The sequence below is a fragment of the Rhododendron vialii genome, chromosome 2a (genome assembly GCF_030253575.1).
Source record: "Rhododendron vialii isolate Sample 1 chromosome 2a, ASM3025357v1".
Lineage (NCBI taxonomy): Eukaryota > Viridiplantae > Streptophyta > Magnoliopsida > Ericales > Ericaceae > Rhododendron > Rhododendron vialii.
Window position 1 is genome coordinate 8,196,996 of NC_080558.1, and position 60,948 is coordinate 8,257,943.

The 60,948-nt window shown below is 42.3% G+C and overlaps 5 protein-coding genes across 5 annotated transcripts; all 5 read right to left on the reverse strand.

The window, feature by feature from the left end:
• Nucleotides 1–2,586: 2,586 nt before the first annotated feature.
• LOC131317061 (uncharacterized) lies at nucleotides 2,587–3,207 on the reverse strand. Its single transcript, XM_058346642.1, has one exon. The coding sequence runs from the start codon at nucleotides 3,205–3,207 to the stop codon at nucleotides 2,587–2,589; it is 621 nt and encodes a 206-aa protein (XP_058202625.1).
• A 12,011-nt stretch (nucleotides 3,208–15,218) lies between these two features.
• Nucleotides 15,219–18,587, reverse strand: LOC131318090 (MDIS1-interacting receptor like kinase 2-like). Its single transcript, XM_058347895.1, has 3 exons — nucleotides 16,489–18,587; nucleotides 15,957–16,404; nucleotides 15,219–15,832 (listed from the first exon to the last, which is right to left on the reverse strand). Exons 1-3 carry the CDS (start codon nucleotides 18,580–18,582, stop codon nucleotides 15,459–15,461), a joined length of 2,916 nt encoding a protein of 971 aa, XP_058203878.1. The 5' UTR covers nucleotides 18,583–18,587; the 3' UTR covers nucleotides 15,219–15,458.
• Nucleotides 18,588–32,819: 14,232 nt separating this feature from the next.
• LOC131317062 (uncharacterized) lies at nucleotides 32,820–36,631 on the reverse strand. The gene is made up of 7 exons (XM_058346643.1): nucleotides 36,324–36,631; nucleotides 35,753–36,029; nucleotides 34,955–35,662; nucleotides 34,467–34,799; nucleotides 34,302–34,316; nucleotides 33,764–34,220; nucleotides 32,820–33,586 (listed from the first exon to the last, which is right to left on the reverse strand). Exons 1-7 carry the CDS (start codon nucleotides 36,629–36,631, stop codon nucleotides 32,820–32,822), a joined length of 2,865 nt encoding a protein of 954 aa, XP_058202626.1.
• A 59-nt stretch (nucleotides 36,632–36,690) lies between these two features.
• LOC131317063 (uncharacterized) lies at nucleotides 36,691–38,321 on the reverse strand. The gene is made up of 2 exons (XM_058346644.1): nucleotides 38,253–38,321; nucleotides 36,691–37,797 (listed from the first exon to the last, which is right to left on the reverse strand). Exons 1-2 carry the CDS (start codon nucleotides 38,319–38,321, stop codon nucleotides 36,691–36,693), a joined length of 1,176 nt encoding a protein of 391 aa, XP_058202627.1.
• A 12,730-nt stretch (nucleotides 38,322–51,051) lies between these two features.
• On the reverse strand, nucleotides 51,052–52,692 carry LOC131317065 (uncharacterized). The gene is made up of 2 exons (XM_058346645.1): nucleotides 51,934–52,692; nucleotides 51,052–51,807 (listed from the first exon to the last, which is right to left on the reverse strand). Exons 1-2 carry the CDS (start codon nucleotides 52,690–52,692, stop codon nucleotides 51,052–51,054), a joined length of 1,515 nt encoding a protein of 504 aa, XP_058202628.1.
• Nucleotides 52,693–60,948: the final 8,256 nt, after the last annotated feature.

Consider the following 60,948-nt stretch of genomic DNA (forward strand, 5'->3'; position numbering starts at 1 on the left):
TGTTTGGTACAAAGATTCTTCCCCGGAAGCGGAGGCTCTTATCAGCGTGGATCTCCCACCCGGCTGCTGCTGTTCCAATTGAGAGTTGATGCCGGATGAAGTCGCATTCTTGTTCAAAGGTTTGGGCTAAAAGAATTTCTCGGTGCAAGGCTGGAGTTGCGACTATGGTGAAGAGACACACGTTAGTGCCTTCTGCGGTTGGTTGCAGTTTGAAGCTGTTAAGGTCTTCCATCATTTTCCACTCTTTTATGGCTAAACTAGCCACTTGTCCTCGGTTCTTGCGACTCAGCGCATTAGCGACTACGTTTGCCTTTCCAGGATGATAGGACATTGTGAAGTTGAAATCCTCCAAGTATTCCACCCATCTCCTTTGTCTTATGTTTAGCTCTTTCTGGGTAAACAAGTATTTCAAACTTTTGTGGTCCGTAAATACCTCGAATTGCTCTCCGTATAGATAGTTTCGCCAAGACTTTAGGGCAAATACCACTGCTGCCAGTTCCAAATCGTGAGTTGGATAGTTCCTTTTATGCGGCCTCAACTGTCGGGATCCGTAAGCAACTACTTTTCCATTTTGCATGAGTACAGCTCTCAATCCATCTCTGGATGTGTCGCAGTACACGGTATACCCTGCGTCTCATTCAGGTATGATCAATATAGGAGCGCTAGTCAGCCTCTTCTTAAGTTCTTGGAAAAATCTCTCACATGCTTCGTTCCATTCAAACTTAATCCCTTTTTGGGTCAATCGCGTCAATGGTTTTCCCAAGATGGAGAAATCCTGAATGAATCTTCTGTAGTAGCCGGCTAATCCCAAGAAACTTCTAATCTCGAATACCGTAGAAGGTCTTTTCTAGTCCATGACTGCTTTTACTTTGCTGTCGTCGACTGAGATTCCTCTCTCTGACACTACATGTCCCAGGAATTTGACTTCTTTCATCCAGAATTCGCACTTGCTCGCCTTCGCATACAAATGGTTGTCTCAAAGTACTTGGAGGACAATTCTCAAGTGGTCTTCGTGTTCTTTCTCCGTTGGAGAGTATACAAGGATGTCATCGATGAACACTACCACAAATTTGTCCAAGTACGGCATGAAAATTTGGTTCATCAGGCACATGAAAACAGCAGGAGCATTAGTTAGACCGAACGGCATGACTATGAACTCGTAGTGTCCGTAACGCGTGCGGAACGCCGTCTTGAGTATGTCGCAATCCCGAATTCACAATTGGTGATATCCAGATCTCAGATCAATCTTTGAGAAACAAGTCGACCCTCTCAGTTGGTCGAACAAGTTGTCTATTCTCGGTAGAGGATATCGGTTCTTGATGGTGACTTTGTTGAGTTGGCGGTAGTCGATACAAAGTCGGAGCGTTCCTTTTTTTTTTTTGACGAATAGCGCTGGAGCTCCCCATGGTGAGGTACAAGGTCGGATAAAACCCTTCTCTAAGAGTTCCGGCAGTTGTGTTTTCAACTCTCATAGTTCTGCTGGAGCCATTCGATGCGGGGCCATCGAGATTGGGGCCGTGCCGGGTTATAGCTCGATGGTGAAATCCAATTCTCTTGGCGGCAGTAATCCTGGTAATTCCATTGGAAATACGTCTTCGTACTCGCAGACAACGTGAGGGAGACTCAACTCAATTCGGTCTGTTTCCTCCAATGTGAGACTCGCTAACCATTCAGCAAGCTTTCTATGCCACTTCGTTTTGTATGCATGGGGTGCAAAAGGGTCTTGTCTATCCCCCTTAAACTTGAAACTCATCCCATCTGGTGAATAGGCTGTCACCATCTTTCGATGGCAGTCTATGACAGCTCGGTGCACAGTCAACCAATCCATCCCGAGTATGACGTCAAAGTCCGTCATTTCGATTACTCGTAAGTCGCATGTTAACCGCAAGTTCGATACTTCTAGTTCACACCCTTTACAAATTAGTACTACTAAAATCTTACCCCCTAATGGTGAGGTCACATACATAGTTGTCTTTAGAGGTTCAGTTTTTAATCCAAGTGTAGAAACACATGCGGCATATATGAATGAGTGCGAAGCTCTAGAATCAAATAGTGCTTGAACGCATGTAGTATAAAGAGTGAGGGTACCTTGGATTACTGCAGGGTCCATCTCCTCTTTTGTTCCTTGCAGTGCAAACACTCTTCCAGCATTGGGCTGGATTGGCCCGTTTGATCCTCTGTTCTGAAAGGGCGAGTTGGCGGTTGGTTCCACCCACCACGAGGCTGGTTCTGTCCTCCAGGTTGGTTACCATTCCAAACCGGCCTTGCTTGATTCTAATTCTGATTTCCAAGTCCTGTAGTCCTGACCTGATTTTGCGGCGGTCCTCCATAGTTTCCAGCGCCGTTCAACCTAGGACAATTCCTCTTGATATGTCCCTCCTCCAGGCAGTAATAACAGCAGTTGTCTAGATTTTGATTCTGGGGAAGGGGGTTGCGGATTGGTCCAAGACTAGGGTTTAGGCCTCGGTTCGGTGCTTGGATCTGGTTCGGATTAGGGTTAGGGTTTCGATTGAACCCTGGATTAGGGTTTCTCCAAGCTGGGTTGGGTTGTATCGGTTGCGGGCGAGGGTAGTTTTGGTGGTAGGGTTAAGAGGTTAGGGTACCCCGGTTGGTAGGGTTGGTGCGGATAGATCCTCCAACTGCAGGTATTGCCTTCTTTTGCTCACGCCTCGTCTTGAAATCCACGTTTTCTCTCTCCATCTTAAGTGCGCATTGCACCACTTGTGAGTAGGTGGGAAGTGTCTGTGCCATCACTGTTCGGCGTGTCTCATTGAGTCCCCACTCAAATTTTCTTGCCTTGTCGTCATCAGTAGGTATGATTGTTGTGCCATAGCGAGACAGTTCTTCAAATCGTGCTGCGTACTGGGTCACGGTCATTGTGCCCTGCTCAAGGTTCATGAATTCCAAGGCCAGTGTTTGTTTGACTGGTGTTGGAAAGTACTTGTCAAGGAAAATTTTCTCGAACCTTTCCCAAGTCATTGTTCCCACATCATGGGTGTTCTTCATCAGGTTCCACCAATGCTGAGCTTCACCTTGCATCTGATAGGTGGCTAGAACAATTCGATTGTTGGCTTTTTGAATATCTAGGGTTTCAAGAATTTTCTTGATTTCTTCCAACCAGGCTTCCGCAGCTGTGGGGTTAGGTTCTCCTTGAAAGTAGGGAGGGCGACGCTTGCATAATTCATTCAGTGCCTGACTTCTGGTCATTGGTCCTCGAGGTGTGTGCAGGGCTCCGTGCTGATTCTGGTTATTTGCAATCGCAACAGTAATGAATGCTTGCATGAGTTGGACTAGTTCGGTAGTCCCAATTTGGTTGTTGAGTTGAGGACTTGAGGGGCTCCATTTTGTCCATTGTTTTGCTCGTTATTCTAGTTGTCTCTCGTTTCCTCCATCTAGATATCGTTATGTTATAATTTAGTAAGGGGGGTTTATTATGAGAACATATATATTTGTATATATTTATTAAATACATGGAAACATAATATCATAAGAAACTTTTCTTTTATTAACAAAACGAATCAAACACATCAATCATGTCAAAATATACTACTTAGATGTGTAGCTACTAAAAGTCAAGATAATTCCCACTACCACAATTGTTCTCCTAGGAAGAAACAAAACATAGAATAAAATAAATAAATAAATAAAAATGCGTGCATAAATAACTAGTAGGTGCTAAAGAAATCGATTAATCGAAAAGCATTGGAAAATGCTCTCCTAGAAGACTCTCCTTTTCGATGGTGTCCTCTGTGAGCCCGTAGCAACGCCATGTTACTCGCCATAGTGGTTCCAGCTGGTTGGGGTTTGGGTAGTTATAAGGTTCTAGGCGGATGGGTATCTCTACATAAGTGATGTGATCGGTGAAGTCGGCATTCTCTATAATGATACGATGTTCCTGCTCAGGGTTGGACCTTGCGACTCGTGAATAATGGATGCGGTCGGTGTAGTGTTCCCGAAATCCTTGAGGTACAGCGATGAGATAGTATCCATTATAACATGGGGCTTGGATCTTCACTGGCCTTAGGTAAGCTGATTGTGCCCTGATCTTAAATGGGCAAAGGTATAGCGGTTCCAGCTGTATATAGACCCAAGTGTTTGGACCATAGTCAGAATAATGTCCTACCCATGGAATTCCTGCGGGTCGAGCCATCTTAGGACGAGGTGGAGGGTCGGCATCTATGACTTCACACTCACTGTCTGATTCTTCCATTGGTACGGGAACTGAAAAAGGTAGAGGTTCCTGCATTTCGAGTCGTTTGCTAATCAGCCACCACTGCAGCTCGGCATCCATATCTCTTGGTGCATCTATGGATAAGAGCTAGCCATAATCATCCATCTCCAGTTCTGCCAAAAATCCATTTTCATTGTCAGTGTTGTTTTCTGCATTTTCTTCTAATTCCGGCTCAGCATTGTCCATCTCTTCATCCTGGTTTTGTCCTTCTTTTGGTACTATTGGCTCCTCCTGCTATAGCTGCCAGGAGCCCAAACGGTAGTCGTGGTTTGATCCTGGAAATGGAGGCTCTTCTGGATCTTCTTCCTCCTCGGGGGGTTCTTCGGGATCCTCTTCTTGCTCAGGGGGTTCCTCGGGATCTCCCTCTTCCTCAGGGGGTTTTTCGGGATTCCCTCGCGGTCCCACTTGTACTCCGAGGATGTAGGTTAGTATGCCTCGTATCTCGTGGTCTTCAACGGTGGAGCAGGTGACAGCGTCGGCGAGAGCTGAAATCCTTCGGTGAGCCTGTCTCATCCGATAGAGGGTAGGGAACATTCCTGCTAAATAATCATCTCCCATCGGAAAATCTGGGGGTGACTGTCATGAATGCCCTTAGGTTTTCTACTTCTGCAGTTAGTTGGGCCATCTCATCCTCCTCCTGAATATTGGGAGGGTTATGGTTATGGTTCCGGTCTGGGGTGGGAATTGGAGGCTAGTTATCCATATCCCTATAATGTGAGTAATAGGGTTCGCTCCTAATATCGAAGCCTGGTATGCTTTCTAGATTGTCACAGATTTCCTTCTCGAGATTAGCCATTCTCCATAGGCTTGGATGCTGAGCCGTGTATACTTCCCTCTGGTTTGGCGGATTCGCGATCAGCTGCTGATACTGAGCATACATAATTGGGAACTCAGTAGGTACGTAAGGGTCTCGGAAAGAGAAGTCGGATCCTACGGTGTTTTTCAAGAAGTCCTGCAATCTGCTCCATTCATCGGCTAGTTGGTCTGCAAACGTGGGGTCCATCTATAAAAGCAAGAAAAATATATTTATCGTTAGGTTTCGGTATATTTCAAACAGTGCCATTTTAAACTTGTAGTGAAATATTCAATCTGATATGATCTACCCAAACTACCCAAGGCCGAGGGTTTGAACCTAAGGCTCTGATATCAAGTTGTAACGCCCCGATTTTTGGGAATAAAATCGGAGACATTAAATATTAATTTTTAAAAATTATTTAAATTAAATTCAAAATCCAAAACGGATAATTCATCCTAAAGATTCATCTATTACAAACCATTGTAGAAGTACTGAAATTAATCTTTGTAGTAATAAACTAAACAAGATAATCGAGCCGCCTTCTAGGTTTGGTATGGATCCCAAATATATTCTGGCTCGACTCCCACCACTGGATTCTCCTCTATATAGAACTGCTCACTTTCGGAATTCTGTGTCTCTTCCTGATTTTCTGCAAAATCTGGCACGGAAGCCAGGCAATCCGTACCTGAGTGATAGAGTTCGCCCCGTAGTATAATCCAACCCAACTACCCCCCTTACTTTACAGTTAACAAGCAACAAGATAATAATAATACAAAAAGCAGAATAAGGATTTACAAATACCAATTTATTATTATTCATTATTCTAATGTGAAATCTAAGATCCCTCCGCGAGATCTTTCCTCCCCCAACCGTTAGCCATGCTCGGTCACATGAGGTCACTTCTCTTTGCTGTCGCAGATACACCTAAGTTATATATCGAGTGTGCACCCTAATAACTACAACAAGGGGAAAGCTTATCATGCCTGAATCACAACTAGGGTTCGCCTATCTTATATACCACTTCACAAGTCACTTCACAATCATCACTGGACTCCCGCCAGTCTATCAATTCATCATTGGACACCCGCCAGTTTCAATCTCATCACAATCTCATCACATCTCAAAATCACGCATGCAGGCAATCTAAAAATAAAACTTTTCAATTCATCCATTATCTAGCATTGTCTAGGTGAATTCTACTCGCATATCACCCCATGTCTCTAGGGTCCAATCTAGCATTCAAATCAAGTAATAGTGCAATATACAATTAAAACGAATAATAATTAATACAACCTACAAGCAAAATAATCACACAACCTTTTATGAATGGGCCGTTGCCCTTAATCTCGTATGGCCAAGATGATAATAAGTAAGAGCTTTTTAAAAGAATAGTATCAAAATTTGGGTTCAGAGGGTCGCGAGATTATTTTAAATGAAGACGTTAAATTAAGTGGCCAAAAGTGAAGTAAATAGATAATAAATAATTTACTAATTAAAATATGTTGAGGTTAACAAAGTTTCATCTTCGAAATGTAGGGAGTCTAAATAAAATTACTCAGGCATTAATAATAAGGTTTATATGGTCGTAAAGTAATTTTAATTGGAAACACTATAAAAATAACAATAAATAGTAATTTAAATAAAAAAATAATAATTTAACAAGATATCATCTTTGAGATGCAAGGAGTCTAGGAAAAAATTAGTTTGGGTGTTAAAACATTGTTTGGAAGGTCGCAAAGATTTTTCGTTTAAAAACTTTGATTGATAACTAATAAATAATTTAATAAATAGATAATTAAATAAAAAAAATATGATCTTACCAAGTTATGATCTTTAAGGTGTGAAAAGTTTAGAAAAAATAGTCCGGGTGTCAAAAAAGGTGTTCGGGATGTCGAAAAGTCATTTCGAACAAAAACAGATCAAACCGCAAGGTCTGACCGTTTGACCTTGCGGTGGACCCTCCAGCCGAAACCTTGCGTCTGGTTCTCGTGGCCCGCACCTTGCGGCCGCAAACTCAAGGCCAGATTCGATTTTTTTGCTGTTTTGGCTCGGTTTCGATGCATGGGTCCATTTGGGCTATTGGGTTAAGCATAAAAACACTTAATATACTTAGAGGAGTGTTTGGAATGGATTATAATACCTTGAATCGGATTGAATTGATTTAAAACCGAAACTTGAATTTTTGGGAAGATGACTTCGGTTTCTTTGATCGGGGAACCTTGGGATCGAATTGGACGATGCTTGGTGATGCTAGGAGTTGTGGGAAGAGTTTGGAACGATCGAATTGGGTTTCGGTCGGGTCTTGGTACAAAACCCACTTTTCTCTCTCTTTCTTTCTCTCTCTAAAACTCCATGGATTGGAGTTCGATTTTCTCCGATTTTTCTCTCTCTTCTAGACTGGTGGGGCATGAGAAATATTGTGGTATGCCCTAGGGTCGGAGTGATGGGGTATTTATGGACGAATTTTATTGAAGACGGTGACGAAATTGAATTAAAACGTGCATTTTTTGCAAAAAAATCTATTATCACAATAATTTGAAAGACATGATTAAAACATAAACACAAAAACTTAGCTCCATTTTTCAACAAGAAATCGCCTTCTCTTCGTTTGTGCTTAGGTTCCGCAGGAACGTGGACGAGATTGCCCACTCCAATGGACAATGATCCAATTTTCCAGCTGCGTAGTACTCCAATACCCGACCTATATTAGATTCGACCAAATATTCTACGTACCCGAAAATACACCTCGCCAACCCACTTAGAACTTAGTAGATGGGTCGACAAAATTCAAATCTCAAAATTGTAGAAACTTTATATATATCGATGCGACAAACCTACTGTAACATGTTTCTAACTCTACTAGTTCACTTATAAAGTTCTTAGCCTCTTTAGTCCACTAATAATTCCAATGACAAAACTACCCTATGTAAAAGAAACAAGAGTCTTGCTTGGCTAACACAAAAAATATATATTTTTCATTTTTTTCGATCTTGTTGCAACCACGTAACCACACCACCACCACCCTCACCACCATCACCTCCGCCACCACCACCACTCCACCTCCAGCACCACCCCGCAAACATATAACGTTATATGTGTGACAAAAATTTTTAATTTCTTTTTTTTTATTCCTGTTTTGAGCTCTTCCATTCTTGAACCCACCACCACTTAAAATTTCTTTTTTTTTTTTTAAACCTGTTTTAAGCCTTTCCTTTCCCTTCCCTTAATATATAATGTTATCAGTCACAATTGGCGTTATTGTCTTATGTTTTGTACTACATCAACAAAAGTGCACATATAATCTTATATGTCCCAATCTGTCCTCTGCACGTTATCAAAAACGAAGATAAATCTGACACATATAAGGTTATCTATTGATATCTACAACGTATTTTTTGCCAATATAAGCACATATAATATTATGTGTGTATATTTGAACTTTGTACCATACCAAATATGTTCTCTACATGCTGAAAAAGTGCACATATAAAATTAAATGTCACAATCTGCGTTTTTACCTTATGTTTGCTAATACATTAACAAAAGTGCACATATAATCTTATATGTCCCAATTTGTTCTCTTACATCATAAAAAACAGAGATAAATCTGAGACATATAACCATGAAACCCTAGCCCCTTCTCTTCTTCCTTGCACTGACAGCCGTCGCCGAGCGGCCACCACTGGTAGCCGTCGCAGCATCTACCCCTGATCTCTCTCCATCCCCTCTCAATCGTGTGTGCCCGATCTCTAATACATATAGACACCCAAATCCTGATTCTAATCTCCACCGCTTTCTCACATACTATCAACAAAAAAATCAAAAGACAAGATCCCTTAAAGAAACCTTTTGTTTCAAAAAAGATCAATAGAGTATCGTCCGCTAGGCATAACGGTGGTCTCGGCCAAGAACCTGAAAGACGTGAACCTGATAGGCCAAGATGGACGTGTACGTCGTTGTTTCGATCACCGACACCCTTCAAAACGAGATAAAGTAAATTTAATGACTAGCAAGTCTCTAGCATAAACTTCCATGGAGAAGAAAACTCATCATTTCTCATGATGTAATAGTCAAATTGAATAATACAAATTGTGATAGAATTGTAAAGCAACACAACTCAAGCCAAACCAATGATAAGTGAAACCGAATCAGTTAAAAAGACCAGTCAAACAAAGGATATAAACTTTTTTTATTGTGGCCCAAGTCATCGCAGTTTTTCTTTTGTGCTATAAAGGGTCATGAACCCTAGATCCCCTTCCCTAATTATACTAAAGAAAAAATGGCTCTGAAAATGTTTTTTGTACTTTGGAAAGTTCTTTTGATCTTTACCCTTGTTTTTTGCTTTGGAGGCGGCTGCAAGGGAACTGCTCGAGACTTCGAATTCCAATGTCCCTTGTAAGTTTGCTTCTCCTTTAACTTCTCATTTGTTGGAGATACTCTTACCAAATATTCCCTCCGTCTTATTTTAAATGTTCCTTGCAAAAAATTGTGCATTTTTTAATCCCCAAAAAATATATTTTTGTGTATTGTTTTTTTTTTTTTGTATTTTTACACCCAATTAAAAATGTGACAGAGGGAGTACATAATAAGGTTTTTAAAAAAAAAAAACAGAATGCTAAATAAGTAGCAAAATACACTTTTAAATCTAATTTTTACAATATCTGCTCGAGATACTCTTATTTGTCATTCACTTGATCTGAAAACAATTCCCAGTTAAGGTTCAACATTGTTTATAAACAAATTCAGTTTATAAGCAACCCAAGGAAAATGCTACCACACACACACCCTGTATTTGAGTATGTGTGCAGTATAAACCTCTAAAAAAGTAAAAATTAAAGTTCACAATATCTGGACATAAGTTGACAACATCAATCTTGATCTTGTGGGAGGCTGGCCAAGGTTCGAGCCCCATCGTGAGCATTTGTGGTTTAGGGTTATGGACAGCCTTTGGACCATCTGTGGAATAACTTACTAACTACTCCTAATCCCTGCTGATGTATACCGCTTGACAAAAAAAAAAAAAAAAAACTCAATCTTATTACTTTTGAATAGAAATTCTTAACATGTACATAAATATAATTTCATAACATCAACCGAATTCATGACATTAATTTATGTGTTATGATCTTTAAAAGAAAAGGTCACTGAGTTTATCTAAAGCTTTAAGGCAATTTTTTTTATTTTTTTTGCCCCTAAAGATTGCCATTGTTAACATGTCATTTGTCCTGTTTCAACAGATAAGAAGCTCTGGAACAGACAGGATGATCCCTGGGGCCACCACATATAGGAATATCAGGGATTTCTTTTCAGAATATTAATCCTTGATTTTCGTGATGTCAAAATAAATCATTCAGAATAAAGAGACTGCTTACCGATCCGGACAAATTAATGTTTAGGTTCGAGTCTCGTATATTTGTAAGCTGCCTTTTTTCTTTGTCAATAATTTTTTTTTGTAGCAATAGACTGAAGTTGATTAAACAATCAATTGTAGGGAAGTTGAATGAAAAAAAATCAATAAATCAGTGATAAACTGAAGATATTCTATGCATCAAATTGTAGACCAACTCTATAAATAAAAAAAATTTCAATTTGATCAAATATCAGTAACTCGGTAATTTAATTCTTGTTAAGATGAATGATAAATTTAAATTTGAAAGTTTCCTTCATAATAAATTCGATTTAACCATGAGGTTTTCATTTTTTTGATCAACTTGAATTTTGGTATGGATGTAGTACTTGTCAAAATCTACAACATCAACGATTAAGATCTAATTTTTAGTACATGAGATGGATTGGTTAGATTGAGAAAGAAGAAGAAGAATCAAGGGAGAAGATGAGAGTATATCAAACTTTTGATGCACGTCCGGCCGCCACACACTTGACATTATTATGGATGGAATTGGGTGTTATATGCACACTTCACAAAAAACCAAATTGCACAGGGGTGTTATTGTACTCTTTCAAACCATACAGAGTGTATCCACACATGACCCAATCAAAATCAACTAACTGGGGAGTTGGCAGGTGATATAGAATTAATAATACAATTGGGTTTGTTTAAATGGAATTGGGGGACGGTGCTGTGCATATGTGTTTACATTTAATTAAATTGGGCCGAAAAATAAAGACGTTAGATTAAAATTAATGGGCTAAGATAATGTTAAATAGGCCCGATTAATTTTAATTTAACTCAATAACGGATTTGAATTTAATTGGGTTTTTGTTGTTTGAGTTTAATTTGCCAAGCCCATGACCCACGGTAATTGATGGGCAATTCTAGAAGATTCCCTAAAATGGAGGAAGTGGTTTGCTGGTGATTTTTAACAAAAAGCCATTTGACTTAGTCAAATAATATTGACCAATAGTAGTACATGGTTACATAACTTCTTCATAACAATATACCCTTATACTTGTCATCTCCTGCTGATTCGATTTCTGCGGTCACCACTGGAAGACTCTTAGGGGGTGTTCCAACTCAACAGTAAAAAGATATTTTAGAAAAAGAAGGTTTTTCAAGTTCAAAAATAATGTGTTACGTAAATATTTTTTCTACCAATATGAATTTCGTTTGATAAATTTCATCGAGATCTTTTAAACGGTGCAAAAAAAATTAAAAAAATATTTTTCATTTTCATTATATTTGAATTTAAAAAATCTTCTTTTTGTAAAAGTTCTTTTTACTGTAGAGTTAGAACGGCACCTTAATCGCCACCGCCCATGAATTCGGTCTCCCAATGGTCGTTATCGATGGCAGCGAACAACTCAGCTCCATGTACTGATGGAAATTAAGAAGGTGAGGAAGCCTTGCACTATTACCAAGTCCAGAGAGAGCTGGACCGATGAAGAACACGTCAAGTTCCTTGAAGCTCTTCAACTGTACTACTACTACTCTCTCTCTCTCTCAGGCCAACATTAGAGAAACAAGCCGACGTCATCAATTTCTCTATTCCAAACCCATCATTCTCTCTCTTCTTCCAAACCCACTTGTTTAACTGATTTAATTTAACAGTTGGGTTATACCACATAATTTACAAGCCAATTCACGAGCCTATTTAACCTTCAGAAATAGAAGAAAACCCAAAAGAGGGGTATGGATTGCATATGGAAATGGATATGAGGAGTTATTGTACAAGTATATGCAGTGATGAGGTCGGAATTTGTGGGTTTATGAAACTGTTTTTTGTTTTGTTTTGGGTTTGGTCTTGGATTCGATGCAAAACAGGGGGAAGACTTTTCTTTCTAATCCAAAGCCTGGCTTCATAATCCAAGCCCTAATTCAAGCAAACCCCCTACTACTAAACTAATCCAAATCCACGTCACCACTACTAATGTTTACGACTATTAATTCTATGGCAAATCATTAATTATAAAGAATTACGTCAAGTAAAAATAAGAACCAATCATTTTATTAATATGACCAAGTCATATTTTTTTTTTTCCAGAGAAAACCTTGTTTCATATGATTAACCATTGTCTGAGGTATTAAAAAGAAAGTCATTAATTATAAAAGACTATACCGCGGATTAGTAAAGACCAACCATTTTGTTAACATGGACCAAGTCATATTTTCTGAAAGAACATTGTTTCTATTGTCTAAGATTTAAAAAAGTAAGTCATTAATTATAAAAGAATACGTCGAATATTTGTAAAAATCAATCTTTTTATTAACACGGACCAAGTCATATTTTCTAAGAGAACTTTATTTCTATCGTCTGAGGTTTAAAAGAGCAAGCCATTAATTATAAAAGGCTACGTCATTGTCTGAGATTTAAAAGAGCAAGTTATTAATTATAAAAGACTACATCATTGTCTGATATTTAAAAGAACAAGTTATTAATTATAGAAGATTACGTCTGGTATTAGAAAAGACCAATCTTTCGGTTAACATGAAACAAATCATATTTTTTTAAGAATCTTTTCTCCTATGATTGACTATTACAACACTAATTTATAAAAAAAATTTAATTTTTCCGCGACGTGTGCATTGTTTCCATTCTAGGAATTTGAGATCGGAGAATTGGAGGCCTCAAACAATTAGCACATAGAATTAGTTTGTTGATCAATTGATTGGTGGGATCTATTTGCTCTTATTCGAATGAAATCGCAGCAGAGGTGTGGGTATCTAAGATAATACTCATATGGGAGTTTTTTCCTATGTGAGTCAAAGGGTGCTGACCAGATTCCTCCAGTCCGTCGTCCTTGTAGTTGTCGTCGACGGTGGCTTTATAGAGATACTCCGTATACGAAAGTAGGAACTCCCTCGCATAAGTGCGAACTCGCTCGAAAGTCGAAACTCTGTACAGACACAAAGCAGAGAGAGAGAGAGAGAGAGAGCGGCGGGGGGGGGGGGGGGGTTCCATTCCAGAGAGAGAGAAGAGAAAAGCTGAAATTTTGTGGCTAGGGCTTTTGAAGTGTTATATGAGGGTAAAATTGTAAACTAAAGTTTCCATACCATGTGTTGGTGAATACTTTTTGGAATGTCATGACAGTGGTGATTTGTGAATTACACCCCATGAATTGCTAAATTATTTGGGTAAACACCACTTTCCGGTCATTTTCCCAAAAAGTTAATATGAGAGAGAGAGAGAGTCTTACAAAATAGTTTTTGTAGAATAAGTTAGTGTACAGTCTCATGATGCTTGGGTCAGAAATGAAATAATACTTAATAACATGAAGGACCTTTCCAATTATTGTCATTTAATTTCGGAATAGATATAAAATTTTCTACATAGTATGATCTATTCGATCCCAAATTAAATTGAAATATCCCACACTCCATGACAATACACAAAAAGAAAGCTGCATCAAGATAGAACCAGAAAGTGGCTCTATGTGACAACTTGAGTGATGTTTTTCGAGAATAGTTCCATCAGTTAGTAGCACGAGACCTCTCTACTCTTTGCCAATTTGTTTTGGACAATCGATCCTCTTGATTTGTACTGAATCAATTGGACTGCAGCGTGTTAGTCTATCAAAAAAATGGGTGGTTCGAATTTGGGGCATTCGTTTAAGAAGAAGCGGATGCAAAATCACAATGCATGATGACTATTCAGAAAATTTTGCTAACAAATGCAACCATGAATGATGAATTTGTTACTAAGGTACGGAATTTCGGAAGGATTGAGGATCTCAAGTTGAAGTTCTCAAGATCACAATTCGGCTAAAAACAAGAATCAGGTAAAAACAGATACGATCTTTGAGTGAAATCACCTCCACAGGCTATCATGAATCAATTTCCAAATTGAAACCAATCTTCAAAGTAGAAGCTGAAATCAATCTTTAAAGTACACTAGAAAAATGAGAGACTGGAATTTGTATATCGCTCCTCTTTCCAACAATCATCGACAACGTCTACAGTTCTGCAAGTCACCGGGTCATTGGTTACGATACATGATGAAGTCCTAATGGATACACCAACGAGCCAAAGGATACATCAGCGAGCTTTGATAAGGCGAAACGATGTCGGAGATGCCTAAGGATTTCGGTTATATTATTACATATTGTATTTGACACCGCTAATAGTAGGAAAATAGCCCCTGAGACACCTAAAATAACAACATTTTCCTTTCATCGCGAAGTCCTCTGCACATTATCATGGCTTTTGGTACTCGACACCACTGCCTAAAAATCCTGACTCTAACCCTGATAACACGACCGAAAGAGATTGTTAGGACCGGAGGGACCACACGCACACATGCAAACCCACACAGTAATTTCAGAGAAAAACTCCCTTTTATACATGTGTGTGTGTATCGGGGCAGTTCAAGGGACACCTAAAAAAACATTCCAAATCTCAATCTCATAGTTTCAGATCAAATTTTTATGATCCAAGCCGTTGAATGTGTGTAGAGCGTGATTTTAAGGGTGCTCGCGTGAAATCGGCAAAAAAATTACCGGGAAGTGCTTGTTTTGGCCAGTTTTTAATTGAATCGTTCATCAAATCTGAGCTAAAAACTGCTCAGATCAAGCCCTGTCCGGTCTTTTTTTTGTTGATTTCTCGCGGGTACCCTTAAAATCAAATTCTATTCACATTGAGTGGCTCGGATTATCAAAATTTGATCGGAAACTATGAGGTATTTTTTTATGTATTTTTTTTGGGTGTCCCTTGAACCACCCCGGGAACCACACGCCTAGAACCACACAATATACATATATATTCACACAATATACATAAAGCTGAAAAACCTCTCCGGGAACCACACGCCGGTTCCTCTACGGGAGGCCACAGACCGGCCCCCCACGCTCACCTCACCCTCTCCTTCACATTATGTCACACACCGTTCCCTACGCTCTATACATGCATATATATAGACAAGAAAACCCAAATACACGTTAAGAAATAAGATAGAGAGTGATCATGTGCTTTGCGCACACCACCCCACTTGGGTGGAATCCTAACAAAGAGAACGAGAGAGAGAAATATCAAGCTTACTAACTGAGCATGGGCAGCTCATCAACACCCTTTCTAACAGATTTAACCAACTTTGGACTCACTCTGCCAGCTCTGGCATTCATCTCAAACAAATGAGATGCATCGTACATGGTAGGCCTAGAATGTGGATCGACGCGCAAGCACCAGACTGCTAGATTCAAAATGGAATCCAATTCATCTTGTAGCTTCTGACTAGTAGGAGGTGGAAGACGAGGATCCAAGACATCTGCCAATTGTATGCGTTCGTTGTCAACGGATGAGTATAGGTTTGAATTGAGTTCTCCCGGAAGCGATCCCATCAGAATCTCAAGTGTCAAAACACCAAAGCTGTACACGTCGCATTTCTCTGTCACTGCCATTGTGTACGATAATTCTGGCCATGCCAAGGGGGGAAAAAAAAAACACACCAACAATGTCACATGTTAGTTCTCACTCGCGAATCAAACTAGCTGGCCAAGCAAATAAAGGATGGCCTTTTGAACACTAATTAAAGTTACCTGGAGCAATGTATCCGAACGTGCCTGCAACCGCGGTCCAATTTGAAGAATCGGGCTTCAAAAACCTTGCCGTGCCAAAATCAGAGACATGAGCCTCCATTTCCGAGTCTAACAGAACATTCTTGCTCGATATGTCCCGATGAATTATGGGAGGCACGCGGTTGTGATGCAGGTAAGATAAAGCGTGAACCACCCCTTTAACTACGTTCACTCTCTTACTCCAGTCTAACTCCTTGGCATCTTTCTCTCTCCTCAAAACATCTGCCAAACTTCCTCTCTCCATGTACTCGCAAACCAAAAAAGTGTGCTTTTTGTGGTAACAAAAGCCGTAGAGTTTCACGATGTTCCGGTGCCTTATTTCTGTCAGCGTGGCTACCTCATTCGCAAAACTCTTGATCTCCCCAATCTCTGAGCCTTCATTCATGAATAGCTTTTTAACTGCTACTACCTGTTGAGGATTTACACAGAATGTAAGATAGTTATCAATCTAAAGGAAGGATAGAGAAAATTTATTAGAAACTTCCAAAAATACCTGCCCACTTGGTAAGTCAACTTTGTAGACTCTGGCCGATCCTCCCTGTCCAATGCAGTATGCATCGTCGAAATTGTCTGTAGCACGGACGATATCTTCAAATGCAATTCTTCCACAGAAATTCTTGATCAAAAAGATGTTTTCTCCCTTCACCGCATATTCTTTCTGGCTTTTGCGGTTACTTTTTTGGTGAAGCGCGATAGCCCCAACAAGCAGAAGCAAGAGAAACAACGAGCCTAACAAGGGAGAAACTGCGATAATGATCAACCGCGAGTTTCCTTCGTTTTCCTTACCGCCCCCAGACACTGAGTTGTTGCATGGTGTCAATCCTTGGTTTGGATCACCACAAAGATTCTTGTTATGAGAAAACGCTTCGGACGGAGACGAATTGAAAACCTTGGAGTCAGGCAGAGGACCCTCCAGTTCATTGTACGACAAATCGATGGTTGACAAGCTGAGCATTCGACTAAACGAATCCGGTATAGAACCGGAGAGAGAGTTGTGGGAGAGGTTTAAAGCTATTAGGATAATCAGCTTCCCGAGTTGAGGTGAAATCGCTCCGGTGAGTGAGTTGGAACTAAGATCAAGCAGTATTTGTAAAGTTCCAAGATTACCAATCTGATAGGGAATGCTCCCATTCAATTGATTTTTACTCAGGCTTAGAAACAGCAATCTCGAGATGTCTCCAATTTGACCCGGAATCGGTCCACTTAGCATGTTCATGGAGAGATCAAGAGAAGCCAAATTGGACAGTCCCCCGATTTCGAATGGTATTTGACCAGAAATTTGGTTGTCACTCAAGTTTAACGTCCATAGTTTCGACAATCGTCCAACTTGAGCCGGAATTCTCCCGGATATCTTATTGGAAGAAAGGTCAAGCACTTCTAGCTGGTTCAATTGGGAGATCTCCATTGGGATTTCACCTCCAATGGAATTCCCACCAAGATTCAGCCGTGTCAAGTTACTGCATTCTCCCCATGTGGGTGAGATTTTCCCTTGTAAATTGTTGTGGCTCAAGTCGATATACGTGAGGTTTGGGTACGCTCCAAAATCTTGATCAAGATTTCCTGTTAGTTGATTATGATCAAGCCGGACTTTGTACAAGGATGTGCAGTTTTTGAGGCTCACCGGGATCGGACCGGTGAAGTTATTGTACCCCGCGGTGAAATTCGCTAGCATTCCGCCTCGACACACTTGTGGAGGTAATTGACCACTCAAGTTGTTATAAATTAGATGAAAAACAACCAATGATGAAAGATTTCCGATTTCTTCCGGTACTGGACCAGATAAGTAGTTCGAAAACAAGCTCAAATCAGTTAACTTGGTCAAGGTGCCGAAATTCTTAGGAATCTGGCCAGAGAATTCGTTTAGGTTAAGATGTAGGAAAGTTATCTTACTCAAATTACTCAAAGACTGAGGAATTGGGCCAGAAAATCTGCTGTTATCTAAAGCCAAGATTGTCAAATCTTCCAAATTACCTATCTCCGCCGGGAGGGGACCACTGAGCAAGGTACCCTGGAAGAGTAGCCTTTGGAGGCTGAGCAGGCCGGTTTTAGCCTGACTTGACCCGCGGTCAGGAAATAACCGCGGGTCAAGCTGCCCTGTTATGGCGTTTCGCCCAAAATCCAGCTCGACAACCTTGGTGAGATTCGCGACAGAGAGAGGGATTGTGCCTGAGAAAGAGTTAGTGGAGAGATCAAGATACACGAGATTCGAGAGTAGGCCGATGTTGGTGGGTATGGTACCGGTGAGTTGATTGTATTTGAGGTCGAGACGGAGGAGGAGAGGGAAATATGAGAAGTTTAAATGGTCAAGAGTACCTTGGAGTCCCGTGTAGGCAAGGTTCAGCCCGGTTACATTTCCTGCAGCGTTGCATGAAATTCCACGCCAGTTGCATGGGCTTGAAGCTGAAGAGTTGCCATTTGTTTGGTTGAAAATCCACGAGCTGACGATTGTTTGGTTGCGTAGGCTTTGTTTCCACCGGAGAAGTGCTTCGGCTTCGCGATTTTGTGGTGGTTGAGCGGTGGAAGGAGGTGGGAAAACCACCAGAACGGCTGAGAGAGCCAGAGCAAGGTAGTTGAATATGTTCGGCATTGTGAAAAGGTATGATTCGGTTTCGGTGGTCTGATTTTTCTGGCGCACTTTATTTATTTCCTCTTTCAAGTGGAAAGAAAGGGGCAGACTTATTTGATTTTTTTTTGGCCCACCTCAGGTCTTACACAAACAATTCAAGGCAATCATTAATTGTAAAATATTTTTTCAAAAATCTCCGCTAAAAATCACCTCAATCTAATATCTATAGATGTTTGATCCAATCATCTAACTATATTCATTACCTAGAAATCAAAATAAAAAATTGGATGATTCAATCGAGCATTTAAAAGTATCAGATTGAGTTGATTTTTTGTGGAGGTTCTTGAAAAAATATTTTACATTTAATGAACGGCTTGGATTCTTTGTGTGGGACTCGATGTGGGCCCCACAAAAAATTTGTGTAAAATATGTATCTATTTATATGTGTGGATAGCATCGTTGATACAACTATGAGACAATTATGTTCGGAGTCTTTCCATTTATGTTATATTGTTATGTGTTTTAAAATCATGTTCTTAATATGTGTGGGTAGCATCGTTTTATAATCTCCGTTTCTTGCATGTGATTAACTTAAGGGTCTTTTTTTATATACTTTTCCTAACAAAGGTGTCTAGGATTTTATCTTGACTAATCTCCACATGTACATACATATCATCTTCGTTATACATTTATCTACTCTACTTATAAAAACGTGAAGCCTCAAAAGTGTTTCCCACACTTCTACTTCCAAAAATACCCGTCAAATAAACCCTAAATAACAGACCCATCCCAATTGAAAACAATACCACGCCTTTTCGCAGCGACGGAAAACACAACATTTCATTCCAAACTATTGTGTCTCTCCAAAACCACAATCCCCTATGAACCGTGTTATCTTCAAGCATAAGACAACTGTTGCATCCCTCACAACTCTCCTAGACCATTTGAAGAGCCTCTCGAATGTCCTTCTCCCTCTCAACTCTCCGACAGTCAAGAGTTTCCTTGAATTAGACTCTCTCGATTCTCCTCCATTCTAAATTCAAGACTGAATACCCTCCGACAGTCAAGAGTTCCATTGAATGAGCCTCTAGATTCTCCTCCGTTCTAAATTCAAGACTGAATTATGGGGAAAAATTTACCTAAGTCATCCATTTGAAATTAAATGTTCGCGTCGGTAGAATACACCGGTAAGTTTCTGAAAAAATGTGTATTGCTCTCTCTCTCATGGTGAATCTACATTGAAGCTTTTCTTGCTTTTATGTTAAATATCATGCACAAAAGTTTGATGAATACTCGTTGCGCATAAGGTGTTTGATGAATTGCTCCTGCTGTCCTTCCATTTATTCCACGTGCCGATATTTGTGAGAAAAGTTCAAGGAATATTCTAAGTGGATGTTTGAAACTGGGAACATACAAAGCGGATATCCAGCTTGGAAAAAAAGGGAACTAATATAGCACAAATGAATCATGCTCAAATTCCAAACGCCATTGTGATGAATAGCCACGTACAGTTTATAAATGCACAGGACATCTACATAATAAGGGAGAAGGGTTTTTGAATCTTATCTCTCTATAAATCATAACCATTAATTTGCTCCATAAATCCTACGGCTCTCTCTCTCAAACAATATTAATTACACAAGCGCCACTAATTAGATCTCACGTTGTATCGTATCTTTAGGCACAGACAAACTCTAGTATAATAATAATGATAGAAAACATATCATTATTAATAAGAAGAAAAGAACGCCAAATAATTTGCCGAAATATTCTATTTAGAGAGAATTAGGCTCCATTTGCCAAATAATGTTATACCTAACTGCCGTTGTTTGGTTGCTTGAAAGTGAAGTTAAATATTTTTCAAGTACAATATCTTACATCGGAAGGATGAAAATGTGTCCTCCTTTAAAATTGGTTTTGGGATCGGTGACTGACAGAATGTCAATGCCATAGATATATATATATAAAAAAAAAAAACTCAGACCTACCTGTAGCGAAGTCCACAAACTCATTGACTAAATGCTCAATGTTTAAAATTACAGAACACTTACAACAAATTATGTTGTAATTCAATAAGTAGACTCGAAGGTTGTGATAACTAGACATATATATAACTGGTGCATGCGTAAAGCTGTTGATTTACTTTTACAACAAATTATGTTGTAATTCAATGGTGGCCCCGTTATAAGGTTGTGAGTTTTGCATTGATGATATCTAACTTAGTTCTTTTTTTATTTTTTATCGGATATCTTAGTTAGTTAATGTCAAGATAAGTAACCAAATCTACAAACAGACTAATTCTTGATTTGATGAACTTCACGTGCAAAGCAGGTGGACCCTTACTAGTTAATCAAAAAACGAACTATAAGTAATTTACGGGTGTTTGGACCCTAGCCTAATAATCTTTCACTACTACAATAAATCATAAAGATCACAGATATTGACCATGATTGTAAGTTTTTTATCACGCTCCTGCTACCGTGATGGATCTGGGTGTGATTGTAAGTCACTCTCTTTTATCACGGTTATAAACCGTGATTGAAGGAGAGAAACAATCACGGCCAAAAGGCGTGATTGTTTCTCTTTTATCATGATTATAAGTTGTGATTGTTTCTCTTGGGCGTGATTGTTTCTCTTTTTTGAAAGTGATTGTATGTCACTTTAGATCACGGTCTGTAACCGTGATTGAAAGTTCAAAATAATCACACCATAAACTGAGATGAAAAATTATTGCGCGTGATCTTTTCTTTGAATCTATTAGACCGTCTTTTCTTGTCATTACCAAGTTTCAAACCCACGCACTCTTGGTTGATTTCTCAAGTCCTTACCACTAAGCTATCCAAGAACTTCTGTTTCATTAGGAAAACAAAAATATTTATATTTACTTCCTAAAGTGAAAAAACTTTTTTTTCTTTAAAATTTGCTGAATTTTTTAAAATGCAATTAACATGGTATTAAAATATATATAAAAATACATACGCTGAAACTTCCCATTTGGTTTAATCCAGAGGTTTACGTACGCCATCAATATAGTCATGTGCTTAGCACTGAATTGATTTCCAATTAGAGAAAGTGAGTGATTTTTGAAATGCCTCTGACATAACATTGCATGCCTATCTATTACGTACACATAAGGACGGAACCACAATTTTACCCTAGCAGTGGCGAAATGTATACTAAAAAAATATAAAAAAATACATTACAATATTAATAGTCATCGGCTTCGGAAAAAATTAAAGTAACATAACAAAAACTAAACTAAATGATATTTGTCATTTATACATGGAGTACAAACGAAGACTAATTTTAATTTTGGGCATCGATAATGGCAAAATAATTAAATTCCCTTAATTTTTTTAGGTTAAGTTGTTTTAGTGTTAGAGTGTGAAATATTTTTTTTCTTAATTACACATCATCATTTATATTATTTCACTTTGGCCCATTAAATTTAGTTTTGGAATACTTTTTTGGGTCTTCTTTCATGAAAAAAAATAGAAGATTTATGACTAGTATATAATAAAAAATAAGAAAAAAAAACCTAGCAGTAATGAGACTATATAAGTTTGGGATAAAAAAAAATTGTCACATATAATAATTGCATTTTCTAAAATTCTTGTCCTGGCAGTCGCCGCCATTAGACCCCCTTTGTTCCATCCTTGGTTAGCATGTCAGCTGGCGCAAGTCATTATAGGTCATACATTATAATGATGCAATATTATAATGTGGATCCAATGCTCATTCATTCTGCAATATTATATTGTATGACCATTTATTATAAATTCTCTCACCAAAAGTGCAATCAGAAACTCTTAACCAAAACTCTCACTTAAATCAAGTCTCGCAAAATACTAATTTCCACAACAATAAAAAAATAACATTTACTAGCTTCTCCAATCCAAATGGACGAATCTTCAATCAAACAAATAAACAAACAAACAAATTAATGAAGTGCGGAGTCTTCCAATATTGGATTTGAGCAAAAAAATTCCACACACAATCCTTCTCAAATACAAGAATGACCGTGTGTGGGGATAAGCTCATTCAATGTGCAATTGAGACATTTCGTTTGTTTATTTTAGCAAACTTTCAGTGAAGACTTTTGCAGTCAGCTTCAATAATAACATATGAGGCCCTTGTTTGCCACCAGCTGATAAAGTGGGGACCTATTAATTCAATGGGAAATGAATTTCATTCAGTCCTTTTGATTCCCTCGCTCGTTCAACAATAAGTTGATAATATTCTCTCATTAGACACCAAACCATCATTCTCAATTAAATGAAACCAAAAAGAAAGACCAAGACTATTTGAATAGTCCACATACGTACTTGTCAGCAATAAGTTGATAAGGTGGGGACCTATTAATTCAATGGAAAATGAATTTCATTCGGTCCTTTTGATTCCCTCGTTCAACAATAAGTTGATAATATTCTCTCATTAGACACCAAACCATCATTCTCAATTAAATGAAACCAAAAGAGAGACCAAGAATATTTGAATAGTATACATACGTACTTGTCAGTAGGATAATTCCCAGGTCAAGAAATCCTCCCATAGTAAATTCTGATCTGGTTCTTAATTCTCGATCTCGTGAATGTTATAGTTGGAATAATTTCGAAAGACAATTTAAGGAATCTATCTCTAACTAATTAATTAAAAGTAGCACGAGACACAGAGATATAAGTGATTATAAAAAGTAAAGAATGCAACTGTCTCCAAATAATATTTTCGAATGAACCTGGCTATATTTGAATCAGATTGGTCACTCTTAATCTTGGTTAGCTCATTAGTTTTGGTTGCATAGTCATAGTTGTAGATTTGATTGGGTTCAAGCAAAAGTAAAATAAATTAAGAATACAAGAATATCCACGTGGTTGTGTTCCCAAAGCACTGAAAAATCTCTGTATATATATATATATATATATATATATATATCCTCGTACTCATTAATTTCCTTATGCTGGCTTGAAGACTCAATGGGGTATCTTTCTGCATGACTCGATATCCAACCTAAAAGAACGACTAATTTGGAGATAGATCTCATCCACCGCTTATTAGCGGGGATTCAATTAAAGTCAAGATAAAGTTCGTAAAGACTGATCCTCAATACAAAAATGCATTACAATATTAATAGTCATCGGCTCCAGAAAAAATTAAAATAAATGATGTTTGTCATTTACACATGGAGTATGAAAAAGGACTAATTTTAATTTTGGGCATCGATAATGGCATAATAATTAAATTCCCTTAATTTTTTTAGGTTAAGTTGTTTTAGGGTTAGAGTGTGGAATTTTTTTTCTTAATTACACATCATCATTTATATTATTTTACTTTGGCCCATTAAATTTAGTTTTGGAATACTTTTTTGGGTCTTCTTTCTTGAAAAAAAATTTGGAGATTTATGATTAGAATATAATAAAAAAATAAGGAAAAAAACCTAGCAGTGGCGAGACTATATAAGTTGGAGATAAAAAAAATTGTCACATATAATAATTGCATTTTCTAAAATTCTTGACGTAGCGGCCGCCGCCACTAAACCTTCTGGTTCCATCCTTGCATACACAGTAACACAGATTGCGGAATTACTTGGCAAATAGTTTCAACTTAACCAATTCATCATTGCTTAATTAAGAGGCAAGAATCCAAGAATACTTCTTTCTCTCTCTGCTAATTAATCCTCTTGTGATCAGTAATGAAACAGAGTAAGACTGGTGGCACATCAAAATAGGCTCCAAAAAAAACTAAACACAAAATCAAGATTAATTTTTATCCAAATCCAACCGAAAACAGGGCCAACGAGCTCTTTAGCTGAAAAATAAGACAACCTCAGAAACCCATTGATGACGACGATCTCGAGCCAAATATGCCCCTCAAGAAACTTCGGACCCCAAAATCTCAAAACCCAACTCCATTCTCGACTCACCGTCGTCGAAGAAACAACTGGCACTGGTGAAACCCATTCGTGGAATTTGCCTTCTCTCTCTATATATCTTTTTGGGCGTGAAGATGAAGATGAAACATAAAGATTTTTTGGGATGAGTGTAATTAGGGCTTATTTTCTTACCTTTAAAAAAAAAAAAAACTTTTCAAAGTTCTTAAACGACATCGTTTTCCTCACATAACTTTTCAAAGCCCGCCTAAATGAGTATCAGTCCGCCCACGTGAAAATTCAAACCGCCCGCCTAAATGGGTAGGCTTTTTATCTAGCCGCAAGAGTGAGATTATTTATCTCACTTTTTTCCGCGCTAAGTTTTTTATCACGCTACAAGATTGAGATCTTTTCTTTTTTATCTCACCACAATAGCAAGATCTTTTATCTCATTCTGTTCCGCCCTAAAATCTTTTATCACGCAATAAGAGTGAGATCTTTTCTCTTTTTTATCACGCCACAAGGGTGAGGTATTTTGTCTTTTATCTCGCTACAAGAGCGAGATCTTTTATCTCATTCTTTTTTGCCCTAAAATCTTTTATCACGCCACAAGGGTGAGGTCTTTTCTCTTTTATCTCGCCACAAGAGTGAGATCTTTTATCTCATTTTTTCGCCCTTAAATCTTATATCACGCCGCAAAGGTGAGGTTGTTTTTCTTTTATCTCGCCTCAAGAGAGCGAGGTCTTTTATTCCGTGTTAAAACCCACTTTTTATCTCAGTTTTGGAGTTAAATTGCGATAAAAAAATTTAAGCATCACTTTTTATCACACTTTCACTGAAAATCGTGATCTTTGTGAATTTTCTTAGTGTGATACATATCTATTATTGTAGTAGTGTTTTTTTAGGGCTTTTTTGTTAAATAAGCTAATTGGCTTATTTTTTTGTCCTTCTTTGAAATTATTTTGCATTTGTAAGTTTTTCGTCAATTTTTTGAAAAATTATTGCTTCATCATGACAAGAGGAATCTAAAAAGTAAAAATTTACGATCGAAACCTAATTCTTTTGAATAAATACAAAAATAAGCTAAGAAGCCAATTTTTTTATCAGGTGTTTTGGACGATCCAGATCAAAGACAAATTGTTAATGGTATGAAATAATTATTACCGGTAATAGTTTAAAAACGTATCTCAATCATTGATTGCCGAAACGAACATGTGAGATTACGCGGATAAGTTTATCTCATTTTAATAACATTAACTGAAAATTTGAGTTGCTTCGTTGGTGTTATCAATAGTTAGATATGACGTACTAGCTCTGTCATATTTTAAGTAGTAGAGGCAAAGTCGTATTTTAAGTTGAAGTGAGTTGAACCCAGGTATATCGGGCTTTGGTTCATTTTTGTGCAGGGATGGGTTTGGGTCTTTTAATTCTAATCCAAATTGAACCCATTTTCAACCAACCTAAGCCCATGTAAATATGAGTTGATATAGGTTCAATCCATTATATAATATAAGCGGATTGGATTGGGTTGGATTATAAATGGGCGGATTTAGACAAGTTCAAAAATATGGGTTGAAATTGCCATTTCTAACCCGACCTAATGGATTCACAAGCAGGGATTCCAACTAAAACCGAGCAAAGGCCCGTGTGTAGAAAGTAACAAGAAGTAGAGAGAAGAACTCAAGAACTAGAGAGAGAAAGAAGGAAAGGGGAAATCTTTCTTTGCATTCTATTTTCCATGATCTCTCAATTACAGGGAACTGAGCATATATGGTGCCCTGGGATTGCACGATGATCCCATTCTGTTATAATGCGAGCTGGCAAAACTAATACAAGAGCAAACACTACGTAAACTGACATAACCAACTAACACTTTTTCTAACAAATCTAACGGAATGGGTGATCACTTAATAATATTTGAGACATCTCCACTCATTGCCAATTGGTATTGAGATGGATATAAAGTTTCTACATGTCACCAGAAAGGGGACCCCACATTTTAAAAATTCACAATCCACACCCCAGATGACAGATCAGCAAAAAGGCTGCACGATGATAGGACCCAAAAGTGGCCACACGTGACAGACCTCAAACACGGTTGCACATGAGGGGAGATGTTAAGGAAATAGAATTCCACATTGTTTGGGAGTGGAATAAGTGACCATTTAATAACATTTGAGACCTCTCTACTCATTGTCAATTGATTTTGAGATGGATATAAAGTTTCTACACCGTGTAGACCGAGCAAAGGCCTGTGTAGACTAACCACACACACGTATTGATAGCATGCGGCGAGAGACAAACCCTGAAATGAAAGGTTTTAAAGCCATTGGTTGTCAAGGTCAGCTCATCAATTAGCCCCGTATATATATACTCGTACGGTGGTTGAGGTATTGAGACACTGGACCACTCAATTTGGATGATCGAGTTGATTTGAAACCACAAGGAATTGAAACCCCCATACGTTTTATCCAGTGTCAAATTTCAATCACGCGTTTTTCTTTGGTTTGGTGTATCTTATGCATAGGGTGCCCAAAAAAGACAGGAAATGGTATGATAAAGTCGAACAAAATCCGTTTTTCTTTGGTTTGGTTTCGGTACAAATCATGATTTTTTCCTTTTTCAATTTGTCTTAACAAGATGAATTGATAATCCATAAAATTTAGATGCAAAAATAATAAATGCGGAAAAAAAATTAAATAAAGACAAAACATGAAAAACCCCAAAAACAGGGCCATACTTTGCATACTCAAGAGTCAAATCGATCCACATCCATTTTAAAACTGCCACTTGTTGCAGGTAATGACCCTCTGCTTGGACTTCTCTTTTAATTTTGTTTCCACTTCTCTTATTTTAAATCGGAGAATTGTATGAGACCAGTTAAAACGGAGTTTTATTCTAGTTTCAAACAGACTCTGCAAATAGGTAATTTAATTGTTCGTTCAATGATTAGTCGATCGAGAAGTGCATAATTATTTTGTCTAGACACAGAGATATACGAATAAAAAAAAAAAAACAATCCCGCAAACCCAATATAGTTGCACTTTAAAAACCTAATTAGATTGATCTAATAACATTCATCTTTACACACCTTAAGTTTCAATTCCTAGCATCAGATTTTCAAAATACGATCAGGATGAGCTCCACATGACACGTATGAACTACCCTTCATTCCAAATTAAGAACTTGAGAGAATCATTTTTAAATAATAATATTATATCCCTCAAGAGCCATGTCGCTAGTTAAACTCTGGCGTAGACCCAAAAGTCCAAGTCTTGTTGGGTCCAAAGACATTAAATTAGTAGTAGAAAATGAATGCCAATCCTTTCCCAATTTTTTGGCTATCTTTTGATCTCTATCATTCTCGTGACTTTTCAGGTGGCTGCTAGGGAACTGTTCAAGACTTTCAGCACTTTAAACTCTTGTAAGTTTATGTAGTTGAGGATTAGTTAAAGTGCGTGTAAACTAGTCCGAACATTTGGTTATTAAAAAAATTATAGAGAGTTTACATAGTTGAGAAACTGTCCATGTGGTAAAACTTAGAATTTTGCTCTCTTAGTTTGAAACCTCCACAGTGATATCAATTCTCGTGGGGTTAATTAGTCCACTCAAGAACTTGTCCTAGCTTTAGTCAGGCATATTCCGCTAGTGAACAGTAGGATTACTACCTCAGAAATTAATCAAGGTGTTCGCAAGCTAGTTTAGATGCCCGAAGTCATTATGTGGGGGCTCCGTTCCGGATGGTTCATACTTTCTGAATGTGGGCTCGAGGTCGGCTCCTTGTTCCCTTCTTTTCTCTGCAAAACGAAGCACGACTAAAGACCACACCGGAGGTTCTCCGGGATGGCCCTCCGGTGCAAGAGTCAGTTTTCTTGCAAGGAAGAATTAGGGATTAAGAGCTAGGGTTTTTTCTGTGCGTACCTCTTCCAAGTAGGCATAATAGGATATTTATAGGGAACCCTTAGCTTGGTCTCCAAGATTGCACCAACGCTCGACACGCGTCGGCTGATGTCACTCTTACATCACGTTTAGGATTTTGCAACCGTTTTCAAGATGAGCTGGCACCTTCATGTGCCCCCATCATTATCTTCATAACCGTTTGGATGACGTCATGACCATCATCATTGCCACGGCTACTGTTCTAACGCAGATGGGCTGGATCGTCGGCCACGCTTCATTCGGCACCGAGCGTGTTATGCGACCTCGAATGGTGTCCAATCCAAGCGAGATTCCCGTTCGCGTGGGTACTGGAAACCGAGGCGATTATAGAAGTTGTACTTAACGAAACCCTCGGCTGCAGAGGCCTTCGGAGTCCCGAACGTAGAAAGAGATGAATTGGAGTTTGAAAGGGATTCTGGACCACGTTCGGAAACAGCACGGGCCACTTTGCTCGGCCTGCTACAATAGCCCCTCAACCCACGCCGAAGCTCTTTACTTGGTATGGGTTGATTTTGGATTAGGCCGAGCTGTATCCGAGAACCTTCTTTTGAACCCGCTACGGATTCGTCCGAGCCCCACATAGGATGACAGCTGTCGACCATTTAAATGGGTGTGTCAGTTGAAAAGATGTCTTGGCAGATGAGGGGACGGCTGGCATGGGCAAGGCTTTCAGTCGCCACGTGTCACGTGGTGGTTGGTGAGGGGTTCGGCGGTGAAATGATGGGCGGGAAATTCGAAAAGCCCCGCTCCATCTATAAGTAACGATGTAGGAGGAGAGAGAAAGCTCTTCTGCACTTTCTCTCTCTAGCGTCTGGAGCTTCTCTTTCTACAATCCCGTTCTAGAACTTGACTAGAATCCAGATCTTCACTTTCAAGCCTCATTCCAATAGAAATCTTCAGGTATGTCATTGATTCTTATCGTTTTACTCTTTCCCTTGCTTTTTATGCACATTTTCTGGGTTTTTGGGGTATTTCTGTTTTGAGTCAATAGTGAAAAACCTGGGGGTGAACAGTGATGTTCATCCCAGGACTCAAACTGTTCTTCCGAGCCCAATAGGACGTTCGGTGCTATCCGAACGACTTCTCCCGATGGGGGGTGGGTAATCGAACATGATCACTATTTGATTGATAGACCGAGTGTAGAGAAATGTTTTAGATGTGCCGAACCCATTCTAGGATAGCTTATGACTCGTGAGCCGATAAGACAAACCGAACGTCCAAATTAATACCTCTTTACTTTTTTCCTAGGTCTGGCTCATGAGGTCATTGACGTGTCTTCAGACTCGGACTGCTCGGAAACCGAATCCGATCGTCAGTTCATCAGCGAACTTCTCGAGCTGCATAAGTTGAGGATCGGCCGAGCAGTCGAATCTGCTTCAACTAGAATGTCGGCGACTTCCCCTGTGTCTGATGACCCTAACGCCGAGCGTGATTATGAGTTTGCCGCGGATGACTTCCTTACGGAGCCCGAGATAAGTTTTTCTCCAGAAACCCAATCTGAGACCGAGCCACAGGCGGGGCAAGAAGCCAATTCAAGGCTTATGTCAGGCTTCGACGTCGGCTCCAAGCGATGCCGATCTTTTTGATAAAGGCTTGCTATGTCCCCACGCTCACTACTTCAGTGGCAGTCCCAGAGAATATGCAGCATTCCGCACGAAGTACAATATTCCTGACGATGTTCTGATTCATAGAGTCAAGAGTACTGATATAAAAGATCACAGGGATCATCGTCCCGAGCATATTACCGTGCCCCTAATGGCCATTTGTGAGGCTAGGCTTCGGTTCCCCATGCATCCTTTTCTTAGGGAGATACTCTGGAAGTTCAGCCTGGCCCCCCACCAGCTCGCAATAAACATTTACCGTATAATCATGTCAATGATTGCTCTGATCGAGAGCCAGGACCTCGATTTTACCCCAACCGACCTATTTTTTACATACACCATGTCCAGACATGGCAAATCCGGCCGTCGGTATTTGACGACGCGCCCCAAAAAGGAGCCCCTGATCGACGGACTTTCGGATACCAACAAATGGGCTGATTTTTACCTCGAAGTGCATGGAAACTTTGAGTTCGGCAACGGTCTCCGTCGATACACTGTTCCGAAAGTGACTGATACGAGAGGTGATAAGGCCGAACGTGCTCAATTCTTTTATTACGTTCTATTTTTGTCTTCTTTGCTGCTGAGGGTATTTCTCGATTGAAATTTTTTTTTTTTGCAGAGCTCGGCCCAATTTCCAAGGTACTTAACACCAACTCTCGGGGGAAGGCATGCGAGACGCTGCTTGCTCAGGTTTGCCGTCACGCTCCGACCCTTCTTGATTACTGACCCTCCTACAAAGGTGTGCTGAGGAGGAAGGAAAAAGGGAAAGAGGCCATTCCGAGCAAGAAAAAGACATCCAGTGTTTCGCCTACCGAAGCTATACAAAAGAAGAAAGTAACCTCCAACGCCGACGGAATTCGAAAGAAGAGGCAACAGGGGGGAGTGAAATTGCCGAGGATTGGATTTATGGCTGAGGAGTGGCTTACTCCGTTCGGATCTGCCGAACTTCTGGAGCCTTCTTCTGAAGATATGTCAAGGAGGAACATTCCAAGGCCGGTGATCCCAACAAAAATGGCTAATCCTGGCTGAAGCCGGGGCTCCTCGGAGCAACAGCATCAAAAGGAGAAGAGACAGAAACCGTCAGAGGACGTTGTTTTGCAAAATATTCCTCAATCCGTGCCTCTTGACGCAGCCCAAGCCCCTACATCAAAGGACCAGGGGAATCTTTCTGAACCTCATATTGATTTTACCGATCCTGTCACTGAAGCTGCCGTGCGTCACCAGTTCAGCCCCTCTTACACAATGCCTGATGGCAAGGTTCTGCTCCAGAACAACTCAGTCAAAGAGGAGCCGAACCTTGCTATCACTCTTTTGAGAGGGCTGGCTTTGCCGAGGGATTACGATCAAGTTCCAACTGAACTTCTTCCAGGTCTTGGTGAGATGTGTTCTTATATTGTTCAGGTTTGTTCCTCCCCCCTTTTTTTATTTTTTATTTCTTCTCTTCTTCACTCATCATCATCATTTTTTTTTACTTTGCTCTTTTGATTAGGCTGGGCAAGATGCGCTGAAGGCGTATGACAAGGCTTCCAAAGCTTCTGCCGAACGAGAGAGATATAGGTTTGACCGAGATTCCTGGCGAACCAAGTTTAGGATCTTGGGGCAGCAGGTCAAGGACGCGGAGGCCGAGATGGAAAAGTTGAAGAAGGAGCTTGCTGAAGCGAGAGTTGCCGCCGAGACTGCTGAGGCCGAAGTGAAAAAGTTGAAGGGGAAGGAGAAAGAGAAGATTAAAGCTGCCGATGCCTAGGGTTATAAGGCCGGGATCCAAAGGGCCGCCCTAGAGTATACCCAGGTTGCTCATAAAATGGTCAATGACGAGCTTGAAGCTTGGTTACCTGACTTCTTCAGGCTGGGATATGCTGCGGGTGCCGACGCAATAGCTGGTGTTATGGCGATTCAGCTTGAGTCAAGTTTTCTGAAGCAACTTCCCGAGCCAGTTGTGCCTAACCTTGACCTTCCATACACCGAGGAGGAGTGTCAGCCTCTGCCTCCTGAGGATGATGATGAAGAGATGATCGATGCGCCTGCCACCGATCAACAGGAGAAGGTTGGTGAAGGTGACAGTCATTCCAAGGCTCAGGAGGAAGTTGCTGAGGATGAACGAGTTCAGGTTGATTGAGGTGACCAGCTATTGTGGATGAAGATCTTTCAAGGAATCTCCTTAAGTTTTTTTTTATTTTGAGCCTTTGTCTTTTGGGCTGGATGGCCCCGAACATTAGGTTTTTGCCAAGCCAGGTGTAATAGTTTGAAGAAGGACGGCATCGAATTGTTTACCAAGCCGAGCCTTCTAATGTAGGAGTTTTCTAAATCTGAATCTCCAGCTTATTTCTCAAATTTGTTATTATGCTGAATATTTCTCTTATGCCTTAGAAATATTTTTCTGAGTTTTGGCCGAATGTCAAGCAACATTGGCTTGTTTCCAAGGTTTTGATAATTACTCATGATAGCCCCTACTTTGGTGTAAGGCTCGGCTCAAAATGCCGGTCTTATGCCAAGGTAATAGGTGGAGTAATTGTTTGATGTGGCAATTTAGTTCAAGTCAAATTATGAACGTAGCCGAGCTAAAAACAAACTTTTAAGTTCGTTGATTGTTTTGTGGCTGGACGTAAAGTTTGTCTGAACCACGGTATGTTTAGCTGAAGGTTGATCCGAATGTAATCGTGAAAAGCTAGAAGGCCGAACTTAACTTGTCGAATTTTTGAACATTCAAATCGAATATAGAGAACATAGATGCTTCAGAAATAGAAGGAACTTCTCATTAAATAAAAAGAGGACCAAAACAGGTACAACACTTTGGTAAGTGTTAAGTAACAAAGTTGGAAGAGGACGTGATAGATCGAGACCGAGGAAAAACTTCAAAGGTAAGCCTTTATGAGGTTTAGAGGGTTCCATGGGTTCTCAATTTTCCTTCCTTCTTTGTCTTCTAACTTGTATGAGCCATTGCCAACCTCCCTTATCACTCTGTAGGGTCCTTCCCAATTTGGTTTGAATTTAGTCTTCTGGTTGGCTCGGACAACCTTCTGCCAGACCCAGTCGTCGGTTCTAAACTTCTTAAGCCTTACGCTCCGATTGTAGCCCCGAGCAACTTCCTGTTGATAGTTAGCTAATTTGATCTGGGCATCATCCCGCTTTTCTTCGGCCAACATAAGCTCGGTAGCGACTGCATCATTGTTGGTTTCTGGATCAAAAGTTTTAATGCGCAGGGTTGGGAACTTGGATTCGAGTGGGATGACAGCTTCCATGACGAAAGCCATTGCAAAAGGAGTTTGGCCGGTGGAGCGTCTTGGAGTGGAGCGGTAGGCCCAGAGGACCCGAGGCAGTTCTTCGGCCCATTTTCCTTGTTTGGAATCTAGCCGACGCTTGATACCAGCGCAGATTGTTTTGTTTGTTGTTTCTGCCTGACCGTTGCCTTGGGGGTAGGATGGGGTTGAATTGAAGAATCTAATTCCGAATTCAGCACAGAGTCCAGTTAACTCTTTGCCGACGAATTGGGAGCCATTATCCGAAACAATTGCATAAGGCACGCCGAACCTCGTGACGATGTTCCTCCAAACGAATCGCCGAACGTCTGCTTCAGTGGTTGTGACTAATGGCTCGACTTTCACCCATTTTGAAAAGTAATCTGTGGCAGTTATCAAAAACTTGAAGCCCCCAGGGGCAGTTGGAAGTTTGCCAACTATATCCAAGCCCCACTGGGCAAAGGGCCAAGGGCTAGTGATAGGTTTGAGAGATTGAGCGGGTTGCCTTGGTATAGGAGAAAAAAGTTGGCAAGGTTTGCACTTTTTGACTAGTTCTTCACAATCCTTCTTCATTCCTTTCCAGAAGTATCCTTGACTGAGAGCTCTTTGACAGAGGGAACGCCCGCCGGAGTGACAATCACAGCTTCCAGAGTGAAGTTCGGTCAAAATAATTGGGACCTCGGTTGGGTGAACAACTCGAAGATATGGCCCTGTGAAGCTTTTCCTGTAGAGTTGGCCGTGCTCAGAGATCCAATAGTAGGCTGCTTTGCTGCGTACACGGTGGGCCTCCTTTTTGTCAGAGGGTAGCGTATCATCTTTGAGGAACGAGACAATTTCATCCATCCAACTAGGGCCGAGGGAAATGCTGAACACTTCTTCCGAGACTTCAAAGCTTGGCTGGTGGATCTCGCCGAGGCTGATGTGTCTATATTCGGATGCTTTGCTTACCGAGGCCAAACTTGCAAGAGCGTCGGCATGAGCGTTTTTCTCTCTGTTGATCTGTTCGATGTGGAATCCCTTGAACCCTCGGATTAGTTCAAGAGCCGTAGCTTAATACTTTATCATTCTTGGGTTCCGAGCTTCGTAATCACCTGTTACTTGATTGACGATCAGCTGAGAGTCATAGAAAACTTGTAGGTCTTCAACTTGTAAACTTGTCGCGGCTCGGAGACCAGCTAACAGAGCTTCATATTCGGCTTCGTTGTTTGTGGCTTGGAAGTTGATTATGATAGCACTTTCATGAAGGACGCCACAAGGGTTTACATGGACAACCCCTGCACCCGCGCCATTGCTGTTTGATGCCCCATTAACGTGTAACTTCCAGACGTCTCCACTGAATAAGTTCCACGTTGTCCGAGCCTCTTGTTGTTCTAGCATGCCATAATTAGGCTTAACCAATGCTTCTTCGTCCGGGCTTCCGGGGGTGAATTCAGCAATGAAGTTTGCCAATACTTGGGCCTTGATTGTTGTTCGAGGCTCAAAGTGGATATCAAAATTTGCTAATTCGACCGCCCACTGAGATACTCTACTTGATAGGTCGGCCTTCCTCAAGAGATTTTTAAGTGGAAACGCCGTGAGAACTATGATGGGGTGCTCCTGAAAATAAGGGAGCAACTTCCGAGCTGCTGTAATCAATGCTAAAAGAAGCTTCTCCAGTGGCAGATATCAGGTTTATGCTGGGAGCAAGGTTCGACTAGTAAAGTAGATTGGTTGGTCTTCAAGCCTTCCCGTCGGACAAATGCCCAGCTTACAGCATGTGGAGAGACAGCTAAGTAGAGATGGAGAGTTTCAAAAGCTTTTGGTTTGACGAGAAGAGGGGCCGAACAAAGATAAGACTTCAGCTCGGTTAGGGCTGCGTCGCAATCTTCCGTCCACTTGAAACTTCGTCGGCTTTGCTTTTTAAGAGTTTGGAAGAAGACGTGGCATTTATCTGATGAGCGGCTAATAAACCTATTGAGGGCCGCTGCCATCCCTGTTAGCTTCTGAATTTCCCGAGGAGTTGAAGGTGGTTTTAACTGCTGAATAGCTGAGATCTGGTTCGAATCTGCTTCTATTCCGCGCCGAGTGACCAGAAAACCGAGGAACTTCCCGGAACTAACTCCGAAGGCGCATTTGTCGGCATTTAGCCGTAGCTTGTACTTTTTGAGTATTGCAAAGACCTCGGCAAGATGAGAGAGGTGGTTCTCGGCTTTGATACTTTTGACGACCATATCGTCAATATAGGCTTCCATGATCTTGCCGATGAGCAGTCCGAACAATAGGTATACCATTCTTTGAAATGTGGCCCCCGCATTCTTAAGACCGAACGGCATAACAAGGTAGCAGAAGAGGCCCCTGGGGGTGATGAATGTCGTCTTCTCCATGTCGTTGGGGTCCATGGCTATCTGGTGGTAACCTCTATAGGCATCCAAGAAACTCAGCCGAGCGTGACCCGCTGTTGCATCTACCAATTGATCAATCTTTGGAAGGGGTAGGCAGTCCTTAGGGCAAGCATCATTCAGGTTGGTGTAGTCCACGCAGACTCTCCATTTTCCATTCTTCTTCTTTACCACCACAGGGTTTGCGAGCCAAGTGGGGTATTGCACTTCTTTAATGGCACCAGCCTCGAGGAGTTTGTCCACTTCTTCGTTTACTGCTTCGGCATGAATTGTGGCCGACCGCCGAGGCTTTTGAATCACAGGCCTTGCTGATTTTGAAACGTTGAGTGAGTGCTGGATGAGCTTCGGGTCGATGCCTGGCATATCGTACGGCGTCCAAGCAAAAACTTCAATGTTGCTCTTCAGGAACTGCAAGGTTTCTTCACTCTCGGCTTGGGGCAAACCTACGCTGAGCATGAAATATCGTGTTGCATCCTCGTTGAATGGGAATTTGATAAGATCTTCAATTGATTTCTCTTCAGGAAGAGATCCGACGTCCTCGAGGACTGGTTTGTCCGGGACTTCAACCCAATGTACTCGTTTGGAGCTTGATGCCTTTCCGATGGCCGAGACATAACATTGTCTGGCCTGTAACTGGTCTCCGACCACCTGGTGGTAGGTTGAGGCGACGGCTCTTATTGAATGGAGCCAATTTCAGCCAAGGATTGCGTTGTATGGGCTCGGGGCGTCCACAACGACGAACTCTAGATTAGAAGCAACCGAGCCCGTAACAACGGGGAGGGTAATCCTTCCGAGAGGCCAAATTGGAGTGCCGCTGAATCCAATCAAAGGTACTTCTGCTGGGAGAAGGCACGACTTTGGGATTTTGAGCTCCTTGAAGAGAGATAAGTACATTACTTCTGCCGAGCTTCCTTGATCAATAAGCACCCTTTTGACGGAGTGAGTTGAGATTTGCACAGTGATCACCAGAGCGTCACTATGGGGTGTTTGGACGCGTTGAAGATCTTGCTCGGTGAAAGTGATTGACCAAGGACGCTCAAGCATTTTCATTTTTTTAGGAGCACGATCGATGGAAAAAATTTGGGTAACCTTCTGAGCTTTGTCCAGCTCTAGATGAAGCTGTTTTGCTGCCTCCTTCGTTGTTGACTCATGAATAACGTTGATGGGCTCGGGGCGTCCACAACGACGAACTCTAGATTAGAAGCAACCGAGCCCGTAACAACGGGGAGGGTAATCCTTCCGAGAGGCCAAACTGGAGTGCCACTGAATCCAATCAAAGGTACTTCTGCTGGGAGAAGGCACGACTCTGGGATTTTGAGCTCCTTGAAGAGAGATAAGTACATTACTTCTGCCGAGCTTCCTTGATCAATAAGCACCCTTTTGACGAAGTGAGTTAAGATTTGCACTGTGACCACCAGAGCGTCACTATGGGGTGTTTGGACGCGTTGAAGATCTTGCTCGGTGAAAGTGATTGACCAGGGACGCTCAAGCATTTTCATTTTTTTAGGAGCACGATCGAGGGAAAAAATTTGGGTAACCTTATGAGCTTTGTCCAGCTCTAGACGAAGCTGTTTTGCTGCCTCCTTCGTTGTTGGCCCATGAATAACGTTGATCACTCCGACCGGACGCGGAATAGGATTTGGTCCACCAGCGTTCGGCTGTCTGCTCGGCGTTTTTGTCCAGTCAATATGATCATCAAGAAGTCCCTGTGCCGCTAGATTTTCCAAAAGTGCTTTATAGGGAGCGCAAGCTGTGGTGTAATGCCCGAGCTCATTGTGGTACGAGCATCTTTTCCGACTGTTGTTATTGCCTTCTTCTGTGTTCAACTTGGGAGGGTTCGGCCAGACAAAGAACGGTTCCCTCTCTAACGTAGGGAGGAAGAAATAAATTGGCTCCTTAAAAATGGTGATTTCGGCTATATAGTCATGAGCTTTCGGACCCTTTTTGTCGGCCATTTTGACTGTGTTGACCTGCTTCTTCGGCTGGACCGCGACCACAGGCTTTGGCGGTGCGATTTGGGGTGTGGGGATATGAAGGCTTTGAGGTGCGGTTGAGTTTTGTCCTCCTTGGAGTTCTCGTTCGGCGAGGAACTCCTCGTAGGAATAGAACTGTTCAACCGTCCTCATTAGCTCGTTCATTCCATGAGGCGCCCGTATTGCCAGCTCATCTAAGATCTTGCTTCCTGTTTCCAACCCATTTTTGAAGTTCCTTGCAGCCTAATATTGATCAACACCGGGTATTTCGTTAAACAATTACCAATAACGTTCGGCATACTTCCGAAGTGTTTCGCCGGGCCTCTTCCTCATCTGTGCCAGGGCATCTTCTTCCTTGGTTTGCTTGTTGCTAGTGATGAACCGATAGTTAAAAGCCCTTTCAAGCTCTTTGAAACTATGGATCGATCCTGTGTCCAATTGGTTGAACCAAAGCAGGCCGAGGCGCCCAAGACTCGAGGGGAATGCTTTGCACATGATGGCGTCATCATCGGTGACGCATGAGATGGTGCTTCTGTAGCTGATGAGATGGGTGTATGCTTCGGTTGTGCTGGGGTCGAACTTCTGGAACTTCGGGAGGTGAAGACTTGGCTTCGGCAACGTGGCTTGGATCTTTGCCGAGAAGGGCGATTCCGTCAGCTTTTTCAATTGATACTCGTGGGTTGGCCGAGGGGGGAGACCTTCCCGAGTGTTCCGAGACTTCTTCGATGCTCGGTATTCTTGTTCTCTTTGTTTTCCTTCTTCCTCATCTTGCTGATGTTGAGATCCCCTCTCTCTCTTCTCTATGGGGACCCTTCTGTAGTCCTTTTCTGGAAGATTTTCAGTATGATAGACCCTTCGTCGGCTAAGACGATCGTCTTGCCGAACGACCACGCTTACGCTTTTTTCATGGTGAAGTTTCCGAGCGCTTCCCGAATTTGTTGCTCGTCCTTCGTAGGCCTTTTCTCGAGGGACTTCATCATGTTCAATACGATGGCTCTGGGGACCTTTCCCGTTTCTTCGAGGCGTTCGGCTTCTTTGCCGTTCGGATTTATATGGGATAAGAGCCTGATCGTTGTCTTGAAATTCCACGGTATCGTAGCTTTGGGAGCCCTAGGAGTATTTGTCTCCAGCCGATGAACTTGAGAAAATAGTATGTGGGCTCCCTTCTCGTCGCCCTTCTCTTCCTTTAAGTCCCGCACCATTGCCAAGACGTTGATGAACTAGGGAGAGTTGCTGCCTAAAGCGAGTGCTATCCCCAACTCGGTGCTCTGTCAATGGTGGGTCCAAGCGGTTGTGGACTGAGATTCTATGTGGTCGTGCATCACCACCCAGAGGAGGAGGGGGTGGTAGATTTCCTCTGCGGCGCCGTCCCTGAGATCCAGAATGGGATGCCGTCGGAAATTCCTTGGCCTTAATCTTTGCGATCTCCATTTTTAGAATGGTGACATCAGCGTTGGTCTGTTATTGCTACTGTTCTAGCATTTGTACGTATGCCAGAGCGTCTTCACTTAAGCCCACTGGAAGTTGGATGGAGGAGCTCACGCCTGGTGGAGTAAATCCAGGAGGGTGGGATGGGGAGGCAGCGTTGATACCGATTTCAGAGGTGATGTGCAAAGAGGAACTGATGGGTTGAAAAAGAGGAGGTGGAGGTGCTCCGCCCATTTTTGGAGGAGAGTGGTGGAGATCTGGAGGAGTGAAGTTTTTAAGGACAGAAGAGGTGGTCGAGGTGGAGGAGCCGCCGTGGATCTGAGAAACAATTTCTTCACGTCGGGTTCACCAAATTGTGGGGGCTCCGTTCCGGATGGTTCGTACTTTCTGAATGGGGGCTCGAGGTCCGCTCCTAGTTCCCTTCTTTTCTCTGCAAAACGAAGCACGACTAAAGACCACACCGGAGGTTCTCCGGGATGGCCCTCCGGTGCAAGAGTCAGTTTTCTTGCAAGGAAGAATTAGGGATTAGGAGCTAGGGTTTTTTCTGTGCGTACCTCTTCCAAGTAGGCATAATAGGATATTTATAGGGAACCCTTAGCTTGGTCTCCAAGATTGCACCAACGCTCAACACGCGTCGGCTAATGTCACTCTTACATCACGTTTAGGGTTTTGCAACCGTTTTCAAGGTGAGCTGGCACCTTCACGTGCCCCCATGATCATTATCTTCATAACCGTTTGGATGACGTCACGACCATCATCATTGCCACGGCTACTGTTCTAACGCAGACTGGCTGGATCGTCGGCCACGCTTCGTTCGGCACCAAGTGTGTTATGCGACCTCGAATGGTGTCCAATCCGAGCGAGATTTCCGTTCGCATGGGTACTGGAAACCGAGGCGATTATAGAAGTTGTACTTAACGAAACCCTCGGCTGCAGAGGCCTTCGGAGTCCCGAACGTGGAAAGAGATGAATTGGAGTTTGAAAGGGATTCTGGACCACGTTCGGAAACAGCACGAGCCACTTTGCTCGGCCTGCTACACATTATTAAAAAAAAAAGAGAAGAAAAAGAAGCCTACACAGTTTAGGTGTCTAATGCTGTGTCTTGCATTTTCATGATCTTTCACAAAGGCATATTGCTGGGTCACATATATGATATATCTTGTGTTCTTTTACATTAATTCGTCTTGTTCTTATTTCATACTACCTAGCTCACTTATAGCTTATTAATTTTTTGTCTGTCAACAAAATAAAATTATGGTTCATTTTCATTTTTAATGGTTACATAGAGAGACTCAAACCTGAATTTTATTCGTCGAGATACAAATTGGAAAGAGAGTCACAACAGTCTTCCTTTTGACGTTCAAAACAAAAAAACAAAAAACACAAAAGTCATCCTTTTGCTGTATTTGAATCGTATATTTATAGATGCTTCCCCGTACAATATGAAATGTTCACCCTCTTTTAAGGTGGGTGAACAAAATTAAATTCGATTCCTATATTTCTTCATCTCCTTTGGAATTCAATGAAGGTTACCCTATTTCTTTATCGCATTTGTAATGATGATGTCTCCACAAAAAGTTAGATTTACGAAGTGGAACTCTTAAAAATGGATATGGAGATTGAGAGTATATTTTTTCTACAAAAAAAAAAAAAAAAATGTTCTTCTCTGCCAAAATTTCATGGCACGAGGCCAAGAGATACGTCATGATTAATCAGTCCATTAATTAAATTACAAAGCATATTACTCCTATTGTATGACTGACAAGCATTTGTGTTGTTCAAACAGATCATAAGATGGAGAGAGAACTTATTGAGTTGGATGATCCTTGGGGCCACCACCCTCGGCATGGATGATTTTGTCTCAAAATCATTAAAAGCTTAATTTGGGCCAAAGAGGTTGGCATGGTGGACAAGATTTTTCGATGTTCGCAGTCGAATCTTGCTACTGCAAGTCGCTATTGTACTGTACTGTTTTCTCTTTTATTGTAAAAAAAAGTAAAATAATGAAAATAAGTTGTTTGTAAATTTGTTGGGAGAATTTCGCTACTGCAAGCCGCTACTGTACGGTATTGTTTTCTCTCGCTACTGTACTGCACTGTTTTCTCTTTTATTGTAAAAAAAAAGTTAAATAATGAAAATAAGTTGTTTGTAAATCTGTTGGGAAAATATTGTTTAGTTCAAATGCATCACTGTGTTAGTCTATCAATTTAGAAGTAATTTTTGTTTGAACTGATATTTAGAAGTAATTTTTACTTCAAAAGCATCACTGTGTTAGTCTATCTATTTAGAAGTAATTTTTTTTTTGAATTGATATTTAGAAGTAATGTTGACTCGTATAAATAACGTATTGTGATTTTTACCCAAAAGGTGTGTAGGGGCGGTCAAAATCTTGACTGATCTCCTCGGGGTTCAAAATAGAGCCCAAAATTTTAATGAAAATAAAATGTACTGGAGAGGTAAAGAATGGTTAGTATTTAAAACGAAGGGATAGGGGAGACATAAAATGTGCGATCGTGCCTGAGTCATCAGCGCTGCCTACGTATCCCGGTGTACAGGGAATCAGGTCAAACGTAGTTCCATTTTTCCCTTGGGGAGATGGTCTCTCCCTCTCTCTAAAAGTTTGTGCTCTCTCTAGAGGAGATGACTCTCTCTCTCTAGAAATCTTTGTGTGTGTCTCTGTCTGTCTCTGCAAGAGAGGTCCTCTCCCCAAATCTGAATACCAGCACTGGTATTTATAGGCCAGGAACAAAACCTCCGCTGGACCCATATTGCCACAGAACTTGCCCATCCGCGGGACCCTGGCAGGCCTATTTGCCCTCGCTCACGATGGCTCTCGCGGGCCTCAATAGCCCCGCGAGCTTATTCAGTTGCACAGGGCCCATCTTACTGAGAACCCCGCCCATCCGCGGGACAACCGCAACCCTACCCGCGGGGCCCTAGTTGGCCTGACTGCCCTCACAATGACTCTCGCGGGCCTTTTTTACCTCACAAGTTTGTTCAGCTGCACGGGGCTCCTCTTGTACCACGTCAACGTGCGGGCTACTTCTTATGCCTCGTGGCACCAAATCTCTTTGTGGGGCAGTTGTTTGTCACGTGGGGCAGTTGTTTGTCACATGTCAATCTCACGATCTTTCCACGTGTCATAATGTGAATGGTATGTCAAACTTCGTCTGGGGTCAACGGTCATAATCTTGACCGCACCTACATATGCTCCCCGCGTGCGTGCGACACTCATGCTGTCATGCGCTTGCATAATGTCTTTGCATCTGAGCGAATCCGATAAGGATGCGTACTGCTGCTTCCTTCTGTATTGCCATTGAGGCGTCTGGACCTTTCTCTCTTTGACGGGTTTGACCTCGCGATTCTCGCGCTACTCACCCTTTAATAGGACTCACACTAACTCCAGCACTTGTTTGGTGCATCTTGCGCTACCGATCTTTTTTGGACTCGCACTAACTCTGGGCACCTGTTCAGCGCATTTTGTGCTACCGATCGTTTTCGAACTCGTGCTAACTCTTGGCACATGTCCGATGCATCTCGCGTTACCGATCCTTTTCGGACTCGAGCTAACTCTGGGCACCTGTTCGGTGCATCTCGCGCTACCGATCTTTTTCGGACTTGCACTAACCCTGGGCACCTGCTCGGCGCATCTCGCGCTACTGATCATTTTCAGACTCGCACTAATTCTTGGCACCTGTTCGATGCGTCACGCACCACTCGCCCTCTAATTGGACTCGCGCAATACTTATGGTTTTTGTTCACGACCCATAAATAATACTCCCTTTGTCCGGATTTAATAGTTCCTTTTTGGAGTTTGTACCATTTTTCTATCGATTATATCTTCCAATTGAGAATAAATTTTACACGGACCCTCAGTGTATAAGGGCGGGTCCGCCCAACCAATTCAAAGAAGACAGCTCAACTTTTACTCAGCTTTGCCAAGACAGTCGGCAATTTTTATTTTTTTTTCATTTAGGATCCTATGGAGCAGAAACTTGATTATAAAAGTCATAGAGATAAAATTTAAGTATCGCACTTTAGAATAATATGATTAGAATAACAAGATCTTTGCACCGGTCCCGACAGATTGAAATTAAAGCACTTAACTTTTCAACCATATTTTTTAATAGTTGAAAAAAATTAAGTACTCCAATTTTTAATCTATTTGAATCGGTGTAAAGATCTTATTATTCTGATCATGTTATTCTAAAGGAACATAATTAACTTTTATCTCTAGGACTCGCATAATTAAGTATCTGCTCTTTTGTTTGGGACTCTATAGAGCAAAAACTTGATACTAAGATTTTCGTATTGATTCAAACGGATTAAAAATTAGAGTACTTAATTTTTGTTGACTTTATATATATTAAAAAATATGGTTAAAAAGTTAAGTGCTCTAATTTTTATTATGTTGGAACCAGTGCAAGGATCTTGTTATTCTGATCATATTATTCTAAAGTGTCATAATTAAATTTTATCTCTATGGCTTTTTATAATCAAGTTTATGCTCCATAGGATCCTAAATAAAAAAAAAATTTGCCAAGCAAAGCTGAGTTGTCTTCTTTGAATTGGTTGGGCGGACCCTCCCTTATACACGGAGGGTCTGTGTAAAATTTATTCTCCTTATAATTTATAATATTTTACGTGATTTCCAAAAATATTGTATTATAGAACTAATCGAGATTTATCAAACAAGATTCCTATTCGATATGAAATTCATTACAGATTAAAAATATAACCCGTTTTTTAACCGGTTGGAATTGAACTATGAACAATTAAATCCAGACGGAAGAAGCATTAATAATGCTTGCATGCTCCGTGGTAGCTATACGTACCACAGTGCTTTCATTCCCGCTGATGTCTCAAAACGGCTACATGGTGGTAGTATATAGGAACGTATTCTTTTGAGGTGAAGAGGTATAGCTAAGAGATGAGGACAAAAAACATCTTTTGTCATGTCTTGAGAGCATGCCTTGCATGAAAAAATCAAACTCTAGCTCCAGCCACGTCGCGCGGCAAAGCAAATGCGGGCAATATGAATAGATGAATTTCCATATGTGGCACATTATCAGGGCATAGACAAGACAAATTGGTTCCCTTGATCACCACGAGAAGAGAACACGTGTGACTTTAAAGTTATCTCCATCATATATAATGGACAGATGAAGGTGTAAATCCAACCTTTGTTTATTTTTTTATTTTTATTTGAGTCCAAGATCCACATGTCTTTGCATCTGCCCCCTGTTAGTTAGCAATACTCGAAGTAGACCAAGATAATTTTACCCCATATCTCGCAACACTAATCTGTCTGGCTCAGTGGTTCCTGAAGCTAAGTGTGACTCTCGCGGCAAGTCCGCCTCCGCGATGGTTCTCGCGACACATTCACCTTCGCAATGGTCTTGCGGCACATTTATCTCCGCGATGATTCTCACGGTGTATTTGCCTTTGCGATGGTTCTCGCGGCGCTTGCTTCTTCTGTGGCTTGACTTTGATCTTGTGGTGTGCTCACCCCAATTATACTCTTTCGTTTTTTCCCTAAACATGGATTTTTTATGATAGTTTCTGTGGAAAAACTCGGCTTTGTGGCGGCTCCCGCGATAAACTCTCTCTCTCGGTGGTTGGTTTGCTTCCATGTCGGCTTCTGCTAGAAATATGCTTGACGGGGAAAAAAGAATGAATAATGGGCCTTTGGAGAGGTTACTTAGAGTCTCCTGAGTCATGATAATCTAATTGGGAAAGAGAAATTGGAGAATAATGTATATAGGCTTTTCCACATGCATCTCCTGTGTAGGTGGTTTCCTTCTTTCTGACTTGAACAATAGATAATCAGTTTGATGATCTCACGATGATTCTCTCGTTTCGGGCTGACTTTCGCGAGTGGGAATGACCATCTGTTTCTCCACAAAAAGTGTTAAAACCAAATTGGCTTGGAAGTGCGAGGGCGTGCCAGGACGAGTCTGTCCGAATTGCTTTTAAGGCCTTCGTGCCTCAAAGTCTGACTTCTATCAAGTGATCGTGCTCGGCCTAAAGGGTAAGGCCTCGAGATGATTCGTTGGTTGCCTTGTCGGGCTAAGGACTTGAAGTATTTCCCACTCGTTGTTAGAACAATGGAAAGAAAGACAATGCAGTAAAAAAGGATCAAACGAACTCCATTAATCGATTCAATGAAGCTTGGGTACAAGAAATGTGATAAAACTTTGACTACTTTGAAGTGAATACATGTAATATTTGAAAGAAATGGGAATGTAAGTGCTTAAGCTGTGAGCTTTTAGGTCGTGGACCCTTTTCAAGGCCTCCAAAACTGAGAATTATAGGGACTATAGGCCTTGAGATGCTTCAAAATGCTCCAATGCATGGCTGCCAAGTGGCCTTCTAGCAAAGGCTTGGGTTTGAGCAACTCCAAAAATGCTCCAATGAGGGGGCTTCTTCCTGAACAAAACGTGCCTTATACTCCAAGAATATGGCAAAGGCCTGAAAAGTCCTCCTTCTCTGTGCAAATCTCTGGAAAAGGGCATAAACAATCTCAGGCCCTGCAGCACCCAGACCATTTTGAGCTGCTTCAAAACTCAAGCTATTGCTTGCATGGCCATCTTCCGGGCCCACCATAGCTGCAGGCTAAAAATACCCCAGGCATTCCCAACATTTTATTGGGCCTTCAACTCCTTGTGGGTTCCAAAAACCCTTTGAGCTTGATTCTTTACGGAAGAAGGATCGAGAAAAAGATCAAGCAGGCCTGGGAGAGCTGCTTGTGAGCAGCTTGCTTAGGTCTGCAGAAGTCATTCACTAGAATCTCCATGGGCTGCATGCTCGCCACCTGTTGCTGGTCTCTGCATTATCCTGAAGAATGGGGTCCCGCCACTACAGACCTTGAGCTGCTTGTGAGCAGCTCACCCAGTCTTGTCCAGCAAGAATATTCTAGGTCTTTGAGCTGCTTGTGAACAGCTTCGAGGCCTTTTAAAGGTGTTTTCTTAAAGTAATGGGCCTATTTCTTGGTCAAGCCTGAACTTGTTGGTAAGTCATGGGCTTTTTGTCCATTGTAAGCCTTCTGAGCCCAAGTCTGGCGAGCATGAACCAAGGTTTCTATCAATTCGGGCTTAGTTCGTAGGCTTTGTTACTCTTAGGCACTTGGATTAGGCCTGGACGAAATATTTAAGCAAGTGGATTAATTTAATCCTTGGGCCTTTTAACTGATTTGGGCCATGATGGGAGGCCCATCATTTCTTAAGAGACAACCTTAATTCGTGAGTGGCCGGTCGTAAGGCCTTTCAAGGCTAGAGCTGCGACCTTCAAGGCCACCTTTTAACCAGTAAATCCGCTTCTTGATTTTTGGCCAAAAATGGGTGTAAACATTGCCCCCCCACGCCTCGATTCATTTTAAAAAATTTCAAGGCGTGTGCTTGTTCTATTTTGGCCCCTTAATAGCTGCTTGAAAAAACCTAGACACAACAGTGGCAATTCTGGTGTTCCCGTCGCACCTGATTAATTTCCAAGGAGTCTTGTAACTCTCAATTTTTAAATCAGCCGCCCCTTTTAACTCTTGTCTTTCCTAGGCACAACTTTCATCTTAGAATCAAAGAGCGAGAGAGAGAGATATACCCTAGAAAAGAGGGATGATGATTACCCACATGGGCCTTCTCTTTTCCCGAGGATGAAGGAGTAATGGGCGGTTATGAACTCCTTCCCACTAACTCCCTGTCTTTTATTTTCACAAAAAATCGACTCACCCTCTTCTCCCCCACGACCGAGAACAGTTGTTTTCCTTCCGTAGTCTCTCCTTCTCCTCCTTCTTCTTCGTTACACTGTGAGAAAATAAGAACCCTTTTTGCTAAGCTTTTCCATGGCTCCCAAGAAAAGCCCAAAAGCAGCGAGTCTTGCTACCCAAGTGGTGCAGATCCTCGAAGGATAAGAAACCCTCGTTCATACCGAGGTCATGATTCCGCAAGAGGAAGCAAAATCAGGAATGGCCCTCGGCCCTGCTCTTGACAGTGAGTTTCCTCCTTCTCTATTCGCTTACTATCCCTTTGCTAAGGACTCCTTGCCTTTTGACTCGGTGGAACCCCTCTAGGGCTGTTATCACAAACCAAATCCTAATCGGCTATGGCCTCGGCCTGATAAAGAATACATTGCTTGGTTGGACCGAGTTGCCGAGGCCAAGGGCGATCTGTGGGAAATAATAGGTATCCATGACGCCATTATGCTCAGTAGGTGTTCTATAAATATGGACAAAGCCCTTTTCTTTGCCGCGGCCCAATTTTGGTCCATAACTTCTAACAGTTTTCACTTTAGAGTTGGGATGATGGGTCCAACTCTACAAGATGTCTGTTTCCTTACTGGCCTCCGCGTTCACGGTGTCGAAGCTGATTGTTTCTTGAGCCAAGCGACTCCTGTCTTTGATTACCCTGCATCAAAACACATGGCCTACACTCGCTTCGTTTCTCTTTTCCACGGAAAAGGGGAAGTTACTGACGAGGAGCATATAGCCTTCTTGATTTATTGGCTCAATAAATTTATCTTCTGTGTCTCTTCGAGTCGAATCACTAAAGACTTTACAGATTTGGCTAAAGCCTTGGCCTCGGGCAAAGAAGTAGCCATGGCCCCCTTGGTGTTGGCCTATGTTTATAGAGGCATGCATGACCTTCTAGAAAATCAATATGTTTTTGCTGCCAGGCCTCTATGGGTCATGACCTTGTGGTTGTGGGCCTACTTTCCGTCCCTAGGCCTTATTTTGGACAAGATTCCTGACAACACCTGTTATGGCCTTCACTATCGTGACATGTCCCCCCGAGACCATACTTTTGAGGCTTGTTTTAAGTACTTTTATTCTGACTTTGTTTCGATGGGTAAGGGCTGGATGCCCTTTGAGAGGGACACGGTCCCTGCTTGGCTTAAGGCCTCCCCAGGAGAGGCCGAGGAGGGGGACAATGATCATAAAGAGATTTGGGCAAGCTTTTTAACTTCTAGAGACCTATTGTTTGGTTTGAGCGCCCAATCAAGGAATGATAAGGTTGGAGTTGAATTCTATAATGCCGCCCAATTTGCACGACAGTTCGGCCTACTTCAACTCATCCCCCTCCCTCCTTACAAATCACTCAACGCCAACTTCACACCGAGGCCTGTTATTGACCTGAAACTCCTGGAGAAGGTAAAAAACGATTCTGACAAGGTCAAAGCTGACTTTGACTTCAAGCCTTACTCCGAATTTCCTAAGAAATCAAATGAATTTGCTACCTGGTGGAAGGGCTATATCAAGCCTCTTCTGTCCAAGCCTGTGGGAAAAGTTTTGAAAGACCTTGCTCTCCCACCTCCTCCTGAATCGAAAAAGGGCATTTCCAAGACCAAGACAACCTCGGCTACCTCTTCTAAAAGGAAAGGTAAGATTATGTTTGCATCGCCTATGTCCGTCTCTCTTGCTGATTTGTTTACTGATCAATTTCCTTTTATGCAGATCTTGATGAAGATGAAGAGGTGGAACAAAAGCAAGCCTCCAAAGAGGCAAAGAAACCCCCCGTTCCAGCCCCGAAGGCCACCATTGGGAAACAACAACCTTCAAAGGTATCCTTCCTTCCCAGAGTTTTCATCTTTTTCGGCTTTCAGGCCTTGTACTTAAAGGGTCCATGGTGCTTTGCCTAGGTTATCAAGGCCACCATTGCTGATCAAACATGGGCTAGTGCGTCTAAGTTTCAAGAAGAAGAATCTCCATCCACGACGGTAACTTCTTACTCTTGTTGGCCTACAATTTGCCCCCCGGTTGCATAATCGTGCGTAATCATGCCTTACCCATCTATTTTCATTGGATCAGGCCTTAGGCAAGAGCAGCAGCAGCAAGGGCATGAAACCCGCCACTGCCAAGACAAAAAAGTTGCAGGTAACTTTGGCTCGAAAGGCACAAACCACTGCCTCTCTCGAGGGGACAGATTCTAGCACCCCTCTTGTTCATGTAAGGATTTATTTCACTTAGCCCCCTTACCGTGGCCTAGGCTAATATTGATCCTTCATTGGTCTTGGCAGGAACTCGATGGATTTGGTTCTTCAAGCGAGTCTGGGGGTTCTGAGCCTGATTCCGAAGCCTCTAGGGAAGTTAAGACTACCTCTCTTTCTTTGGGAACCCCAAAAACTCAGCCATCTGTTGAAAAGAAACCGATCCTTCTTGACCTTGACGATGAGTCTTTCGACAAGTTTTTCTAAACCGTGGAAGAGTTAGTGAATCCTACTGCCTCAGGGACCTCTGGTAGCGGAATTGGGTCATCAACCCCAATATCATTTCCAACCGAGGAGATTCAGCAAGCCAAGGAAAACCTGAAAGTAGCTCTAGGCCTGGGTATTGAGTCCGCCTTTCACCCAGACCATTATCCTGCAATCCGCAAATCGGTGAATACTTTGGTTAAATCCTAGGCCTTAAGGGGGAGCGCTGAACCTGTCTTACAAACATTCCTCAGGGATCTCCTGAATCTAAAGAAGTCCTTCGAGTCGGCCACCGAGAAGCGTACACTTGCTGCCTCCAAGCTCAGCAAGATCGATGCCCTACAGCAGGAACTGAAGCAAGGGCTTGAGGCACGGAACCAGCTCAAAACAGAGATTGGAGCAGCCAAAACAAGGCGCTAAGAGCTTCTTTCAACCATCCAGGCCTTAGAACAACAGTTGGTCGACTCCCGTCAGCAATTAGCAGACCATGGACAGCACGAAGCACTATTGGCCCAGCGGAGGCAGGAATTCATCGATGCTGCTCAAGGCCCTCCGGATGCCCTTCAGACTTTGATGGTCGAAAAGCCAACAATTGAGGCCTCGAGGGATCAAGTAGAGGTGGTGATTAATGATGCCATCATGGCCTGGTCAAGCCTCAAGACCAGTCTGGAAAATGAACTTTAAACATTACGGGGCATGTAATAATCATAGTCCTGCACCTTTTAAACCTTGCTTATGATAGCCTGGCCTAAAACTCTTTTATCAGGCCAGAGGCTAGTCTGTTTTGTTGTTGATGTGGCCTACTACTGCCTAGGCCTTTTTGACTGTGTTTTGGCCGGCGACTCCCTTTCTGCCGGGCCTTTTGATCGTTTAAACACGGCCGAAGAATTTCACCTTTGGCCTTTAGTTTTTCTGCTCATGTGCTTATGTCTGTGATGGCAGTTTCGCATTAAAATCCCCCATCTCCCATACGGTAGGATAATAATATTTTAAAAACTTGCCATTAAGAGTATGCTTATGGACCCTTCCATCCAAGTCCGTAAGGAGATACACGTTACCCCTAAAGACTTGACAGATTTGGTAGGGCCCTTCCCACGTCGGAGACCATTTCCCATATTTGGGGGTCTTCGTACCCAAAGGTAAAACGGTTTGCCAGACCAAATCTCTCTCTGAGAAGCTTTTCCTCCTGACCCTTTTGTCGTAGGCCTTGGCCACTCGTTGCTTTTGGACCACCATATGGTCGAAGGCTGCCAGCCTCACTTCGTCTAGGTTTTCTAATTCCATGAGCATGGCCTGGGAATACTCTGCTCGGGTAAGGCCATTCTGGTAAGCCCACCTTGTGGACCTAACGGTGACCTCCATCGGCAGTATTGCGTTATGGCCATACACTAACATATAAGGAGTAACGTTAGTGGCCTCCCTTTTGGACGTCCTATAGGCCCACAAGGCCTCGGACAGAAGCTCATGCCATACTCTCGGTTTCTCCTGAACCATTTTCTCTACTATCCCAATCAAGGTTTTGTTTGTAGACTCCGTTTGTCCGTTTCATTGAGCATAGTAGGGGGTGGAATAGGATAGGTTAATGTTGCACTGGCTACAAAAAGCCTGGACCTCCTTTCCGAAGAAAATCGATCCCCTATCGGCCACCAAGTGTTGGGGAATGCCGAATCGATGAATGATCCTCTCCCTTATGGCCTTGATGACATCCTGCTGGTTCACAGTCTTTAATTGGATGGCCTCGGCCCATTTAGTAAAGTAATCCATGGCCACTAAAATGAAAGTATGGTTTTTAGACGACGGCGGGTGTATCATCCCTATTAAATCCATTGCCCATCCTCTAAAAGGCCATGGCTTGATCACGGCCTGGAAGTTGGCTACTGGCACGTGTTAAACCTGGCCATGGGCCTGGCAGGCCTGGCATCCTTTAGCGTATCGGATGCAATCTTCATGGATCCTAGGCCAATAATATCCATACCTCCTAATCAACCACCTCATTTTGACACCTGATTGGTGAGCACCACAAACACCCTCGTGTACCTCACCCATCACCCTCAAAGTTTCCACCCGGTCAAGGCATTTAAGGAGTAAATCGTCCTCTAGACTCTTTTTGTACAGGTCATCTCCTATCAAAAGATAGCTAATGGCCCTCCTCCTAGTCTTCTTTGTTACCTTGGTACACGGATTTTTGAGGAACGAAATGATGGGATCACGCCAACCACTTTGTTGTAGCTCATCTTCTCGTTGCATATCCTCGATCGTTGGCCCGAGAGGCTCTACTATAAATGCTGGCAGACCTAACCCTCTCCTTCGGATAGAGGGCAACAATTTCTTCTGGACCGTCACGGCCCTAAACAAGGTGCCTGGAGAAAGCTTCAGGCCTGTTGAGGCCTGAGCTAAACTATTAGCCTCCTCGTTCATTCTCCTTGGCACGTGCCTCACCGTCACATCGTCAAAATCTTGTACAAGTTGCATTGCGGCCATATAGTACGGTGCCAACTCTTCGCTATAACATTTGAACGTGCCTGCTAAATGGTTTATTACAAGGCTTGAAACTCCTATTACTTCAATGGTTCCGGCCCCTAATTCTCTCAAAATTTCAAGGCCTATCACCACTGCTTCATACTCGGCCTGATTATTTGTGCACTAAAAATCGAATTGGAAGGAAAATCCAGTTTTCAAGCCTTCAGGAGAAATTATTATAATCCCACAGCCTGACACTTCTTGCGTTTTGGATCCGTCAAAAAGTAACTTCCAAGGTTTTACAGATACCTCTATCGCGTCCAGGCCAAGGCCGATTTCATTGTTGACCTCCAAACATGGGTGATCAACCAGGAAATCTGCCAAGGCCTGGCCTTTTACCGCTTTTTGGGGAACGTAACAAAAACTAAATTCCATTAAGGCCAAGGACCACTTGCCAATTCGGCCTCTTAATATAGGCCGAGTCAGCAAGTATTTGATTAAGTCCGTTTTACTCATGATGTAAACAGAAACGGGCAACATGTAGTGCCTCAATTTTATTGCTGAAAAGTACAAGGCAAGACATAATTTTTCGATAGGAGAATATCGTTTTTCACAGGGAGTCAACAATCTACTCAAATAGTAAACCGCTTGCTCCATGCCTTGCTCATTGTCTTGGGCTAGCAAACTTCCAACCGAATCTTCAGCCGCAGAAATATATAATTTCAATGGCCTATTCTTAATTGGAGGCATCAAAACCGGGGTCCGCGCTAGATACCCTTTAATTGCTTCAAAGGCCTCCTGATGACAGGCCTCCCAAACGAAATCCTCTCGGTCCTTTATCTTCAGTAATGGAGAAAAGGCCTTGACTCTCCCTGCTAAGTTCGAAATAAACCTCCTCAAATAGTTTAGGGATCCGAAGAGTTGCTGTAACTCCTTCTTTGTTGACGGAGGTTTCGCTTCCATCAAGGCCTTCGACTTGTTCTTGTCGACCTCGATTCCTCGCTGATGAACCAAAAATCCGAGAAAGTTTCCCGCGGATACCCCAAAGGCACATTTCAAAGGGTTCATCTTTTAACCGAACTCTTTCATTCTTTGAAAAGCCTTCCGGAGATGTTCTAGATGCTCCTCGTAGGATTGAGATTTCACTACCACGTCATCAATGTAGACCTCCATGAAACGGCCGATAAAGTCATGGAAAATGGCGTTCATGGCCCGTTGATACGTGGCTCCTGCATTTTTCAGGCCGAATGTCATCACAACCCACTCAAATGTCCCTAAAGCCCCTGGACATCTAAATGCTGTTATGGCGGTATCGGCCTCGTTGATGAAGATCTGGTTGTAACCCGAATGCCCGTCCATAAAGGACAAAACTTTATGCTTTGCCGCTCCATCCACCATTAAGTCGGCCAATGGCATCGGGTTTTCATCTTTTGGTGAAGCAAGGTTCAAATTTCTAAAATCTATGCAAACTCGAATCTTGCCGTTCTTTTTGACCACTGGGACAATATTAGAAAGCCAAGTCACGTACCTTGCCGTTCGAATAAAGCCAGCCTTAAGAAGCCTCTCGATCTCCTCCTTGACCTTAAGCTCCACCTCGCTTGACATCCTTCTTGGAGGTTGCTTGAACGGCATAAATCCTGGTTGTATTGGCAGCTTGTGGTCAACCAAATCTCTTGGGAGGCCTGGCATCTCATCATAATCCCATGCATGCAAAGCAAACTTTGAACTCCGTCACGAATCGAATGAGTTTTTCTTTTACCTCATCAAGCCAGAGCTGGTTGATGTATACAGGCCTGGGATTCTCGGAATCTCCCAAGTTGATTTCTTGTAAAGGATCCTGAACGTCGGCCTTCAAATCGTCCATCTTAGCTGGGGCTGCGTCTAAGTCCTTCATTTGTATCATGTCAGGGCCTTTTGTAAGGCCTTCGTCTTCATAGATGAATTCCGCTGCTCCTATTGGCGAGGGTCCTTCCTCTTCACACGACCTATACATTCTTTCCTCCATTAAGTAAGAACTGAATCGTGCAATCATGGCCTGAAGGGCCATGTCCTCCTCTTGTTCAATCGGTCGTACTGACATTGGAAATGGCTTGAGTCGTGGGAGCAATCGGCCTGTGATTATCCGGGCCGACTAGCTCTTGGAACAGCTTTCTTAACTCATCTACGGAGGCTTGTGGGGAGATGGAAACTGTTTTGTGGCGGCCATACTTGTCCAGGCCTGCTATCTTCATTGGGCCAACGTCTGGGTCATACAACATTGCTTCCGCATGGTTCGTGGAAGCAAGAAAAGGCCTACGATCTGCCCATACTACCTCGACGTCACCTCAGTTCCAGAACACTATGCATTGATGTAGGGTCGAAGGGATTGCCATACAGGTGTGGATCCAGTCTCTCCCCAACAGTACGTTATACGATGCCCGAGAATCAACCACAAAGAAAGGAGTGGTGAGCGTCTTGGACCCAACCGTCAACTTCATGATCAAGATACCTTGGCAAGCGGTGACGCCTCCGATGAAGTCAATCAAGCTTGCACTGGAAGCGATGAGGTCTTGATCGGTGTACATCATGGACTTAAGGATTAGGTTGGCAGCCGAACCATTATCTACAAGCAAACGATTAACCGGTATCCCATCCAAACATCCTGAGATGTACAAGGGTTTAATGTGGTTGGCCGCTTTTGAAGTTGGTTTTTCAAAAATGGCACAAGCGGCCTTTTCGGCCTGCTCCTTCTCAGCCTTCTCTTTCAATATAATCACCAATGAGACAGCTTCCACAGGTCTGGAAGACTGTCCCAAGATCTGTGCCGTCTCCCCCAACTCCTCTATGTCACCTTCCATGACAGAAATTTGGTGCTCCTTGGCCATCGCCTCTTCTGGCAGAATGAAAACCATGTTGCAAGGCTTCGAAAGGCCTTGAGAGGGCCTAAATTCTTTGGCTAATGGGTTCAAGGCTCGCTTGCCCCCCGGTGCCGATCGATCACCTAGCTTTGGAATAGGAGTACTGGCTACCGGTGCAGCCCTTTGAAGGATTCTTACTTGGCGTGGAGGCTCAGTAGGATCCTCCTTTACCATTCTTTCCTTAGGCTTGCGTTCTCTTCTAGGCCTAGACGTCTCGTCCTCCTCGGAACAAGAAAGACTCCTTTGAAACAGGACCTTCTCCTTGCCCTTTTTACTGCTCTCGAGGCCTTCTTCTCCGCTAAAATCCACCTCCATGTTACCTTGCTTCAAAGCTTCCAGGTCTTCTAAAGGATCTCCCTCAGGCCTATCTTCCAAATCCATTCCTTCTTCTGCCCTCCGGGCGGCCTGCCTAAACCTTTGGTAACGTCGCTTCTGCGACCTGGACAAAGGTGGCCTTCCTGCGGGAAACTTAGGATGTTCAACTTTGGACCAATCGTTTAGAGGAGTGTTTTTGGGTTTCACGGTCCTAGGCCTCCTCTCTGCTGGGGAAAAGGCCTCAAATTCATAGTCGTGCCTCACCTCACTTCCGTGGCCAGATCGAAGATGTGAGAAAACGGATGAACGCTTGGGCGTTTCTGGTCTGTGATCAGGCCTAAACTCTGGAGGCCTCACCACCATGCTCTTCAGCTGCGGTCTGGATGGCTCGACTGTCTGTCCGCACTCGTTACAGACCAGAGAGCACCTTGGCGTGAAGAACTTCTTGATTTCTGACGCCGGCCTGCTCCACCGGGATGGCCGCTGTTCAGTCTGTCTCACTCGACGAGGCCTTTTGGCATCCTCTTCAGAAGACGGGTCTTCATAAGTAGGCCTTCGTGCTTGCCTAGATGGTTCTCCCAGGCTGACCTTGGGCCTTGGAGAACTATTCGGCATTCCCCTCATGTTGAAGGACACCATGTTGGTACTTAGGCCCGTTGGGAATGGATTTGCATCCACACCCATGGCCTTCTTATCTTTCGACTCGAACTTGAACTCTCCACATTCGATCTTATCTTGAATATCATTTCGGAAGACCATACAGTTGTTGGTGGAGTGGCTCCACGAATTATGATATTTGCAATATTCTCTGCCCTTCAAATCCTCCGTTGGAGGAAGCTTATGGCCTGGATGAAGCTTCACAAGCTTGTCGGCCATGAGCTGATCGAAGATGGCCTCGGCCTTGGTAATGTCGAATGTGTAGACCCGGTTCGACTTGCCTGAAGGTGATGCAAAGTCTGCCTTTTCCAACCTGCCAGCTTTCAAGAAATAAGGCTTCTTGTTAATCAACTCCGCGACAGCCACCTCTGCTTCGTACTCGGCCTCCATCGCGGCCACCTCATAATTGGGGTCTCTATAATAGGTTCCCTTTGAGGTGGCCATGCGGTCTTGTTCCTGCCTCAAGATCCGCTCATATCTTGCTGCTTTGGCTGATAACTCAAAAAGATCCCTGAACTCCGTCTCGTAGAAGTTCTTTTTCAATTCAAAGCTTAGGCCATTTAACGCCAAGCTCACGTACTCCTTCTCGGGCAGGGAGACCTTGCACTTAAATCGAGCCTTCTTGAATCTGGCCAAATAAGTCTTGACTCCTTCATCTGGGAGCTGGCACAAGCTTGAAAGGTCAGCCATTGTGACCTCTAGCTCCACCCTATAAAACTGTTGGTGGAATGCATCCTTCATTTGCCGCCAGGTCTGGATGGAGTTGGGAGACAGATTGATGTACCAAGTAAAGGCAGTGGCAGTCAAGGAATTGGGAAACAACCTCAACTTCCACTCGTCCTTAGTTCCTGCTTCCCCACATTGGACTTGGAATCGGGCTACGTGTTCCACCGTTGATTCCTTTGCGTCTTCCCCAGAAAAAGTATGGAACTCTGGTACTCGAAAGCCTTTTGGGAACAGTAGGTGGTCAACCTCGTTTGAGTGAGGCTTCGTATAAATAGGCCTCCCCATAGGCCTAAATTCTGACCCTAACTGCTCCTGGAGCAGCGCTATGATCTGGTCTCTGCCGGGTACCTGTTCGAGGGGTGGAGGCCTTGCATACTCCTTGGGTGGCGGCCTGACTTGTACAGCGTTAGCTGGCTGTCGCTGGCCGTGCCATGCCCCCCAAGTATCCTGCTGTATGAATCCCATGTGGGGCGCCACGTGGGGAATATGGCCTCCTCCCATAGGATGAGGCCCGCCATTTTGGTTTCCAAAAGTAGGACATGGAGCGGGGCTTCCCCCCATCATGAAACGCCTATCCAAATTCTCAACAGGCCTTAACGGGTTTTGGCCTGTCGAGTCTTGAGTCTGATGATGTGCTCCGCCGTGGGCCCATCCTCCACCTGAACTAGAAGCCTGGAATCCATGTGGTTGTGGCGAAGCATAACTCCCGTGGGGTGGACGTTCAGAGAAACCATTAAACACCCCAAAGTGCGGCATCAAGGGTGTTTGAGGGGGAAGGTCAGCAAGGCCTTTTTCCTTCCTTTCTTCCTTCATCATAGCCACCAAGTCACCCACGGATGCGGACACCGCATTTACGTTGGTTGTGAGTGACCCCATAGAAGCTACAAGGTGCAGGTTTGAATCTTGGATCTCTGTCATTGCTGAACCAACATACTGAGAAATTTCTTGTGACATCTCACGGTTGGTCTCCAGCATATAGTTTCGTACACTGCCCATAGACCCGTTCAAGTCTTGGACGCTGAGGAGAGGCTGTTCAAGGCCTCTGCCTAGCTCGTCATGAGTTGGTTGTTGGAGGATTAGGTCCTCCGGAGGATCAGAAGTTGAAACGCCTTTCTGGTTGTCTTTCTTCGCCATAGTCACCCGTTAACGATAAGAGGTCCCACTGGGCGTGCCAAATGTTTCTCCACAAAAAGTGTGAAAACCAAATTGGCTTGGAAGTGCAAGGGCGTGCCAGGACGAGTCTGTACGAATTACTTTTAAGGCCTTCGTGCCTCAAAGTCTGACTTCTATCAAGTGATCGTGCTAGGCCTAAAGGGTAAGGCCTCGTGATGATTCGTTGGTTGCCTTGTCGGGCTAAGGACTTGAAGTATTTCCCACTCGTTGTTAGAACAATAGAAAGAAAGACAATGCAGTAAAAAAGGATCAAACGAACTCCATTAATCGATTCAATGAAGCTTAGGTACAAGAAATGTGATAAAACTTTGACTACTTTGAAGTGAATACATGTAATATTTGAAAGAAATGGGAATGTAAGTGCTTAAGCTGTGAGCTTTTAGGTCGTGGACCCTTTTCAAGGCCTCCAAAACTGAGAATTATAGGGACTACAGGCCTTGAGATGCTTCAAAATGCTCCAATGCATGGCTGCCAAGTGGCCTTCTAGCAAAGGCTTGGGTTTGTGTAGCTCCAAAATGCTCCAATGAGGGGGCTTCTTCCTGAACAAAATGTGCCTTATACTCCAAGAATATGGCAAAGGCCTGAGAAGTCCTCCTTCTCTGTGCAAATCTCTGGAAAAGGGCATAAACAATCTCAGGCCCTGCAGCACCCAGACCATTTTGAGCTGCTTCAAAACTCAAGCTATTGCTTGCATGGCCATCTTCCGGGCCCACCATAGCTGCAGGCTAAAAATACCCCAGGCCTTCCCATCATTTTATTGGGCCTTCAACTCCTTGTGGGTCCCAAAAACCCTTTGAGCTTAATTCTTTACGGAAGAAGGATCGAGAAAAAGATCAAGTAGGCCTGCGAGAGCTGCTTGTGAGCAGCTTGCTTAGGTCTTCAGGAGTCATTCACTAGAATCTCCATGGGCTGCATGCTCGCCACTTGTTGCTGGTCTCTGCATTATCCTGAAGAATGGGGTCCCGCCACTACAGACCTTGAGCTGCTTGTGAGCAGCTCACCCAGTCTTGTCTAGCAAGAATATTCTAGGTCTTTGAGCTGCTTGTGAGCAGCTTGAGGCCTTGGAGCTGCTTGTGAGCAGCTTTGAGGCCTTTGAGCTGCTTGTGAGCAGCTTCGAGGCCTTTTAAAGATGTTTTCTTAAAGTAATGGGCCTATTTCTTGGTCAAGCCTGAACTTGTTGGTAAGTCATGGGCTTTTTGCCCATTGTAAGCCTTCTGAGCCCAAGTCTGGCGAGCATGAACCAAGGTTTCTATCAATTCGGGCTTAGTTCGTGGGCTTTGTTACTCTTAGGCACTTGGATTAGGCCTGGACGAAATATTTAAGCAAGTGGATTAATTTAATCCTTGGGTCTTTTAACTGATTTGGGCCATGATGGGAGGCCCATCATTTCTTAAGAGACAACCTTAATTCGTGAGTGGCCGGTCGTAAGGCCTTTCAAGGCTAGAGCTGCGACCTTCAATGCCACCTTTTAACCAGTAAATCCGCTTCTTGATTTTTGGCCAAAAATGGGTGTAAACACCATCACGGCATGCTAGCAGAAGATCAATTTTGGAAGCTCAGTGATGAAGCAGTTTTTGGTCACCTCCGGGGGAGGGGTTCCTCAACCGTCCATCTAGTCTTCCCGCGGATGAAGCGGCTTCCGGTCGGCGTGCTCGACCAACGACCTACAAAACAGAAACAATAAACTATGGGCACCGGCGTGGCTGTCGTCATCGCACCGCGAATCCAGTCCAAACCAATTCAAATCGAATGATTTGGTTTGGTTTTTTAGTAGTGTGATTTGGTTCCGGTTTTAAAAAAATTAGAAATTGCGTGAAATGGTTTGGTCTGTGAATTTATGTTAACGGTTTCGGTTCCAAACCAATCCAAACCGTATATTTATATAACTCATTTAATTTGGATACACCAAGTATATATGAGAGTTATATATAGTAAACTAATTTCCTAAATTACTAATTTATTCAATCCACTATCCTATTCAATATTCATTTATTGCCAAAATTATTTAGTATAAACTTCTATATATCACAACTAATTCCTATAATTGTGGTACACCAAAAGCACATGGTATATAATATATAATGCTTCATTCAGTGAATAGTGATTTTATGGTTCAATTAATTCCTAAATTTTTATAAATGAAAACCAATTCTTAGATATCTCCACAATTGAGTACTTTAAATAGTTTACGAAGATGATATCTCAATTTCAAATAAACCGTGGTTCGAAACCGAAACCAAACCGTAGTCTAATGGTTTGGATTGATTTGGTCATATACTTTTTGTGGGTTGGTTTGGTTTTCCAAATTTATAATCTGTAGATAGTGATTTAATTCTTGGTTTACTATGAAACCGAACCAATCCGGTCCATGCTCACCCCTATCACAAACTCATTGCCTAAATGCTCAATGTTAAAAAATACAGAGCACTTACAACAAATTATGTTGTAATTCAATGTGGAGACTCGAAGGTTGTGATAACGTACTAGACATATCTATAACTGGCCTGTGCATGCGAAAAGCTGTTGATGTACTTTTACAATAAATTACTCCGTATGTTGTAATTCAATGGTGGCCCCGTTACAAGCAAAACTTCTGTGATGCTCCCAAGTGGTATGGGAGCATCATACTCCCAATAAATTACAGCCCTTGGATTGAAAATAGATAAATCACAGCCCTTAGATCAAAACCAAAAACTAAGAATAGGGTGGTTTTGTTAAAAATGAGGCGGTTTTGACCTAAAAAACGGAGGATTACTTACCACAGAACAGGCAATACTTACCATTCACTAAGGCAACACTTACCATTGTATAAGGCAGAACTTACCACACAAGTGTGGTAAGTTCTGCCTTATACAATGGTAAGTGTTGCCTTAGTGAATGGTAAGTATTGCATATAATTCATTGGGAGTATGATGCTCCCATACCACTTGGGAGCATCATAGCCTCTCTCCGTTACAAGAGAACTTTAGAATGTCACACAAAGAAATGAAACTCCTCCTCTAAGTGTCATTCAATAAATTGAGACATGTGAGTTTTGCATTGATATCTAACTTAGTTAAGCTAATTTACGATTGAAACCTAATTCTTTTGAATAAATGCAAAAATAAGTTAAGAAGTCAATTTTTTCGTCTTTATTAAAAAAAATTAGGTTTAGATCATAATATTTTTTTCTTTTTGATTCCTTTTATCGAGTTAAACCAATAATTCACAAAAAATGATACGAAACTAACAATTGCGAATTTTTTTGTACAAAGTCAAACAAAATAAGCCAATTGGCTTATTTATCTAGAACTCAGGTGTTTTGGACGATCCAGATTAAAGATAAACTGTTAACGGTAAAAAATAGTTATTACTGGTAATAGTTTAAAAACGTATCTCAATCATTGATTGCCAAAACAGACAGGTGAGATTGCGCGGATAAGTTTCTCTCGCTCTAATAACATTGACTGAAAATTTGAGTTGCTTCGTTGGTGTTATCAATAGTTGGATATGACATACTAGCTCTGTCGTATTTTAAGTAGCAGAGACAAAGTGGTTTTTTAAGTTGAAGTGAGTT

Bases quoted from the DNA above. Each gene is read 5' to 3' on its own strand.
- LOC131317061 (XM_058346642.1), bottom strand. From the start codon at position 3,207: ATGACCAGAAGTCAGGCACTGAATGAATTATGCAAGCGTCGCCCTCCC.
- LOC131318090 (XM_058347895.1), bottom strand. From the start codon at position 18,582: ATGCCGAACATATTCAACTACCTTGCTCTGGCTCTCTCAGCCGTTCTG. The intron at 16,405-16,488 runs GTATTTTTGGAA...AATCCTCAACAG, and splicing joins TTGACTTACCAAGTGGGCAG to GTAGTAGCAGTTAAAAAGCT. The intron at 15,833-15,956 runs GTAACTTTAATT...TGGCATGGCCAG, and splicing joins GTTCGGATACATTGCTCCAG to AATTATCGTACACAATGGCA.
- LOC131317062 (XM_058346643.1), bottom strand. From the start codon at position 36,631: ATGAAAATGCTTGAGCGTCCTTGGTCAATCACTTTCACCGAGCAAGAT. The intron at 36,030-36,323 runs GTTCGTCGTTGT...TTTCATGCTCAG, and splicing joins TCGGTTGCTTCTAATCTAGA to CGTAGGTTTGCCCCAAGCCG. The intron at 33,587-33,763 runs GTGAAGAACTAG...TAACTGCCACAG, and splicing joins GAAAGGAATGAAGAAGGATT to ATTACTTTTCAAAATGGGTG.
- LOC131317063 (XM_058346644.1), bottom strand. From the start codon at position 38,321: ATGAGGAAGAAGGAAAACAAAGAGAACAAGAATACCGAGCATCGAAGA. The intron at 37,798-38,252 runs GTCTCCCCCCTC...GATCAATATTAG, and splicing joins GTCTCGGAACACTCGGGAAG to GCTGCAAGGAACTTCAAAAA.
- LOC131317065 (XM_058346645.1), bottom strand. From the start codon at position 52,692: ATGAACCCTTTGAAATGTGCCTTTGGGGTATCCGCGGGAAACTTTCTC. The intron at 51,808-51,933 runs GTATCTGTAAAA...TTCGATTTTTAG, and splicing joins TTGGCCTGGACGCGATAGAG to TGCACAAATAATCAGGCCGA.